Source organism: Danio rerio, chromosome 12 (genome assembly GCF_049306965.1).
Source record: "Danio rerio strain Tuebingen ecotype United States chromosome 12, GRCz12tu, whole genome shotgun sequence".
Taxonomy (NCBI): Eukaryota; Metazoa; Chordata; class Actinopteri; order Cypriniformes; family Danionidae; genus Danio; species Danio rerio.
Genome location: NC_133187.1, coordinates 12,616,014 through 12,688,102, shown reverse-complemented (window position 1 = coordinate 12,688,102; position 72,089 = coordinate 12,616,014). Strand labels below are relative to the sequence as shown.

The 72,089-nt window shown below is 37.0% G+C and overlaps 2 protein-coding genes and 1 long non-coding RNA gene across 7 annotated transcripts in view; 1 reads left to right on the top strand and 2 right to left on the bottom strand.

The window, feature by feature from the left end:
- The window catches only part of grid1b (glutamate receptor, ionotropic, delta 1b), a 737,476-nt gene extending 717,382 nt beyond the window's left edge, over window positions 1-20,094 (bottom strand). For all 4 annotated transcript variants that reach the window (XM_021480270.3, XM_009306536.5, XM_680591.10 and 1 more), the window contains exons 1-2: window positions 19,745-20,094; window positions 12,664-12,819 (exon numbers count right to left, since the gene is read on the bottom strand). In XM_021480270.3, coding sequence (XP_021335945.1) covers window positions 12,664-12,819; window positions 19,745-19,823 — 235 coding nt within the window. In that variant the 5' untranslated portion in view covers window positions 19,824-20,094. The remainder of the gene's footprint in view (window positions 1-12,663; window positions 12,820-19,744) is intronic.
- Window positions 20,095-40,791: 20,697 nt separating this feature from the next.
- Window positions 40,792-68,308, bottom strand: LOC141376829 (uncharacterized). The gene is made up of 7 exons (XM_073918590.1): window positions 68,031-68,308; window positions 64,048-64,152; window positions 61,958-62,028; window positions 50,146-50,260; window positions 47,383-49,968; window positions 45,940-46,203; window positions 40,792-40,874 (listed from the first exon to the last, which is right to left on the bottom strand). The coding sequence occupies exons 5-7, from the start codon at window positions 49,904-49,906 to the stop codon at window positions 40,792-40,794; spliced, it is 2,871 nt and encodes a 956-aa protein (XP_073774691.1). The 5' UTR covers window positions 49,907-49,968; window positions 50,146-50,260; window positions 61,958-62,028; window positions 64,048-64,152; window positions 68,031-68,308.
- A 3,148-nt stretch (window positions 68,309-71,456) lies between these two features.
- LOC137496795 (uncharacterized) overlaps window positions 71,457-72,089 on the top strand; it is a 3,471-nt gene continuing 2,838 nt past the window's right edge. For both annotated transcript variants that reach the window (XR_011017383.2, XR_012387874.1), the window contains exon 1: window positions 71,457-71,526. This is a non-coding gene — a long non-coding RNA (uncharacterized lncRNA). The remainder of the gene's footprint in view (window positions 71,527-72,089) is intronic.

The window sequence follows — 72,089 nt, the reverse complement described above, 5'->3', positions numbered from 1 at the left end:
AATAAACATATATATTTACATTTACATTTAGTTATTTAGCAGACGCTTTTATCCAAAGCGACTTAAAAATAAGGACAAGGAAGCAACTTACACAACTATAAGAGCAACAATGAATAAGTGCTATAGGCAAGTTTCAGGTCTGTAAAGTCTAAGGAAAGTATTAGTAATTGCACTTTTTTTGGGGGGGGGTACAGTTAGTGTGATATCCAGAGAAGCAATTGCAGATTAGGAAGTGAAGTGGAGACTAAACAGTTGAGTTTTTAGTCGTTTCTTGAAAATAGCCGTTCTGATGCAGTTAGGGAGTTCATTCCACCAACTGGGCAGATTGAGCGTGAGCGAAAGTGATTTCTTCCCTCTTTGGGATGGAACTACGAGGCGACGTTCATTCACAGAACGCAAGTTTCTGGAGGGCACATAGATCTGCAGAAGTGAGAGCAGATAAGAAGGAGCAAGGCCAGAAGTCGCTTTGTAGGCAAACATCAGAGCTTTGAATTTGATGCGAGCAGCAACTGGCAGCCAGTGCAAACGGACTAGCAGCGGAGTGAAATGTGCTCGTTTAGGTTCATTGAAGACCACTCGTGCTGCTGCGTTCTATATATATTTGTGTCCTGCAGCTGTTTTGGTTCATTTGAAAGAAGAGGTCTTCATAAATCTGACAGAAATGTATACATCAGGATATTGTAATACAGTTAAAGGTATACCTGCAGGCATTTTGATGATACTCAAAATGAAAAAGAAAATGTTCCTGGGACTTGAAGTGGTTTTGTTTCAGACGTCTCAATGATTCTGTCAGAAAAGATGGACACCAGGACCAAAGCTCTTTGTTGATCCTGGTATTATATTCCAAACTAAAACAACCAGCATACCTAGGATAAACTAAATATTAAAAAATATTAAATTATTAGAATAATATTATATTAATATATATAAATATATATTAATACTGTTTGCCAGCAACATAAAATGAAGCATAACTATAAATTTAGCCATGACTTTAATGCCTTTTTATTTGCCCTAAAAATATTTGTTTTAGCTTCTGGAGATGTTCTTGTAGCATCTAAATTAAAACTAAACCAATATAATGTAGAATTAAATGCCATTTTAGTGTATTTTTAAAGCATAATACCAATAATTTATTCCTATTATTCATTTATTTCTTTCAGTAATAAATAGTACAGTAGTTATCATATAAAATATCATACAATGTATTTTAAGATTATTTCTATAAATATGATTTTATAGATATAAAAACTACATCTACTGTTAAACAGTAGTGTCAGTCCCTAGAAACTCTAAGAACGCTTAAAGATGTTGATCCAGGAACATGTCCTACTTGGCAAAATCACAGTAATTGTGAGTGATCCATGTGGAGAGCTTCTGACAGTGATTAGAAATGTCTTAATCAACCAGCTTTCAAGCACAGAACCGAGCCAAGTAAAGCAGCCAGTATCTGCAAATAACAGACAAATTCAAATGATGTTTCTGCATGAATAACGCAGCTATGTATGAAAACATTCTACTTAGAGAAATAAGCAGCACTGCCCAGAGTGGACAAATTTGTTGTTGTTGTTTTCAAGAACACCGTGTAATTTGGCAATCAGACAACTAGCTTGAGTAACAAGGTAATTAGCCTCATTTATTTGTGTTGAAAGTGCATTTTGGGTCCCATACAGGGCAATTTAGATCAAGAGACAATCAGAGAGCTTCACTAAAAGAGGCCAGCAGCCATCCAGTGTCATTGTGCCTATGGTCAAATTGATGCTCGGCCCACACAGCTCAGAAAAAGGGTCCATATGTTAGTGTGTCTCAAGTGCATGTGGGCTGTGGATGCTTGTGTGCATGTGTGAAAATACAGTTTGCTCCTTCATTTTTATGCATCCCACACACTCGTGCCCGTGTCTGCACTCCGAATAGTTTAAAAATGAGCAGTGCAGGCCAAAAATATATACGTGCGGGTCATTTTCAAACCTCCAGCATTAGCATCTCCTAATGGACTAAGAGGTCCAAGGACTTGCCTTTCTCAGCAGCATCCAAAAAACTCCATTATAACTGAACTAGGCCTCTGCAATTCATATCTGAAGCATGGACAAGTACAGCAGGGAAGCACACATGGCAACTATGGGCAGATGTACTAGCAGCTTGCGCTAACGCATTTAAAAAGTACTGTCTGTATTTACTAAGCACACATAGCAATAAATAGCGCTGAAAAGGTATGGACACCAATGTTTTTGCGCCTGACCTTACTAAATGTACAATTGTGGAAGTTTCCTAGTCAGATGCAAATATTATTTGATATAAGTATTTAAATGAATCCCACAACACAATTTACTAACTTTGCGCTTTTTAAAATATAGGTATTTGTGTCATAATTTATGGCCTAAAAGCATGTCTATAAATGTAAACTTAAAATAGCTGTAGCTGTTGTCGCTGGAGGAGGCATGGGAGAGTGTCACGATCACCAAAGATAGAGCTACCAAACAATGAACTACAACTCCCATCATGAACCTCACACACACCAGTTTCTGGTCTCTCCGTGACTACACAGACACAGCTTCTCATAAGGACTAATTTCCAAGACTATAAAGACACCTCATACACACACACTCTTTGCTGAGTCTTGTTAGTCTGTAACTTCATGAAGCACTTCCTTGTCTTGCCATGTTTTGACCTTTTGCATTGTTTTATTGTTTCCGTTGTTTGCTGCCTAAACTGACCACTGCCTGTGACCATGACTATGCTTCTGGTGTACCCTCATAATAGCGTTTGTTCCTGTTGACCATTGCCTGCCTGACTAAGCTGTATATAAACTGCATTTGGACCCTCAACTCTGCTGTACCCCGGATCCCTTGTCCCAAACAGAAATTGTAATATAAAGTAGAACATTCATTTCACACATTTTTATTTGTAATGGCTGGAGCACAAATTATTTAAACATATTGTTTGGCAAAAATGTAATTGTGTATTTGTTTAAGGAATTAAAAAATACAACTTGGAGCCAACAACTAGGGTGAGTCATGTAATACCAGCACAATCTTAGTTCCTTCAGACAGCATGCAATCTGTTCTCTGTGCACCTGAACCGTCAAAAAATAAACAGTTGTCAGAATGTACTTTTTGTGCACTATATCACATGAATACAGTCAAATATGTCTTACCGTATGTTAGTAAACATAAGCTGTGAAAGCTGAGAGCATGGGAGATGTCATGTTCTGAGTACTTTTACTTCTGCGTTTAAAAGTTTGGTCACACTCTTTTTTTGATGGTTTGATTGTCGGTTTTGTGAATATTATTTGGCCGTAAAATAAAATAAAATAAAAATAAATTTAAAAAGTAAATAATAACAAAATTAAATTAAAAACTATAAGTCTGTTTAATATATAAGTACATTTTTTTTAAATAACTATTTTTTATGGCTACTTTGACATCATTATACTGAATACTTTCATAGCACTCCCACATATAATATTTTACCCCACGTTCATGTAAAAAAAGAAAATTAAACCTTGTGATCACTTTTTTTACATAAAAAATGGTCCAACAAGTGTTTCAAACACAATTTGTATTTTGTTTTGTTCACATATTTTCTCATTTATTTTACTTTTTTGTTCTATTTTTCAGCCATTTCTGTCAAACATGTTGGCACATGAAGAGTGAGATGTAAACAAAAGAAATGCTGCACATAAATTATAAATGTTTTATTAGAGTGGCAAGACCTCTATAATACATATTTTGCGTGAATTTCCAAAAAGCATTAAGTGCAAGTGTAATCATTTTATGCTAAAAATAACTGAATAAGGAATTGTTTAAAATTACATGAAAGCAGTTGCCAATCCAGCAGCATGGTGCATGTTTATTCATGTACACAAAGCCAGTAAAGTTTGATTGTCAGTTCACCTTTTATTGCTTAATCTTGTTCTGTACACAAAAACGTTTAGTCGTTTATGGAAGTGACAACCACATTCTGTAACCAAATTAACTTCCGAAATATGCAGGTAGTGACTCACTCGTGACGCCAGAGCTTTGCTAGGGGAAAAGGTAAACAAGAACAAGCCAAAAATAAACCTAAATACTTTACATAGAAAATAAAAGCAAATATCTCTACCCACACATGCCCACTTTAATAACTTCAGAAACATGATCAGTTTATGAGCCAAGCCCAAAAATGCGGGAGTGTTGTGTGAAGTGGCTTACAAGCAAAGCATGATGGCCCTATCAACGGGGGTGTAGTTAAAATTGCAAAAACTAATGAGTCTTTGAGTGATTTTTACATTATGATCTGTAATTTGTAGACATAAAGAATAATAACTTAAGGTATGCAATTTCATATTTAAATGTATGTATCTCATTATTGTCTATTTGTACATCTTCATTTAGTCCCAGTAATGACACCATAATGTGTGGTGTAAAACTAATTAAAATCTTTCAGTTGATTTAATTCGCTCTTGCAATTAACTTTTCTGAAATTATATTTATGCTCAGCAAATATTTAATTTCATTGGCACCACTCTGGACACAGATGGAAGAGCCAATCATTCGTAGATATATGTGGGTGCTTTAAAGTTTCCACTTGTTTTTATACAAACAGACCTGTAGTAAATGAGGGCATGTGTCTTAATACAGTATTTTTGATGAAATCTGCTCTCCTATTAATTCCTTGATGCATAATTTGCAAAGAGATGTACAACTCTGAATCCGAAAAAATTGGGAAAGTGATAGCAAATAAGAAAATAAAACACAAATAAAAAATAAAGTAGTAATTTCCAAATTTACTTTGACTTGTATTTTAGAAAATATGAACGCAAAATATTTCATGTTTTGTCTGGTCAACTTCATTTCAATTGTACAAATACATCCTTTCCTGTCAAAAAAAAAGCTTAGGGCTAGTAATCATGTAAATTGGTTTAATAATAATATGTTTTGAAACGGGTGATGTCAGCAGATTATTATATTTATGATTTAGTACAAAAGCAGCACACAAGAAAGGTCTAGTCCTTTAGGAGCAAAGAGGGGCCAAGGATCACCAGTTTGCCAACAAATATGTGAGAAATTATAGAAATGTTTAAAAACAATGTTCCTCAAAGAAAGATAGGACAAGGGCACAAGCTTAAGCTGAACAACCATCATCTCTGATCTCTCAGTTGGCACTGCATCGAAAATCGTCATTTATCCATAAGTGATATCACCACATGGGGTCAGAACTACTTTGGCAAACCTTTGTCAAACACCACACTACTGCAAGTTAAAACCGTATAGTGCCAAAATGAAGCCCTGTGTTAACAGTGTCCAGAAGCCCTGTCAACTTCTCTGGGCTCGAATGCATCTTATTTAAAACTTTATTATTATTTCTCTTGGGGAAATTCATTATGACATGGTGGTGTTTCACATATAACAAGAATGAAACATTTAACGCAATAAAAACCAACACTTAACATCAAGTAAACAAACAAAAAAACTGGAGGAAAAAAATTCAATAACAATAATAAAAAAATAAAAATCCATCGATTAGCCACATTTATTACGTAACCGAATTGTGTCAAGCACAAAAGTGAATTTATAATGATTTGTGGAACATCTTATTGTCCTAAGACGTAGCCCAAGGGGCAGCCACTCAAAATATTTGTTCAAGAGGTGTGTGCTGCCTCCTAGTATCTTATGTGTCATCCTCAACACTTGCTGTTCGTGATAGGATGGAAGACTTCACAGGGGAGCTCCTAAAATTTTTGAGCACAAATGAACAATGCTTTGAAGAAAATTCTTGTTTTTTTTTATAGACAGTGAAGCAAACCAGCAAATAAAGGGAAAAGGACACAATACTTTCAATAAATTAAAATAAAAATACAATACATTTCTCTACATTAAAAGAGAGGAGTTTCCACAATAAAAACAGTTTTTGATGAGCCTTATTAACAGTTGTGTGTTTTCATCAAATTTCAACCTGTTGTCAATAATTGTTCCTAGGTAACTATATTCCTCCACAACCTTTTTTTCACATGATCAGTGTTGGAAAGTAACTACTGTAGTTACAGCATCATTATGTCATTTAATTTCTAATTAAATCTAATGAAATGTAACTGTAATCCATTACAACTATGGAGAGAAAAAAATATCATAAAAATACAATTAATAATGAAACTGTTAATGATTACAGCAGGAGTTACAGCTGGAATTGACCATCACATCTAGTGGAAACATAATAGGAATAATAGACCAAAAAGAGGACCTTTTCATCAAAATATTTTTTTTTATTGTTATTCTTTAACAAAATAAAAATGCTCAGCTGTAACACCCATTGTAATCATTAATAGTAATTTATTAAATTTTAATGACATTTTTTCTTTCCATAATTGTAATAGATTACAATCACATAATTAGATTTAATTAGAAAATAAATTAGATAATGCTGCTGTAACTACAGTAGTTACTTTCCAACACTGATTATATGAAAAAAAGCAATGTTAGTAGTGTCAACTGCATTAAAACGTTGAAGTGATTTTTCTGTGCATTAAAGGTTTTCCTGGAAACACCTGGACTGGTGGGAGAAACTGTAGTAGAAAGAAAGTGCAATTAAAATTCATGAATTAAGCAAGTCACAAATCTCCTTCCGCATGATTTATTTACATTGGATCAAGTGAAGATAAACCGAAATTAGTAATGTGATTTTAATTAAGTCTAAAACAACTTTTGGTTCTGTACACAGTGGTTTAATTAATTCTGTGAAAGTTCATTTGGATGTGGTATGCTGCTATCACTTCAGTAAATAATCAAAGTGTTAAGAAAAATGAAATTATGCACTTGGGAAAGTCACAGCTGTGATTAGACAAAATGGCCGTGATTTCAACCCTAAAAAAAAACTGTAAAAATGCTACAGTAAAAATCTGTAACCTGGTTAGCAGTATGTTTACTTAATATATACAGCAAAATAACCGTAAACTGACTTAAAATGACTTAAAATAACCGTAAACTGACTTTCCCAGAAATCCCTGCATGGCACATTACTTGATATGCTTTTTGTTGACATTAACATGGATCTTTTTAGTTGTTTCCCCATCAGCTATGTACATTAGATATTTATGTTACATCTATTGTTGATAAACAAAGTTTATTTTATGACTTTAATTTTATGTGTGTTGCCATACTGGTGTTTATTAGCTGTGTGAATGACACTGAGCACCTTCTATATACTGATACACTTTTCAGCTTGAGGGAAAAGTTGATTGTGATGAGCATTGTTTCATTATGTAACTTACTCATCACCACCTGCATATGGCTGTGTTAATGTGTCTATCTGTGTAACAAAAGATGTTTAGATGTTTTTTTTTTCACATTACATCACTTTTTTTTTTACATTTCACATTACATCTATAAGTAAATGAAATATGGTAGTTTACCATAAAAATGAGAAATTACTTTTACAGCTTGTACCATATTTTTACAGTAAAAAATTGGCAACCACAGCTGCTGGTTTTATTATTATTACTTTCTGCCGGTACTATTATTATTTTTCCCATTAAAACTGCTTTTATTCTAGCCAAAATAAAACAAATAACACTTTCTCCAGAAAAAAAAAAAAAAAAAAAAAAAAAATATATATATATATATATATATATATATATATATATATATATATATATATATATATATATATGCATGAAATACTGTGAAAAAATAAACATTATTTATTTAAACACAGTGTATATTTGTCCCAAATATCTGGTAAACATTGCTTGGTAAATATTTGATTGATAAAATGTATTACGTATCTTATTGTATATTATTTTATGCATTTTTACTATGTCAATTATTTAAACTCATTTGATGTGTATAGCCACAGGCTGTAAAAAAAAAAAAACATACACAAATACTAAACTTGCTACTCTGTTAAAGTTCAACTTTAATGTGAATCCACAAATCACATTTTACCAAGTTCCAAACTGGTGCCAAGTCAACTCTGAACCCTGCTTGATGTTGTGTTGTGCAGTATTGCAATGTAACTATATCTCAGATTCACATATATCGTGCGGCCATAATCTGCACGAAATGTATTTGACACAGAATGTTACTGTGATATGGAAATGTTCAACATTATGGTTGTATTTTGTCTAGTATCTCACAAATGGTCAACAACCTACATTGTAGGACACTTCACAACAGCATTCTGACAGAAAGACTTTTTTTTTCATTCTTCCATGACAGATTTCATCACTTCTCTGATGTTGAACAATGAAAGCACACAAGCTATTCTGTGCATAGCTTTCAAATATGGCAAACAGAAAAGCAGACAATAGTTGTGGGTCTTCTAGGTGGAAATATGCAGAGAAGGAAAGGCTCAGGTTTATTTCTGATGACCAAAAAAAAAAAAAAAAAACACCATTTCAGTAGTTATTTCCCGGAAGTAAGTCAGCAACAACAGGAGGCAACACAGAACCTGACATGTTTCTTGTCCACAATACATCAATAATTTAGTGGTAAAAAATAACAAAAATCACAAAATATGGTACTGTTGCTATCGTAACAGACAAAAATATTGAATAATATTAACCAGTATAAAAACAAAACTTTTTTGGAAATATATTTTATACTTTTTGGATATATAAAATATAATATATATGTTACAGGTAGTCCCTATCTGCATTTAAGGAGAGTTTTGCTGCATTTAACACTCGCTTGTGAAAGCAGACAGTTTAGGTAAAGCTCCAAATCTTCACTGACATCTCAGACATCACGAAAGACCTTGTGGGATTAATTTGAGGAGATTCATTACACCTTTTCTATTTGTTTCTGTAGACATGCACTTAATGCAGAGTATAAAATGAGAGCCTGAGGATACGGTATGAAAGTATAACACATTTGTCAATTATAAAGTATGCAGCAAGTAATAATAAAATCAAAAGTGGGGCATATATTAATCTAAGATCAACTTCAGGCAATAGATTCAGGCAACAGGCACTGAAATAATGAACAATTCACAGGAACGTCTTGTATTATTGAGGCTAACCTCCAAGTCATACCAGAAGATGATTCCTTTATAGTCTATTTGACTACATTATGTTAGTCTGTACAGGGTACAAATAAGACAAATTAAATGTAATTACTTTCTCAAGGTGAAAAAGGGTAAAATTAGCACCACATACCAGCCACAGATGCCACAGAGAACTTAATACATTAATATGCTTCTACCTTTATGTGTGGTTCTATATTACTACTAAGAAATGAGATTTTAAAACTGTAATATAGTCATATTTGAGTTTAACTCTATTCTACTGCATTTAAATTTTAAATAAAATGCTTTTTTTTTTTTTTTTGCAATGACAAAGCTTTGAATTCGATTTTTACTTTTTTGCCAATTTCATTTGCCTGGTTTTTGACCACATTCAAATAAAAAATAAAAAATAAAAAATAAATAAATAAAAAGCCTATCTATCTATCTATCTATCTATCTATCTATCTATCTATCTATCTATCTATCTATCTATCTATCTATCTATCTATCTATCTATCTATCTATCTATCTATCTATCTATCTATCTATCTATCTATCTATCTATTTATCTATCTATCTATCTATCTATCTATCTATCTATCTATCTATCTATCTATCCATCCGTCTGTGATGCGTTTTTGTCCTAAAATAGGCTTTTGGCATAAAATAAATGTCATAAATATATATTTACCTTATTTTTATTAGTTTTGTGACCTCAACACACGCTTGACAGACTTGTGAGATTCAGCCTTTAAGACCGCAGAATGAAAAAAGTTCCATTGCTGCTTAATAAAACGAGCCCCAATGCTTTCCTCCAGCACAACCCATGACACAATGTGGGCTACTGTTACCATTTTGAGATGGCAACTGTGACCACTAAAAAGAACTCCATTGGCTGACTTGAATGGTCTGGAATCTTTTCACAAAGCCAAAATCAACAGGGTATTCAGTCCAGAGAGCCCAGCATCACTGCGCTTAGGTGCTTGCACACTGCCTTGCATTTCAACCACACCACCATGACAACACATTTATGCAGAAGACCCAGCAAGACTAGACAATGGTAGGTTATGATTAGGCCCACTTGGAATCTGTGTGTGCAGAAATCTGTAGATTTTTGGATAATTATTGAGTCTATTTATTTACTTGTGTAAATGTGTGTACATTTGTATTTATTCAGTTTTTAACTACATTTCAGTAGTATTGTTGACTGATATAAAAATGGTCATATCATTTATTTACAATACAGTTTGTCTTTTAGTAGATATACTGCTTTGACGTGTTTTGTTTATAAAAGAAGTGGATCAAATTGGATCTGCATTGTATGCATTAAATAAAAAAAAAATAAATGATTATGTCTTTACTTAATTTATTAAGTTTTTAGTTACGATACTCCCAAAATCATTCCACATAAATCCGCAGATGTTTTTTTTTTTTTTTTTTTTTACCAAATTCTGTGCAAAATTATAAAAAAATGTCCGCAAATTCTGTCTTGCCCTAATTATGACAGAAATAAAGGTTCAATGGCACCAAAAAAAACATTACAAGCATTGGCAGTTTTGTCCATTTTTTTGGTAATAATTTTTAATCATAAAATTTAATCTTTTTTTTTTTTTTTACGTAATACGTTTAAATACAAATAACCGTTATTATTACAAAATATAAATTTCCTGCTGTGGAATGCCTCAGTTTCAAAATATTTCCCAAGTGGTTTAATAGAGAGAAGATTGTTTTACAACACATAATAGTTTTAGCTAAATAATATAAATATATAAAATAAACACTTAAGAATATGTAAATATACATAACATAATAGCTTAATATATTAAATATAAATAGTTTTGATAAATTATTTATTTTGTCTTAGCCATGATGTCAAAATATTATTTTTTATTAGCTATTTTTGCAAGACACTTGTGTTGCATTTAAGGCGCAATTTAAAAGCTTAACTAGGTTAATTAGGCTAACTAGGTGGGTTAGGTTAATTAGGCAAGTGACTGGACATTAATGACTGTGTGTTCAATGAAAAACTAAACATATTTGTTCAGAGAACAAATAATGTTGACCCTAAAAATCAACTATTATATTTATTTTAAACTGGCTTTATTCCAGCCAAACTAAAAAAAAAAAACAAAAAAAGACATTTAGAAGAAAAAAAAAAGAATAAATAATAATAAAAAAATATGCTCTGTCAAAATCACTTGGGAAATGTTTGAAAAGTAAATAATATATATGTATGTATATATATATATATATATATATATATATATATATATATATATATATATATATATATATATATATATATATATATATATATATATATATATATTATTTCTTTATTATAAAGTGCCATCTAAAATTTTCTTCTATAATGAGCATTTTTCCAAGACTCCAGTATTTATGTTCACTAATTTCAGATTAAAGGCAATGGAAATGGATTAATTGACATTAAAGGGAAATTACTCAACTTTTTCACGGTAGCCTGAGAAAAATGCTAATTTTAGGAGAAATCTTCAGATGGCACTCAGATGTTTTTGCATCTGAACTCTTCATATGTGTTTGTGTTAGTTTTAGGCACCTGGGTAAACAAAATAATAATAATATAAACTAATCTAGACTACATTTTAAACAATAGTAGTTTATTTTGCCATAAAGACATTTCATAACCATCAACAATTCTAGGTTTTAAAAATGATATATTTCCCTAAATATATCAGTCAGACGCTGTGATGAATTTTCCCTTGTTTGTGAAACAAATCAACATACACCAAGTTCAATTCTAGATGCAATGCTCGACTGTCAGAGTAAGGATGTTCTCCAAGTGCGCTAGTGTTATTCCTCAGGTTGACATGGTGACATCTGGGAAATAAAACACCTCACCAAACCAGCCTGAAAGACACCTATTACACTGAAAGCAAAGAACTGTGGAAAACAGACTGACAAAACAAGTGAGTACTCAATGATTGGAGACCAGTTGATAAAGGTGTCTGTAATAGTAGAGGGAAAAAAAGACAAAAACCTCAGCAAATACTACACTATATCAACATCAATAGCTCACTTAGATTGATCCCAGTGAGATACAGTATATATAGTTTGTTTTATTCTTTTTCTTCCTTTCCCCGTAAAAAAAAAAAAAAAAAAAAACAACACAGAATATTGTGATGGAGGATATTTTGTAACGGAAATAATCATGGCCATCATCTTCGTCTTCACTCCCAGCATCATTAACTGCCATTAGCCCATTCACAAGAAGACATTCTCTTTCTGTTCGCCTTTCAAAAATGATCTTTTGGAAAGCTCAGGCTTCAAAGCACTCAACCGCAATTATGTGGAAAATTGTTATTGAGTCCAGCTTGACTCAATACCTCCACCTAGCTCTTCTTTCACAGAAGTGGGGAAGCTTCAGGTGGAAGCCTTTGAAACCAAATGTCACCTTTCATTCGGCTTTTAAGCAAATACACATACATTTCCGAGACATCTTTGGTTGCCGTAAGCAAGCTCTGAACAAAAGCAGAAACCCCGGCGATGTACGTCATTTCGACTTTAAATGTCTTGTTGGAGAGTTATTCAAACCGCCAGACAACAACTTGCATGTCATATCTGTTTTTTTAGCATATTCACACAGACGTCAGGGAATGATGCGGTTCGAGAGAGTCAAGAGAAATAACACAGTGATTCACTTACCTTCCTGCACTGCCTGAAAGGGGTTGTTGGGCTCGATATATTTTATGGAGTGGGTGATTTTCTCGCTCTGCAAAATGTCATCGTTGAGGCTGAGGTCAGAGATCGCCAACTGAAACACCTCATCATCCCGTGCCGCGTTCTCCTCAAAAATGGCACCTGCGGGCATGTGCAGATAGTTATCTGAGTCTTAGTGGAGCTTAGAAAGCAATTGCCAATTTGCATACAAAGGGCAATTCGCTCGCTTGGTTCATCTTGCTCAAAGGTCTGTTATTTGCAAACATTTGAATTAACCAAGAGCTGCTTAAAAGCACATCCTAGGTACTTATTTTCTATCCACGTGTGTTTTCTCTTGGATCAAACGCATGACCTTGACATTTCTAGCACCTGCCGAGCTACAGAAACTCATCCTCGGGGCTCAATATGAACTGTTGATTGTTTAACAGAATATATATTTAATACAAGGACACCTGCTTTTTTGTTACTGTGTATACAGCAAAACAACGAGGACGCTTTTGTCTTGAGATCAGTGTCAAAACAAGATGCTTGTGTTTATTTCAGCGCTCAACAAGGACTGTTTAATGCTGATGAGTTAAACGGTGCTGCTGAATCATTTAAATGTCAGACAGCTTCCTCATATAGTAGAGATTATTTCAAAAATTAAAAAGAAGCTGTGATAGTCTTGCAATTTGGAATTTTAGTGCCATAAATGTTCAATTGCACTTGTATAATTTCCAGTCTTTATTGCTTAAAAAGAGTCAAATGAATAAAGAATCAAAACTGTATTAGTGCAAAACAGCTGTTTTGTGTTAGGCAGCTCTGTTTATATTTAGCCCTTATTTCTTTTGTGCATTACAAAAGTTTGTTTTATTATTTTCTGATTATGAGTGGGATTACTTTTGTGTTTCTGGATGGATAACTGAATCATTTAATTAAATGATTCAATCAAAAACTGAATAATTCAGAAAAGAAACACTGCAGAGTTGATATAACATGCATACATGTTCTTTGTTCTCATATATATATATATATATATATATATATATATATATATATATATATATATATATATATATATATATATATATATATATATACATATATATATATATATATATATATATATATATATATATATATATATATATATATATATATATATATATATACATATATATATATATATATATATATATATATATATATATATATATATATATATATATATACATGAGCAATCCCATGCAAATGTCAACCTTGCCATGAAAGAAAAAAAAAATCACCAAAAATATGTAAACTGTTTCTGGGTTTTTTGGGTAGGCAGGTATTTTACATTTTTAGAAATACTCAAAAATGTCTCTGTCAATGTTTTCAAATTATTCTATTTGATTCCCTAAAGTCACAGAAGTGGCAATTTCACATTTCACATCCATAACGACATTTTTTCCTCGTAAATGTGAAAATATTAAATAAAATAAAACCAATCATTTTTGTTTATTAGAGAGTTTATAATTTTGACCTTAAAATTGCATTTAAAAAACTAAAAATTGCTTTTAATCCACCTGAAATAAAACAAATAAGACTTTATCCAGAAGAAAACAATATTATCACACTGACATACTATGAAAATTCCCTTGCTCGGTTAAACATAATTTGGGAAATATTTAAAAGAGAAAAAAATCAAAGGGGAGCTACTAATTCTAAATTCAATCGTATATATATATATATATATATATATATATATATATATATATATATATATATATATATATATGTGATGCATCGATTATAGATTTTGGTTGTACGATTAAGTCAAAGAAATAATCACAGTTACTACACTATTATATTATGAATCGATTAACTTCAAAACAATACTAGTTAAGAAAAATCACATGAAAACTTCTCATATTTTAACGTGTTGTTTCTTGTGGCTCAGTAATCAAATAATACAGATGTAGAATACATAATGTAGAAGTGCACCGCTTGAGAGGATTCCAGAGAACTTTGGTTCTGACCACAGTTGTTCCCAAAAGGTTATAGTATTACGGTTGCACCGTATCTTCCATAGTCAAATGAATTCGATAAAATGCACTCAACATTTTCATGCTAGAAAGCCGTTTTTTTATGCTAATATGCTGCAACGGCCCCTTTTAATCAATGTAGCAAATTTTGAGTGAACTTTGATCTCGCCGCCTTCAGTCTAAACGCACAGTAAGAAATCACAGGCAAATCGGTGCTCGTGCACGTAAGTGACAATCACACAGTATGAACGATCACAGACGTGATCTGAGAGAATCGACAATGAGCATCGATGCCTGTGAGATATTTGCCTTGCTAAATATCTGGAGCTGTCGGCGATTCAAATCATGCCGTGTGAAATGAGTTCTGACTGAAAATAACATCAGGGATCGCCTACAGCCAATGAGAGAGCAGCATTCACTTGTGTGTGTGTGTATACCTGCAGGCCAGCGGGAGGTTGAGGAAGAAGTTAAAAGCGCTCATTTTCGGATTATTGGGACCCAAGAAATGAAGGAAAAACTAGTGGAGGTTTGACAGAAGCACCCGTGTCGGTTTGATGTTTTATACAGAAAGTTTAAAAAGAAAGTTGAGGAGAAATTGCTCCCTTCAAACCCAGGGGAGTAAATATGTAAATTTTCTACTCCATTAAAGGCTTCTTTCTCATTATGTAGTTAATAACAAAAGATATACTATGTGTTTTTGGCTGTTAAACGTAGTTTGGACGAAGTTGTTGGCGATTCTTCCTATTGTAAAGTCATGCAATGTGAAAGCCTGTCGCCGATACATCTTGCAGTGTAAACAAAGCAGCGACAAAACGCTAGGCCAGATAGTCATGCAGTGTGAAAACATTTGTAATATGACAACTTTAAAAATCATGTAGTCTGAATGCGACATTATTTGTTTTTCTTCAGATAGAATAAAAGCAATTATTAGTTTTTCAAAGCTATTTTAAGATCAAAATTAGTAGTCCCTTTAAGCTCTAACATTTTTCAATTGTCTAAAGAACAAACCATCATAACAGTGATTTGCCTAATTACCCTATCCTGCCTAGTTAATACAATGTGCATGCGTGTTAGTCTTGGTATACAAGCTAGGAACTTCAAACTAGCGCACAGCTGGCATAACTTTGTTTAGTTGCAGCAGTTTTGTTTCAAGCAGAAGCACGATGTTGAGAAGCCTTTACGATTAATGAACCGTGACGAATTAAATCGCGGTTAATTGTGAATTGGTTAATTGTTGAATCGTTGTATATATATATATATATATGTGTGTGTGTGTGTGTGTGTGTGTGTATGTGTGTGTGTTCAGTAATATCACTTTTATGGCAAAGAATAAGTCCCATTCCTGGTCTTTAAAGTGAAATATCTCAACACTTTCATAACTTGATATGGAAAATAAGATTCACCATGCAGTAAAGGCTTTCAACTTTTTTTTTTCCTGCAAGCTAATTGATGTTCAGTACATATAAAACACCCCTGATGTACTTACTCTCTTATAAATGTTAAACATTTCAGATCAAGAAACTGTAGGTGTGTGGTTTCATTTTTACATACAGTAAATCTGCTGATTGAGGATGGGACAGTACTGTACGTTACTCATATTTTGTCATTTTATTCTGACAAAAAAATGAGTCTATAACATTAAACTATACAGTTAATTTTCATTTATTATGTTGTCAGTGTATATCAAATTTTGTGAATTTAATTTGTGTTTGTATTATATTTTATAAATATTATAAAATATATAATATTCTATTTTTTAGATTTAATTTATCCTCTTTGTATTAAGCCAGTGATGTTGGTTGAGTTGCGCTAACATCCAATGTAATAACTTGTTGCAATGCACTTAATATGCATATACAATATGTGTCTCACATTACAATTTTAATAGCTATTTTTATAACTTCTGTAATGTGCCCTTTAACTCAAAGTTAATCCTAACTATATCACAGAATCGGTTCCTGTCTTTACCCATACTGTATCCCTCCTTAAAAACAGAAAAAGTGTTTTGAAATATACCGTAGTAAGATCCCAGCAGGTTCTATCTGCATATAGTTACTTGCTTTGATAGTAGAATAAACGGTAACACTTTATAATAACTACACACAATAAATCATTGATCAAGCATTATCAAATAGTGAATTCATTATCCGTTAAGCATTAACTCTACATTATAAACGTTAGTAAGCAGTTTATAACTGCAGCTACAAATGCTCTATTCTTGTCTTATAACCACATTTAAAATGTGCTTAATAATTGTATTTTCATACTAAGTAAATGATTATTTTTTTCATTACTAAATTAAGTATCGCATTATTTACAAACCAGTTGTATTTAAGTGTAGTTAAGGGTTTTTAGGATCATTCAGAATGTGTTAGTAAATGATTAATAAACTATTGAAATCAACGTTTATATATCTTATTATTCAGGCATATAATAATAGTCAACTAATATGTTAATAAATGCTTTATTACCTCAACTTCATGCAGTTTTGTGACCTAATCTAAAGTGAGGACTATTTATGCTTTATAAATCCATTATAAATGACAAATAAAGGCTCAGAATCAAATGAACTATAATCTTTGCAATCTTATCTAAAATGTAAAATTACTGTAAAGTTTAAACATTGCTGAATAACAAGAGTGTCAAAATACAACAAAACTGGATAAAACAACAATATAATAATTAAACAAATTAATAAAATGTAATGTTTAAACTCTACAGTAATTTTATTTTAGATAAGGTTGCAAAGATTTATTTTTATTTGAAGTAGAGTTTCATTTGTGTATCTTTAATTGAATAGGAATGAATAATGCCATTCTTCCTGTTTAGAATTTAACTGAGCCTTTATTTGTCATTTATAAAGGATTTATAAAGCATACATAGTCCTCACTTTAGATTAGGTTACAAAACTAGGTGAAGTTGAGTTAATAAAGCATTTATTAACATACATAATAACCATTAATATATGCCTGAATTATAAGACATATAAACGTTAATTTCAATAGTTTATTAATCATTTACTAACACATTCTGAATGATCCTAAAAACCCTCAACTACTCTTAAATACAAACAGTTTGTAAATAATAAGATACTTAATTTAGTAATGAAAAATTAATAATTTGCTAAGTATGAAAATACAATTATTAAGCACATTTTAAATGTGGTTATAAGTCAAGAATACAGCATTTGTAGCTGCAGTTATAAACTGCTTAATAACGTTTATTATGTAGAGTTAATGCTTAACGGATAATGAGTTCACTATTTGCTAATGCTTGATAAATGATTTATAGTGTGTAGTTATTATAAAGTGTTACCGAATAAACTACAGCAATATAGTCAAAAACACCCAATACAACCAAACATCCTTAACTGATGATCCATTCATTTGTATTAAAATGACTGACAGTAAAAGTGTGCAGCAAGTTTTATGTAGATTAGCGTGTTAAAGCTTGACATTTAGAAATAAATGAGAGAAATTGAAAAGCTTTTTTTGTGTGTGACCAAAATGTACCATGTTAGTGAAGCCCAATAGGATGGGCAGGTAGACAGGTAAAATCTGGTTGATGTATCGCTGCAGTGTTCATCTTATTTAGCAGAAATAGGGGTGTCGCATCTGTTCATCCTAGTTGCCAGTGAGAGCAGCCCGGATCCAAACTGCCTGTACTAGCCTTCCAATTACCAGTTTTGGATGTCCGTTGCCTCTGTAAATCACTGCACCACCCTGAAAATCACTTCATGTCACCCTCTTCATTCAATGGACGGGCTTATTTTTCTTTTGCCTTTCGGAGCCAAATTTGGTCAAGATGATAAGGTGAGCGGATGCGACAAAGTGGAAGCATTGGGCACTGGAGAGGCTGGAATTTGTTATTTCACCTGAGTTGTGCACCTGCCTATTACACTGTCACAGATCCACACTCACAAGCAAGAGCTTCGGATAAAAATATCAGATGACCTCATCTCAAAAGGTGAGTGTTTCGGCCTATACCTATGCAACTGGTAGTAAAAGGCTGGAGTTATTCTGTACATAACATCTCAAAGGATTATTCTGCACTGCATACTGCATCCACCAAAGTAAATACACTATTGAATGCTTTTATAACTGCTTTCCTGAATAATCTCCAAAGTCTTGGTCAATATAAGTGCATAACTCATAAAATAATTCTGATTTGTTAAAGCTAAAAGTTTGGATAAATATAGACAGTATAAAACAACAACTGTGTCAATCTTGATCACGCAAATCACTGATTTGATTCTGAGACAGTAGTTTTGATGAAGGCCAGTTTGATGACAATGCTACTGCAGATCTTAAACAATAAATAAACATGATGGCTTTAACTGAGTGGACAACAGATTTAGAAAGGTATAAATCTTTTTGAAATGAGAGGCAAGGTTTAGATTTGAGTTCTTCATGACAACCGATGAGAGCCACAGCCACCCTCCAGCCTCCCCTCTATTCCTCATCTCTGTTGCTGTTTGAGAGCCAAAATCTTTATTTCCTCACGTTTGGCGAGATAATCAGAATGCTCAGGGTGTCCGGCACATGCAAAGGGGATTGGTTAAGATGACATTTACGGCCTGGGATAGCCAAGAATAAGCATTTGTCCCCTTGTCATTTATTTACTTCAGCATCCTTTATTAAGATTTCCCTCACGTTCTATACAAAGTTCAATCTTATAGATGGGAGGGGGAGAGCAACCCACACACATTGGCTTATACTTTGCCTTATGACAGACGCCTCCTGTTTTCCAACTTACCTGAAATCTGCGATTTACACAATTTATGCCTTCCTCGTCAACAACAAGACAGGCATTAGACTAGTCTTGTCCATGCATGTGTCAGTGCAATGGATCTACCGCCAATCTGAACAAGAGAGACGTTATCATCACAAGTGGTCTGCTCAATTGATATTCAGCCCGATGAGCAGGACGCATTTTCAGTGCTTATTTACAATGGACATTTCCCACCGACCCCTACAACACACTTCCCTAAGAGTCCTCGTTCTGGATGGCGCATTGGTTATCATTTGCAAAAAATAAAAGGCTTTTAACAGCTGACTCCTTACCGATGTGAATGATGGAGTCGGCTCCCGCCGAACTGCACTGCAATATTCCAAAAGAAAGGCATATTATCAGCAATTCCATCTTCGCGTCTTTCCAAAGCCGCGCATCCACACGATCCTCAGATGTCCGTTAATTCCCAATGAGTGAGAAAAGTACGTCAAAGGTGCGCAAATGCACCTGTGATAAACCAAAAAAGTGTGGCGGCGTTGAAGGAAAGGGCTAGTGTGTGAGAAACACTGTAAGGGTAATCGGGAAGGAGAAAGGCAGGTCGCCAGTTGGAGGGTAACGGTCGCTTCAGGATCCGGCGCGTTGTCTCCGCAGGTCTCGCTCTCGCGCGGCGCTCGCGGAGTCTGAGACACATCACAAACTCCAAACTGCGGAGGAGGGACACCCCCGCGCGCGCGCGCTCGCTGGATTGTTCGCTCGTTCCAGAGAGAGAGCTCGAGCGCGCGCGCGGAGAGAGATGGAATTCGGCGCGAAGCCGGAGAAAGCTAAACATACACGCAGCTGCGTTAAGAGGACGTTACAGATTTTACCCTCCGTCTGTTATGTTTATTTTAAATTTCAGTCTCGGTAAATAAACATCATATTGACTATTCTATCGCGTTTTACCATCCTCAGTCGATTTTCGCCATAAGCATAGTGTTTTTAAGTTTAACTTTTGGAAACGAGACACCTCTCCTCTGCTTTGGTCTTTTTTCATTTTCGTTTCTTTGATTAGACACAATATGCGCGTTTTAAAATCAAGACATTTACGTTGAATTCCTTTGTGAACGGATGGGAAAGGCTGTGGACAGTAATGTGGAAAGCCGGCGTTTCACCGGGTCTTCGAACCTAGCGGTAACTTTCTTTTGAGTGTTCCGGTGTACTGTTGATTCATTCTCTTTTGGCTGATGATTTTACTCAGTGTTGAATTTCAGTTAGTATACATGCATGCAGCTGTCAACAAAGATGCTACATTCACAGTGACTTTCAAATGGAGAGATGAATGTGGATTTATTGTGCCGCTCACACAAGGACTCGATAACTTTCTTTTTAATCGTACATTCTGTTTCACTGTTACATTTGGACTGGATTATGAAGCAGCCTGCATTTAGACGCTATGCAATTTCACGAAGATGAATCGACCTTTCCACGGCGCGAGACGGAGCGCCGCTGTCAGTCGGTGGAATTCTCCACACAAGGCGTATTTATCTATGTGTCCATGGTTTCATTCAGACGTGGTGTTTAAATTGTGAGGACGTGTTGCGGAGACGATCATCTCTTCGGGCTCGTACAATATACTGCAGTTTTCACAATATTCCATGTTCTGTATTTCATTAATCTACATATTACGTTTTAGTTTTTACATGCATCACTATAAACATGCAGCAGCAAAACTGAACTGATTTTATTAATGTCAAAACTTCATTTAACAAGACAAAATTATAAAGCTAAAGGCGATTTATTAGTTTAATTGTCTATAAGATGCTGTACTAATGATAAGTGCAATGACTTAATTTAATTTCATTAATGTTTCTCTCTTTTTTCATTTCATCATAGCGTTTTCTGTGCATCGAAACGTTTTACAATGTTAATATCAAACCAGTTTTGAAATGGGAGCCATTTGATTTATGGAGCAGAAAGTGAAGGAAAGTTCAAGAACAGGACTGGCTTTTCTACTGCACATCACTGAGAATTTCATCAGCAGAGGAGAAGCATTATATTCTTACTCTTACAATTAAAGGATATTTCTTGCGGCTGAATACGAGAACAGAAATGTCCCTTAATTGTTTGGTTAAGTATATGTGATCCCTTTCAGCACCACACCGTTGGACAGCTCCCGTGAGCTCTGTCGGTCACGAACAGAATTACAATGGATCAGCTATCATCAAGTACTGGACGCTCTCTTTCATGTCATATCTGCATCGGGCACAGGGTTTCACTTATCCTTTAAACAGTTCTTATGATCTAATTATACAGTCTAGAAGTATTCAAAGCATGCAATACATTAGAATAGTATGCTGCCTTGATGCAGTGTGAGAAAGGAAAAAAAGAAAGAACCTCTTGTGTTTTGTGTTGTGATGGCACGACTCGGAAATCTGTCTCATAAATGAGATTGGATTTAAGTGGTAAAATATCTACAACATCTCTGATTATGCTTAGCATATCAGTGGTGTTGTGGATCATAGCGTTCAGATCTATCTATCTATCTATCTATCTATCTTTCTATCTATCTATCTATCTATCTATCTATCTATCTATCTATCTATCTATCTATCTATCTATCTATCTATCTATCTATCTATCTATCTATCTATCTATCTATCATCCATATTTCTATCTATCTATCTATCTATCTATCTATCTATCTATCTATCTATCTATCTATCTATCTATCTATCTATCTATCTATCTATCTATCTATCTATCTATCTATCTATCTATCTATCTATCTATCTATCTATCCCCGTGTGAATGTTGTTGCTGTGGTAGTGCTTGGAACCTGTGGCGATATTGTGATTAATGTCTGAGTGTATGGGGCAAGAAGGCCTGTAATAGAGTTCTCCAGCTGAATTAACTACCTATATGAGTGCAACTAACAGCAGTGGAAAATCAAATGCATATGCCCGTCCAAGGACTGATTTATGTAAATTCATGTGCATATGATCTGAATAAAACTTTTGCAGACAAATGTTGAAGCATTCGTTGTGATTGATTGTCTGAGGTCTTTTCATCATTCTCTGTCCCTCTTTATTTTGTAATATTAATCATAATTAATTTAAATGTTTTTGAATGATGTCTCACAAGAGTTACACTTATTTGATAGAAATAAAACTTTCAATTAGAATTTTAATTGTAGTGTGTGTAAATACATTAAACCCTGTAATTGTAATGGACTTATAAACATTACAAATTGTAATGTGGCAAATGTTCAGCACCATTACACAGTTTTTTAGTGTCACATGATCATTAAGAAATAAAATAAAGTGGTCTATTGGCTGCTAAAGAATTTACATTTGAAGTCTGAGTCAGAATTATTAGCCCCCCTGTTTATATTTTTCAAGACACTTCTATGCAGCTTAGTGACATTCAAAGTCTTAACTAGGCTAAACTGGTTAACTAGGCAGGTTAGGAGAATTAGGCAATATATTGTATAACAATGGTTTGTTCTGTAGACTATTGAAAAAGATTATTTAAAGGGGCTATTATTATTGTTTGATATTATTTAAAATTTAAAGGGGCTCATAATTTGATCTCAAAATGTTTAAAAAAAAAATAAACTGCTTATATTTTAGTTAAATAAAACAAATAAGACTTTCCCTAGAAGAAAAAATATTATCAGAAATACTTAAAAAATTTCCTGGCTCTGTTAAACATAATTTGTGAAATATTTAAAAAAGAAAAATAAATTCAAAACGGGGCTATTAATTCTGACTTCAGCTGTGTATATACACAATATGTATATACATCCTTTGAATTTATTTTATCTTTTTTTATATTTTTTATACACACACACGCACGCACGCACGCACGCACGCACGCACGCACGCACACACACACACACACACACACACACACACACACACACACACACACACAGTGCATCCAAAAAGTATTCACAGTGCTTTGCTTTTATATTATATTTATATTATAGTGTGCTTTGGGTCATTGTCCTGCTGGAAGATGAAACGTCAGCCCAGTCTAGGGTCAAAAGGACTCTGAAGCAGGTTTTTATTCAAGATGTCTCTGTTCTTTGCTGCATTCATCTTTCTATATCCTGACTAGTCTTCCAGTTCCTGCTGCAGAAAAACATCCACACAGCATGATGCTGCCACCACCATGCTTCACTGCAGGGATGGTTTTACCCTGGTGACGAGTGGTACCTGGTTTTCTCTAAATGTAACACCTGGCATTCACTGCAAAGAGTTCAATTTTACTCTCATTAGACAAGAGAGTTTTGTTTCTCATGGTCTGAGAGTCCTTCAGATGCCTTTTGCCAAATTCCAGGCGAGGAGTGGCTTCCATCTGGCCACTGTACCATGTAGGCCTGATTGGTGGATTGCTGCACAGATGGTTGTCCTTCTGTGAGGTTCTCCACAGACGAACGCTGTAGCTCAGACAGAGTGACCATTGAGTTATTGATCACCTCCCTCACTAAGGCCCTTCTCCCCAGATCACTCAGCCTAGATGGCCGACCAGCTCTAGGAAGAGTCCTGGAGGTTCCAAACAACTTTCACTTACGAATAATGGAGGTCGCTGCTCATTGGAACTTTCAGAGTAGCAGTAATGTTTTGTAACCTTCCCAAGTCTTGTGCCTCTAGATAATTCTGTCTATGAAGATATACAATTTCTTTGTCTTCATCCTTGGTTTGTGCTATGACATTCACTGTCAACCCTGGGACCTTATAAAGAGAGGTGTGTGCTTTTTCAAATCATGTCCAATCAACTAAATTCACCATAGATGAACTCCAAATAAGCTGCTGAAACATCTCAAGAATGATCAGTGGAAACTGAATTTACCTGAGCTCAATTTAGAGCTTTAAGGCAAAGGCTGTGAATACTTCTATACTTGTGATTTTTTAGGTTTTTTATATTTAATAAATTTGCAACAATTTAAAGAAATATTTTTCAAATTGTCATTATGGGATATTGTGTGTAGAATTTTGGAGAAATAAATGAATTTAGTCCATTTTGGAATAAGGCTGTAACATAAAAAATGTAAAAAAAAAAAAAAGTGAAGCGCTATGAACACTTTTTGGATGCACTGTGTGTGTGTGTGGATGTATATATATATATATATATATATATATATATATATATATATATATATATATATATATATATATATATATATACAAAATCTATTTATTAAGAATGTATAATTATTACATACAAAATGCATTACAGTTTAACAATGCTGATAAACAAACAAAATGGTAATAAAAATAAAATTAAATAAATAAATATATAAATAAATAAATAAATAAATAAGTAAATAAATAAATAAATAAATAAATAAAACTATCAGTAATAACTATTAAAACCAAAAATAACCATTTAAAGCAGTATGCGTAACAAAAGTTAATGGCTGCTTAAAACTGCTTTAAACTTTTATTATCTCAGAAATAAATTACTTTTTTTACACATTAAAGTAGGAATGTGATGTGTTAAGCTGCAATATAAAAATAATTGTAATTTTGTTTAAACAATTTCAGTCTCAATAAACAGACATGATAAATGCGTTTTTTTTTTCAAATTTGACTCTTATTTTTTGTGTGAAATTAAGTAAACAAGTAAAATTGTTTATATGCTATTTTATCGAGACAAAGCTTTCCAATTAAGTCCACAACAACACATTCAGTGGCTGAGATAAATTACCCTTTAATTAACTTTTTAAGCTTTTAAAACTAACTGGATAATCCATTTTCTTTCTTGTCTATCCATTTTTTAAAGTGACTGTGGTACTGTTCCAATCGTGAACACCACTGAAGTGTTAAATTAAACAGGCACAGAGGGTGTTGTGGCTTCATATCTGGACCGAACAAATCACAACTAGCTCACACATTGTCATATAATATCAGCCCAAGAACCAAAGAGCCCAGAACCCTTTGTGTGATGCTGGGTGACAGTTCTTGGCATTGGTGAGTGATGAATGGACAATCACATTGTCATGTGAACCAAATGGATGGAGACAGTATTGCATGGCATGTTGAGCTTCTATGAATGGTCCTGTTCAAAAAAAAAAAAAAAAAAAAGATCTGAATGGGTGCCATTTCACAATGAATATTTAGCATGCTTCAGTGGCTATACATGTTGTGGCTATTGTTTAAATGTCCCCTCTGAGGGGAATGTTGGCTCATATGAATGTAACCACACTGGCTTGAGCCTGGCTATATGCCGCAGGTACTGTATATCAAAGGACTGTGGGATGGCAGATGACTGGAAGAACAAAACAAGGACATTTTAAAGGCAGGAATGTTTATTAGAAATATTCATAAAGAAATATATATATTTTTATTTTTAATGGCCGAGGCAGTGGCGCAGTAGGTAGTGCTGTCGCCTCACAGCAAGAAGGTTGCTGGGTCGCTGGTTCGAGCCTCGGCTTAGTTTCTGTGTGGAGTTTGCATGTTCTCCCTGCCTTTGCGTGGGTTTCCTCCGGGTGCTCTGGTTTCCCCCAGAGTCTAAAAAACATGCGGTACAGGTAAATTGGGTAGGCTAAATTGTGCAGAGTGTATGAGTGTGTGTGTGTGTTAATGTGTGTGTGGATGTTTCCCAGAGATGGGTTGCGGCTGGAAGGGCATCCGCTGCGTAAAAACTTGCAGGATAAGTTGGCAGTTCATTCCGCTGTGGCAAAACCAGATTATTAAAGGGACAAAGCCGACAAGAAAATGAATGAATGAATGAATATTTTTTAATGATTAATTAAAGAAATCATAGCTTTAACCAGAAATAGATATTAATCTTTAGCTGAATGCTTTATTATTTTTTATTATTACATAAAGAACCATGATTTAACAGTGTTACATACAAGAAGTATTAATCAAATAATTAATTAGGTACTTATGCAATATAGCATAGTTTTATAATAACAATAATAATATAAAGTTGTTTAATAATATTTTATTTAATAATATAATTATTTATTTATTTATTTATTTATTTATTTATTTATTTATTTATTTATTTATTTATTTATTTATGTATTTACTTAAAATTCTCCACACACTCCTAAAACAAACAATGTTGCAGTGAGCAATTTCAAGCCATAATTATCTATAAATTGTACACAAACAACATTCACTGGATGTTCACATACATGCTAATGACAATATCATAACACTACCTGACAAAAGTATTGTCATCAATCCAGTTGTAAGAGCGGCAAACAATAACTTGACTCCTAGTTGATCGTTTTGAAAAGTGGCAGAAGGCAGATTTTTCCGATTCATCTGTTTAACTGCATCCCAATCCTCACAAAAACTGCAGAAGACCTACTGGAACGCACATGGACCCAAGATTCTCACAGAAATCAGTCAAGTTTGGTGAAGGAACAATTATGGTTTTGGGGTTAGATTTATTATGGGGGCATGCGAGAGATCTGCAGAGTGGATGGCAACATCAACAGCCTGAGGTATCAAGACATTTGTGCTGCCCATTACATTTCAAATCACAGAAGAGGGCAAAATCTTCAACAAGATACCCACTCCTTCTTATACTTCCGCCCCCACATCAAAGTTCCTGAAAGCAAAGAAGGTCAAAGTGCTACAGGATTGGCCAGCCCAGTCACCAGACATGAACATTATTAAGCATGTCTGGGGTAAGATGGAGCAGGCATTGAAGATGAATCCAAAAAATCATGATGAACTCTGGAAGTCCTCCAAGAACTTTTTCTTTGTCATTCCAGATGACTTTATTAATTCATTATTTGAGTCATTGTAGAGATGTATGGATGTAGTCGTCCAAGCTCATGAGAGTCATACACAATATTAATTCTTTTTCCACTGCGCCATGACTTTATATTCTATACTGTACATAATTTCTGTTAAGTGACAGAACTTTTGTTTAAGCAAAGTCAAACCTTACTGTTCTAATTAAGTAATCAAAAATCAAGGCATGATTATATTTTGTTTTGGTAAAATAAGTGTAGCCTAGAGGCATTTGCCTTTCATATTAGCCACTTCTGATACCAAATGATCAACTGGAAGTCAAGTTATTATTTGTTGTTTCTAAAACTTGGATAGGCAACAAGACTTTCATCAGGTAGTGTACATTTTTAGAAATGTTTTATGATATTTGTTTTCAAAATAATAATCCCGTTAAAGTTGAATTTTAAATTTGTATTCAAACTCTTTTCATCTTAGATTAAACAGTTTGGATCATATCAGTTCCAACAGATTTGAATATCATTTTTATGTAAAGACAACATACAAAAATGTAAATCGAAATCCATTTGACTAGACAAAGAAGTGCAAGCTAAAGGTTCCATGAAACTGATTAACCATTATAGTACCCCCTGTTTCCAGAAGGCAATTCAACAGGCTGAGGTGGAGTAATGAGCTAGGAGGCCCAAGGTGAAACTAGAGCTCTGCCCTGCGAAGGCAAACTCACTAGTGTGGAACTGATAAAAATGACTTTAAACATTTTAAGTTGTCCAGCCAATTAATAACAGGTAGGAAATCTGGAAATTAGAAAAGCAACATAATAGATTGTTATACCATGATGAAAGAGAAGCCAAAAAATATCAATAACCCATTTTCGGTCTAAAACAAAACTCCAGCATTTTGGCTTTGCACAGTAGACCAGACGTTCTCAAATCCATTCCTGGGGACCTAGTGCATTTAACATGCCTTACTCACAATTTCAGCTCATTAGCAGAATACTTTATCAACTGAATAAAAAAAAAAACAAAAAAAAAAAATGGAGTTGGGCCCCAATGATGGAATTGGAAACCAATGAAACACCATAAAAAATGCTGGAAAAAACATGAATAAAGTTAACTTTTTTTCCATATTTTTTGCAAATGTAGGTAGATTGACCATAAAACAATTAAGTTGACATGAAAAAACTCAGTAATTGTGTTATTTTAGCTTATTAAATAAGTAGTTTGAGAAATAGTAAATTTCATTTGAGTGTACAGAATATTAACACCAAAGGATGGGACAGCCAAAAGCAGAGCATGGGGCTCCCAGTGTAGGTGTGCAGGAAAAAGTGTGAACCAAAGAGAGACGTGATGTCAAAGGATCAGGAGGCACTATGACGCCAATTCCACATGGTATTTTTGTAATATATTTGTAATAAAAATGTTTATGGATAAAATAGAAGAACCTTTGTCCACATGAAAGTACAAAAAATGCCCTGTCAAACTGTCAATGACATTCCAAAGCAACTAGTGTTGATAATCTCTGAGCCATTAAGTCAAAATGGCCAATCAGAACCCTTAAAAAAACTTATTGTTGGTTCTGGTTTGTTGTCAACATGCGTAGCAATGCATGCGGACGGCTCCGTTTTTGAAATTAAGTAGGACAAATGTCCATGTATCAGTAGGCCTATGTATGTTAGCACCGTTATTAGCAAGTATTTCGGTTACATCAGCCACTAAACAGATCATCATACAAAAGACATGACAGTGCAGACTTAGACAGTACAAAGACCATGACAGGAGATTTTATTTTTATTTTTTTATTGGTTTCAGTGAACCGATTCTGAGTTTGCATTTGGATAAACAGCTAAAAGACATAGTAAAAGCAGTACAGCTAGACGATGAAGTTTCACAGAGCCATGTGATGGAGACTTAACTGGCCAGAACTAGAAGTGATGCTGACCTTGAGCTATGACCTAATCCAAATCCTCACACCATTTCGTGAGCAACAGCAACAGAATACCTTCAGCTGTATGACCTTAAACTCAACAAGAACACCCTCAAAGATGGATGATGGTGCCACCGCGTGCACCTGTTCATATTCTGTAATGGACTAAAGAAGAAAATTGCATCAAGTGTTGGCTCTGGTGGTGGCTTTGGTCCAGGTTCGCACTCTCAGAAATATTGGTACAAAAGCTGTCACTGGGATGCTACATTTTTTAAAATGCACACATTTGTACCTAACGAGATCCATAGCTTAAAAGGTGCTTATAGTGCCTAAAACATACTAAAGGACACATTTTGAAAAGTAACCCAAGCAATGACAGCTTTTTATACCTTCTTTTTTTTCTAAGAGTGGTGGGTTCAGCCAAAAAGGTGGACATGACTGAAGATCCACTAGGCTCTGGGTCTCAACCCAGACAGCAAAATTCATGTGGCTAAAATTCTGCCCACACCAAACACTTACATCCAGCCCACATTCCGCATGATGGCACTTGGGCGGTATGCTCCTGTTTGGCATATCTGGGCCGCAATTGAGCTATAGCAATACCACATATCAGCCAGAACTCAACCAAATGAACCAGAACTGACTATTCTGGGCCACATTTGCTTTTATTCTAGCCCAGATCTGGCACACACCGGACACTTGCATTCGACCTACATAGCCAGAGGTTACTGTGCTGAATATTTGCCAAAAGTGGCCCACACATGCTTTAAGATAACTGGGCCACCTTTCCATATTTTCTCTGGGCCACTTTAGGCTCTCACCCACATTAGCTAGAGCTGACTGTGCTGGATATTTGAAAAAAGTAGCCCGCAAATATCTAAAGATGATTGGACTACATTTGTCATATCACATCTGGGGCACTTTGAGCTCACAGCCACATTAGCCAGAGCTTACTGTGCCGGATATTTGCCAAAAGTGGCCCACATATGTCTGAAGATAATTAGGCCACTTTTGTCACTTCACATTTGGGCCACTTTAGGCTCACAGCCACATTAGCCAGAGCTTACTGAGTCAGATATTGGCCAAAAGTGGCCTACATATGTCTGAAGATAATTGGGCCACATTTGTCATATCACATCTGGGCCACTTTGGGCTCACAGCCACATTAACCAGAGCTTACTGTGCCAGATATTTGCCAAAAGTGGCCCACATATGTCTAAAGATAATTGGGTCACATTTGTCATATCACATCTGGGCCACTTTAGGCTCACAGCCACAATAGCCGGAGCTGACTGTGTCGAATATTTGTTAAAAGTAGCCCACATATATCTGAAGATAATTGGGCCACATTTGCCATATCACATCTGGGCCACTTCGGGCTCACAGCCACATTAGCCAGCGCTTACTGTGCCGGATAGTTGCCAAAAGTGGCCCACATATGTGTTAAGATAATTGGGCCACGTTTGTCATATCACATCTGGGCCACTTCGGGCTCATAGCCACATTAGCCAAAGCTTACTGTGCTGGATATTTGCCAAACGTGGCCCACATATGTCTGAAGATAATTGGGCCACATTTGTCACATCACATGTGGGCCACTTTATGCTCACAGCCACATTAGCCAGAGCTTCCTGTGCTGGATATTTGCCTAAAGTGGCCCACATATGTCTGAATATAATTGGGCCACATTTGTCACATCACATCTGGGCCACTTTAGGCTCACAGTCACATTAGCCAGAGCTTACTGTGCCGGATATTTTCTAAAAGTGGCCCACATATGTCTAAAGATAATTGGGCCACATTTGTCATATCGCATCTGGGCCACTTTAGGCTCACAGCCACAATAGCCAGAGCTGACTGTGCCGAATATTTGTTAAAAGTAGCCCACATATATCTGAAGATAATTGGGCCACATTTGCCACATCACATCTGGGCCACTTCGGGCTCACAGCCACATTAGCCAGCGCTTACTGTGCAGGATAGTTGCCAAAAGTGGCCCACATATGTGTTAAGATAATTGGGCCACGTTTGTCATATCACATCTGGGCCACTTTGGGCTCACAGCCACATTAGCCAAAGCTTACTGTGCTGGATATTTGCCTAACGTGGCCCACATATGTCTGAAGATAATTGGGCCACATTTGTCACATCACATTTGGGCCACTTTAGGCTCACAGTCACATTAGCCAGAGCTTACTGTGCCGGATATTTTCTAAAAGTGGCCCACATATGTCTTATAATTACTGGGCCACATTTGCACCTACACATGTGAGCCACTTTGGGTTTAGACCCAGATTACCCTTAAATGACTATGCCATGTTTTTACCAACTGTGGCCCACATTTGTCCTCTGTCATCTGGGCCAAATTTACCATTTTCCACACAGGCCACATTAAGTTCACATACAGATTACAATTTGCTATAAGTGCCAAATCTTTGCATTAAGTGGCCCATATATTAATTGGAAACTTTGGCACCCTTTTGCCATATTTCCGTTTATTGTCCACTTCAGGTTCATGTCTGGGCCGAAAGAAGACCACCAGTTCTGCATAATTAAAGTTTATTCATAAACAAATTTCGAGAGGATCAGGTGCTTATGATTGTTCACAGCTGTTCCAACTTTAGCTAATGACTGATTATCCTATCAGACGATCCTTAACTCACTATAAATAACCAGACTTTTCTCATCTCAGTATCTTCGTCTTGAAGAACCCCCCCCCCAACCCTACTTTGCCTCCTTTCAAACGGGCGTCACGTGGGTCTTCCCCGGGTCCTCCGGTTTCCTCCCACAGTTCAAAAACAAGCACTCTGAACAATTAATCAAAATACATTAGCTAAACTCTGAGTACACCTTTCAGCATACATATCCAACACTTAGCTACAACAAGCAAGAAGGGGAGTCATCGAGATCTACCTGAGCTCAAACTCCCCTCTCGCCTTGCAACAGGAAGGAGCCCAGGGCTCGAGGATCTTATAAGTTCAGGGCTCTCTCCCGGGACAGCACGCCAAACTAGCTTTACTATCAATCATCAGCTAAGTGTGAACTCTTGAAGTGCCCTTAAGTGGCCTACATTTGTATGCTATCTGGCAAATAGTCCCAGGACTCGCGTTACCCTTTGCTATGGGGTTAACAGTGAGAGGGGAGTCTCAATTCAAGAGTACCTACTCCCCTTAGTCAGCAAAACTTCCCCAAGGACTTTCCCCTGACAGCTTAGCCTTCGCCGAGGTATAAAATCTGATGCAGTAAAATGTGCACCGGCAGCTGTCCAGGTTGTTGGTCAGATAAACCAGATTAAAAATAAAAAAGCAAACAATAACCCCTTCTCTTTTTTTAATGGTCTTCTGTTTGGTCACATTCAGGCAAAACAAGAATAATGTATGAAGCACCTATATTTTAACAATATACTTTAGAAAAAAAAAAAAAAACATATGGTGACAGTACACATGTAACGCTGGACTATGGGGTTAAGGATCCATGTGCAGTTTTATTACATAGTTAGGCAGGCAATGGTCAGACACAAGAGCAAACAGGTACATACAAGAACATCCAGAATCATAGTCAAAGGCGAATGGTCAATGAAGGCGGCAGACAACATAAAAGAAAAAGGCAAGGGTCAAACAAGGCAAGACAAAACAAGGAAAAACGTTTGTGACCTTACAGGGTTTAAAACCAAAAAAAAAAAAAAAAAAAAAAACTGTGTTTTAAAAAGTCTGCGTTTGCGGTTTATAAGGTCAATCTGATTAGTCCAGCTTCCAGCTGTGTGAGTGCAATCAGGGAGAGAACTGTAACTGGTGTGTATAAGGTGCGTGATGGGCGTTTTAGTTATTATCAGTTGAATATTTGTAACTCTCCAGCTATCTGCAACTGCTAGATTGCTGTTGATCTTGACAACACAACTGAAAACATAAAAGGCCAAAACAAAAAAAATGATTTACAGAAACGGAGAACAAAAGAAAACAGACAATGAACATTGACTAAAAGGCAAACTCAAAATCCCATAAAACAGTTGCAAAAAAAGAAAAAAAAATTTTTTTTAGAAATTGATCATAATTTCAGAAATAATGACATTTTGAATTTTATTTGACTTTACTGAAAAATATTTCTTTGTTAAAAATTAATCCAATAAAGAGATAAATAAATAAAATAATATTAAATGATATTAACCCTTCAACTACCCCACCTAGAAAAACATTTTTGGATTGCATTTCTTAACTCCTAATGTTATTAGTTAACAAACTCAATTTATTTTCAATGCATGCCATAATTTCTAAAATATCAACCCCTACCAAATGGTCGAAGTTTTTGGTGAAAGTACCGGAATTAATACATTCACTATGAAAATCAAAAAAGTGTAAGACCAATTAATTTAAAAAAAAATAATAATCAAAAAAAACTTTTATATATTAAATCATTATTTTTTGAAGTATGGCATAAAATACTTACATTCTCATTTAACATATTTTCTTGCTGCTTTTTTGTTTACAATAAAGTGTAGAAGTGCAACAGGACTGTTTGTTTGATTATTTTTGTAAACCAACAATGCTGTGTGGTGTAAATTATTTAAAATAGTCGTTCTCATAGTCATAGTCAACAGTTAAAATATGGGCAACCATTTTGGTAGAGCAGGCAGTTAATGCAACAAACAAATAAATAAATAAATAAATAAATAAATAAATAAATTAATTAATTAATTAATTAATTAATTAATTAATTAATATAGAGCTTCAAAAATGCAAATCAAACATATTCTTTAAAAAGTTAAAATCTGTAGAACATTTAAGAAGTATTTCAAGTACATATTGAGAGTGTATTCTAAAAAGTTCAATCAGTTAAAAAAAGAATGGCATTTGTAAATTGTGATTTTATAGTATCACAGTCTGGTGCTCTATAACGCTAAATATTTTAGAGAGGAGGTGAGAAGATGCAGCTACAGTGTATTAGTAATTCCCTACTGTACAAAACACAGAAACTAAAGGCAAAGTGAAAAGACAAATGTCTACAGTATGTGATTTCCATATAACATAGATTACAGCCTGTGAAAACATGATTCTAATTTTGCGATATGATCTGAGACATTAGCCATGTTTCCATCCAAAAATGTGAATGAACTTTATGCGCAAAAGTGGATTATCGCATAAAAGACATGCGAATAAAGCATCCAACGAGTCAAATCGAACAAAATCGTATCTTCCTGATTAACTGGCGGCAAATATCAACAGTAAAAACTGAATTTGCTGCAGTAGGAGAAGCTACATCAATCTGTTCTTCATCTGATAAATTGCTTGTGCCTCTGAAGGCAATCCTGACACAGTGAAAATGCGGTGGCGTTTGAAGGTGTCAGACGCAGAGCATACCTGTCAACCCTCCTGTTTTTCCCATTCTCCCGTATTTTACAGGTGTATCCCACTATGATCGCGTAAAGGTATTTTCCCGTATTTTTCAGTCTTTTTCTGAAGGGTGGCAAATAAACTTTAAAGAGCTGAGCCTCACTATACGCAACCCTTGTCTTATATATATATATATATATATATATATATATATATATATATATATATATATATATATATATATATATATATATATATAATTATTTTATATATATATATATATATATATATATATATATATATATATATATATATATATATATATATATATATATATTTAACATACACAGATTCAAAGAGAACCACAGGTAGCATGGGGGATTGCAAAAGACCAGCTTCTGCTTTAAACTGGACTTACTAAATATCTACTATTAAATATATTTTAAAAATATAGAGACAAATGTAAAATCCAGTAAAACTAAATCTGTTGTAACTTGTCGATCTGATGGAGTTTAGGGCTGGATATGGGGGATCGTTGACAGGAACAGTAAACAGCTTCGCCAGAGCAAGTCTGAAGCTCATATGCAAGTTTATTTTACATTCTACGGCAGAAACTCAATTGAGTTGATAGATCCTGTAAGGGCATGCGTTTGTTATAAATCACTCAGTCAAAGAACATTAAATTGGACAACTATTCAGATATATTAAATAGTTCACAAAAAAATACACAAAGAGAGACTTTCACTTTCATTTCACGCATAGTTCAAGAGTTCACACTTAGCTGATGATTGATTATAAGCAAGTTTGGCATGCTGTCCCAGGAGAGAGCCCTGAGCTCGAAGGTTCTTGAGCCCTGGGCTCCCTCCCGTTTGGAGGAAGAGAGGGGAGCCTCGAGCTCAGGTAGATCTCGACAACTCCCCTTTTTATAATAGCTAAAGATTAAGATTGAAGTCTATTAAAAGATATGCTGCATTATTAGATTACCTGTATTGAAATTTAGATTTAACGATTAACTTGTTGTACATGTTTTTGGAATGTGGGAGGAAACCGGAGAACCCGGGGAAAACCCACGCAAGCACGGGAAGAACATGCAAACTACACACAGAAACGACCACCGGCCTGTTAAGGAACTAGAACCGGTGACGTTCTTGCTGTGAGTGCTAGTCACTGAGCCACCGTGCTGCCCTATGGAGGGAAAGGTGAAAAGGTAGGGGTGGAAGGGGGGATTCTTCAAATCGAAGATAACTGTAGTGAGAAAACCCTGGCTCTTTATAGTGGTTAGGAATGGTCTGATTGGTGGATCAAGCATGCTAATGCAGAACCAGCCGTGTTCAATCATAATCACGTGCTCCTCTCGAAATTAGTTTATGAATAAACTTCACTTTGTGAATGAGCAGAATTACGTGTACTAGTTGCAGACACCATCATGAGGCTGTTTCTGAACAGAGTTTGAAGTAATCATTCAGAGAACAGGAGAAAGTGCATTACTTTGATCATTTTAATATAGCATATTTTAATAAAATAATAAAATTATAGAGTAATATTGAGAGTTCATCTTAAGTTATCTTGCAGCCCACCGGTTGAGAATCCCTGCTCTAGAAGAAAGAAAGAAAGAAAGAAAGGAAGAAAGAAAGAAAGAAAGAAAGAAAGAAAGAAAGAAAGAAAGAAAGAAAGAAAGAAAGAAAGAAAGATCATATTTCTACCACTTGAATACGCAAGCACAAAGATAATGCCCTGTCAAATAAATTTGACATAATTGCTGATAGACATGAACATTAACTTGATAAATCTGACATGGACATGTTAATACATTTATAGTGAACACTGCCTGTAGTCTGTGGCTTCTTACGCTCGAGCTCACTAAAAGCTTCTTAACACTTTTTTTCTAGTTCTTTTTATTTCAGGCTGCTTTTCTAATCATACAGCTTGTCAGACCTTTATAAATGATGCAGCAAAATACTGTCGTTCAAGTGTAGTACAGTCTATTTTCTGCAGCTTGTTATTCACTGTGCTGCAGTATTTTTTTTTTACCTTGACATGCACACTCTCTCACACACACATATACATAGTCTCTTTTTCATCCCCTCAACACCTTAATTAAATTAAGCTTTATGCAATGTGGTTGTTCGATCATCCATAGACTTTCCTGCCAAGTTTCACCGGATGGGAACGCAGGGAAGAATATTAAACGCGCTTCAAAATGACTCTGAAATAGCTGTGGCATATCAGTGTGTTTAACTGCAAGAGAGAACTTGCAAATTTGTTTGGTGCTTTGAAGAAGAGTGGGAGTGGATGGGTCTATTACTCAGGACATGTTCTGAGATTATAGGAGATCCTGTTAGTGGAGCAAAAAGAAAATAACAAAAGAAAAGACTTCAGATTTACTACACACTGTCTGTACCCTCAAGGCAACTAATGGGTACATCTGCATTAGCTGACTGCATGGTTTTAAATTTAGCATTTATTCACCCATGTGACAATGAACTCATCAGCTGGATTTCTTTAACACAGTGAATCAATAAAAACGTTTTTAATATGGAGGTAAATTGGAAAGAACCATGAAGCTATGTTGTTTAGGCATTTTCTTCTCAAAATATTCTCACATTCACTATAAACCAAGAATAATCTCTCAGAAATTGTTAGTAATTATTTCAGACTAAAAGAGCAGCAAGTCAGAAGTCAAGTTAACCTGTAATTTTGAACTAGAAAACCACAAGTACCATAATATGGAGCGGCAAAAAATAATGAACATTTTCAAAAGTTCTAGGAAAAAAGTAGCCATTGGTTGACTCACGATTGTTCAAAGAGAAAAAGAAAGTTTTGATCTCTTGAATTTCATATATAAAGATGAATTTCTCAGCTCTCCTGTACAATTTTAATTATTTTCCTAATATATCCCAAGCCATTTTTGGCAAAAAAAGAAAGAAAAATGTTCACAATATTTACTGTTATACATCATCTGGAGAAAGTATTTTTTTAATAAATCAGTTTTTATCATTATCTTTGATAATTAAGGTCAAAATTATTAGTCCTTTTTTTTCAATCCACTATTGTCAAATGATTTTTCAACAATAATTTACCTAAATTGCCTAAATAAACTAATTTACTTAAGCCTTTCAAATGACACCTTAAGTTGACAAATTCTATGCTTAAAATAGTGTTGAAAATGTTCTCTCTGTTAAGTTTTACAAACTAATTTCGAGAAGACCACATGATGTGATTGTTCATGTTAAATGATTATTACATGTAGCCATCCACTCAGTTGACTATCACAGTCTCTCCACTCCACCTATAGGTGGTGTGTCTTGAGCGCACTGGCGTCGCTGTCCTGTGGCTGCTCTCGCATCATCCAAGTGAGTGCTGCACACTGGTGGTGGTGTGGAGAGACTCCCTCATGACTTTAAAGTGCTTTGGGTGTATATCTATACACGGTAAATCCACTTTTTAAATACACAAATTACATTACATTAGAATAATGATTACAGCTGGTCTTTCATCCCTAATCAGTAGGCCCACACGGAATCAGCGCGCGCAGAATTCCGCAGATTTCTAGCCCATCATTATTTCTGTTTATTAACTAGAGTAAATGTGTAAATATAAATTTATTCAGTGTTTATTCAGGAATTTATCACTTTTTATTTAATATATTAAGGTTTTAGTAATGATACTCCGCTGGATACTCCCAAAATAATTCTGCAAAAATCTGCAGATTTTTACCACAATTCTCCGCAGAAATAGCAAAAAACGTCCGCAGATTCCGTCTGGCCCTGCTAATCAGCAATAATCCAGTTAGATTAAGCCAAGCCTAAAATAAATAGACCCCATCTCCTCCTTGTCCTATTTTACTAGGGGAAGCTCTCGAGACCGCAATCTTGAACTCCATTAAATGCTAACTGACCAAGTGGGTACCCTAGGCTCAATTATCTCCGAGCTCAGGGTTCTCTCCTGGGACAACCTGTAAATGGCATCAAGCAATATCCAAGTGTGAACTTTTGAAACTGTACTTCTGCAAAATTTGATATAAATAATATTTTCACAGGAGGGTTTATAATTTTGCCTTATTTTTTTTTTTAATTAATGCATCCAAACATATACCATAATTATACATATGTATATTATAGCACCATATTGATCACAGTCACTTGTTGGATGAACCAACACAATCTCACGGCAATTCGTAACTTTTTCATTTAGTGGCTAATTCGTATGAATTCGTGCGATCTAATTCGTACAATTTAGTATGATTTGCTCATCCCCCAAATGACGGTTAGGTTTAGGGGTGGGGTTAGGTGCCACGCCTCCTTTTTAAAATCGTACAATTACGTACGACTCAACTCGTACAAATTCATACGAATTAGCCACTAAACTGGCAAAATGTAAAACACTTACATTTTCTCGTGAGATCAGGCTTGATGAACATACCTGAATTTAAAGTGTTACATATTTGAGACTGGTATGGTTTAAAAGTTCAAAGCGAGATTTCACCACCCAATCTCATTTGATGAAGGGGCAATTTGGAAAGAAATTATACTATTTAAATCATATAAAAACTTTTTTTTAAACTGGCAGGATGAGGCATAAATTATACATCTGTGTCGAGTGATCCACGTGACCAACAGTGCATGTCTTGCTTGTAGCCGTGTATTTATACTTCTGTGTTCTCTTTGTGTTGCTCTGTAATAGTACTTCCAAAACTCTAGCTGGCAGTAGGTTATGTTACTCTAAGGCGGGAGCCAGTGGACATGCAACAACTTTTATTCGAAGGTAAACGCAAAACAAAAAAATCTTTATGGAACTCCACACTTGTAAACAATCGCTCCATCCGGCTTGTGACTCTCAGACTCTCTTGTGAGGTGCGCACACATTTTTTGGAATTGTAAATTTTCAAAGAAAATAGGATGTGAAGAGAATATATGATCTCCAAATTCATAAATGACTAATTATTGCCAAATGTCCATTTAGAATACCAACATGTTATTTTTAGATTTTGTAACTGTAAAAAAAAATACAAAAAGAAGCATTTATTAATCTTTTGATAATATTTATAGGCTGCATGGTAGCGCAGTGGGTAGCACGTTTGCCTCACAGCAAGAAGGTCGCTGGTTCAAGCCTTGGCTGGGTCAGTTGGTGTTTCTGTGTGGAGTTTGCATGTTCTCCCCATGTTGGTGTCAGTTTCCTCCAGGTTCTCCAGTTTCCCCCACAGTCCAAAAACAAGCGCTATAGGTAAATTGGGTAGGCTAAATTGTCCATAGTGTATGTGTGTGAATGAGTGTATATGGATGTTTCCCAGTGATGGGTTGCAGCTGAAAGAGCATCCACTGCGTAAAACATATGCTGGATAAGTTGGCAGTTCATTCCGCTGTGGCGACCCCAGAACAATAAGGGGACTAAGCCGAAAAGAATATGAATGAATGAATACTATTTACAAAGTTCCATATTCAAAGATGCAAACTTAATACAAAAAAACAAAACATTTTTTCCTTCTATAATAAAGGAATTAGAACATTATACGAACAACATAAAACAAAGCACTAATAAAAAAAGCCATTGAACCTGTTTTTTTTTTTTTTTTTTTCTTGAAACTTTCAAGATCATGTTATCCCACCACAAGGTCCTTACCCTTTTTAGTATGCAAACTCACACTTATACTATGTTTATCTTATTTTTGTGTGTGTCTGTGTGTGTGTTGCACACCCCTGACTCTTTTTGTATTTGCATTGTTCTGTACTTTGTTCTTTAAACAATAATAATAAAAAAAAAAGAAAAGAAAAAACGTCAGCATCAGCCACAGCGAGGGCTATACAATCGCATGAAGGCAGCCCCGGACCATACATATGGGCTTGACACAGAAGTATAAATCGGCCTTTAGCAGAACACTTTAAAATCATTTATTCAAATTTTTGCAGGCGTTTTTATTCACAAACATTTTCAGTTTCAAGTATTGTCACATTATTTTGTCTCCATTTTGTTTAATTTTATGATGCAAAATTATAGATTTTTTTAAATCACACTTTCTTACCCCATTTCTTTAAAAAGAAACCATGTCATTGTAGAAAATCTGGAGCATAGCTTTACTGTTTGCCATGATATAAGGGTGAGTAAAGTAGTAAAACTGAATTTTCATGTGAACAGTTTAATTCCCTACATTACCAAAAAACGTTGTCATGCAGGTCAAGGTTAATGTTATGTTCTTTTGTGTATGTGCATATGATTACATACATAAGTGCGTTTGTGCATCTATAATTTTAATTATATGTGTCTGATGTGTTGCTAGGGTGAGTTGTATATCAAGGTTCTGATTAAAGACACGAGGCAGAAAGCAGCTCTGTTCACTCTGCCAAGCTTCAGAGTGCTGCTAATTGATGAGACCTAGGAAGACAAGAGTGATGGCTGAATTAATATCACTCTCTCTCTCTCTTCTGTCTACCTCTCTCACCCGCTCTCTTCTGCTTTCTTGGCAGACGCTACTGCAGTGGTTGAGAGTAAAGCTCCTGCAGAGGGGAAACTGTCTTTCTCTGTACAGCACATATTCATTACGGTATAACAAAAGCTACAGGTCCCCACTAATATTGCTCGGCACAAATTCAAAGAGCCCATTAATGGGTACCAGTGCATTTCAGGACAGATTCAGAATGCTGTTCTAGACCTTGTAATTAGTGCATAACTTCTCTAATGAACAATCTAAAGCATAAACAGGATTTTGACAGATGAAAGCCATTGACATTAATGTTCAAAAAATAGTAATCAGTAGTATTTGTTAAAATGTATTTATATAGCATACTTCTACAGTAGCATACTGCCACAGCCATATCACACAGCAGCCCATAGGGAAACTAGGTTGCTGTTGGAAGTGGTGTTAGTGAGGCAAGCAGGGGGCACTTAACCTGCGTTCTGTGAGTCCCAATGCCCCAGTAAAGTGAAGGGGACACTATACTGTCAGTAAGTGCTGTCTTTCGGATGAGACGTTAAAACGAGGTCTCGACTCTCTGCGGTCATTAAAAATGCCATGGCATTTCTTGTAAAGATGGTGTTCTGGCCAAATTCTCTCCATCAGCCCTTACTCATCACTCATTACTCACAGAATCAACCCCAGAACAAATTGGCTCCATCAAGGTTTTCCACTTCACCTATAGCGAGCACACTGGCACTGTTGTCGTGTGGCTGCCGTCACATCATTCATGTGGATGCTGCACAATATTGGTGGTGTTGGGAGACCCCACCCTCATGATTGTGAAGCGTATAGCCATACATGGTAAATGCACTATATAAATACACATGACTTATTTATCACTTGCAATGTGTACTTTATTTAAATGTTATGTGGAATTAAAATAAATAATTGATTAAAACTTATTTTATAGTATTCCAGGTGGGCTTTAGCTCAGGAACCAGGAAACTTGACAAAGGTGTGCATGGTAGACCAATCCCAACTGTTTCACAGATCTTCTTTAGGAGGACATCTGCAAACAGAGCAAAAAAGGAGAAACTGACAAGGCCCGAAGATCTCCAAACCTCTTAAAAGAGAAGGAAACAACATACTAGCAGGCTCTTCTCTAAAGATGCCCTATTAGTAGAAGGCTGATAATGCCTCCATGTACACCTTCATAGTAAAGGGGATCAACCTAGCAGTGAACTCCAGCACTGAACTTAGTGGCCAGTGGACCATATTTATTTCCTCATGGTGGGAGCCCTAGACTGAAGTATGGTTGGGATCTAGTTCATTAGATAGCCACTATCGCCCCTCAGAGCCCACACTATAGCTTCTGCAGATCTGGCCAATGGCACTAAATTGCACCCCCTACCAGAGACAAAAGGTCCCTCCTGACTGGAAGATAGGAGGACTGTCTTGGAGAGACTCCATGTCTAAGAACCATACTTGAGTCTGCCATTTCAGGGAAACTGCTATCAGATGTACCCCTTCCTGGTAGACCCTCTCTAGAACTCACAGGAGCATAACGATCAGAGGAAATCTGTGCAGACATTACTGTGGCCACATCTATGCCATGACATCAAGACCATAGTTTGGACAATGGGCCATACCTCGAGATCAGGCACGTGCACACATAGGGCTCAACCTGTGCAGTGCACATGCCCTTTTTAGTTTTGGATAAAAAGTGCCCTTCCGAAATTATCAAAAGTGCCCCCGCGATGCGACACACCCTCCGTCCCGGCCTTCAGTAGGCGCACGACAACACCGCTCTTGAGTACGCGCGCTCAGTCCATCCCCCCCCACCTCCCCCGCTTTACAGTTTGCGCGCGACAACCCAGCTGATCAGAACGCGCGCGATAACACCGCTCTTCAGTACACGCGCGACAACATCAAAATTCAAACCTTTAAGCACCATCAACATTTCCAGTCATTTGATATGCTATGAGACATGATGGTTTATCTATAGGTTCTGGGTGGAGGATCCACTAAGGTCTGTCCCACATGGTGTTTTTCACTGGTTTGTTTTCCCTTGACAAGGAACATCCAGCACTCAACCTAGGAATCAGGGCTTCTTGCACATGTCTAGGGCTCACAGTCACTTACAAAACACCCTGATCATGCAAAAAGAGTTTCCCTTCTGAAAAATACCTTGGTCCTAAGGCAACACTGCATGTGTCTTGTATAAATGGGATCATTATAGATGCTGCTGCCATCAGACCCAGAAGACTCTGGAACTGCTTTAGACCTGGCCTAGTGGCTACCAGGATCGACTTAATGGGTTCATGGGAAAAGTCGAGCCGTCATTATTGGCGAGTGGCTCTCTTGAGTTTGGAAAAGGACCCTTTTCTTTGCATTTAGTCTTAACCCCAGCACCTTTATGGGGGTTAGGAGAGCATCTCGATGCAGAACTACCATGCTCTCAGACGGAGCTAATTTTAGCCAGTAATCTATGTACTCTCATGCCCTGTAGTCTGGGTGACACAAAAGAAGTGTCCATTACTTTTGTGAACACGCAGGATGAATATATGGGGTTTTGCATCTTTGTGTTCTATCAACAAAGAAGTCCATGGGCTGTTTAAAAAGATATAGCCTTTACAGTGATTAGTTTCAGCTTGTAAGTCTTCAGACTCTAGTTAAACTGTCTTAGATCTAAAATGGGATGCAAGACTGCAGCCTGCAAACCTTTCATCTACCAACCCAAAGCAGAGATGACAGGGACAAAACTTTCAGTGTGGAGGGTGACTGCCTCCATTTTGTTATTCCTACACTCTAAAAAACGTTGGGTTATTTATTTAACCCAAAGGTTGAGTTAAAAATATTTGGTGCTTTGTTAGGTTATTTTAAACCTTTATTGGGTTATTTATTTAATAACTCAAGCAGTTGGGTTAAAAATGTTTGAATTTTAACAGTCAACTGATTGAACTGATGCAGGACAGCTGTATTAATTTGCGTACGTGATGATGGTTTTGCGCTCTAAAGTTTATGTAAGCTCTAACACAGTAAGTTAATGTTATTTTTTTAATCAAATTGCCTCTCCATGTCGTGTTTTTTTATATCCGTTTCACCTGGACTTTTAATTATTGATGATACAGCGCTCGCGCTTCATAGCTGATCTATATATCTATTTATGATGATATATATGATCTATATATTTTTACCTTTAGGACCCGGCGGAGACATCAAACCGAGTCGCGTGCAGTCTTGGTTAAGGTAACGTTAGGCTTTTGTCTTAAAAAACACTGTCCTTTCGCTAGGAAACTATACTGAACATCTAAATGCTGATATAGACACATAAATATGCTACATTTTATTCAGGAATCGGAGCCTTATATTATTGGATATGATTCGCCGTTAGAGGGTGCTGAATGGATCGCAACGTCTCTTTCTGTACACTGTAACTTAGTCAAGAAGAAGTCAACCTTGAACCTAGACAAGAAAAGCTTGCTATATCATCTTTTCTCAGAAGAGGATTCATTATCCATTTCGAGGTACTTGATTATTAACTATTGAAAGTTAAATGTTGTTATTACTGTTTGTGTGTACTATATTAAAGGCCCTGAAAATAGATTTTTTCCTACATCTTATACTAACCTACAGGGATGAAACCACACCCTGATAATGTTTGATGCTAACAGAAATGTTTAATCAGGTATACATGTCATACAGCAGTTAAATATAAGCCTTAAAAGTAATATATATATATATATATATATATATATATATATATATATATATATATATATATATATATATATATATATATATATATATAAGAATTGTAACATCTGTTAGCTTTGTATAATAATAGTAGTAATATGTGCAACTAAATAATATTACAAAGCCCTTAAACATACATTGTCCTTGCCCAGTTTTCAATTCAGGTGAGATTTTAGTAATGCTGTGACCACTGAACTAATAAATGTTGTCAGTCAGCTCATGTTCATTTGTGGTTTATTATTTTTTGTTTGTTTGTTCATTGTAAGTTGCTCTGGACAGAGCAAGCTTTAGACCTCCTTGATAATCTTGCTGAGATAGGTGAGAAAAAAACAGCTTTGTATTTTGTAATATTTACATGATGTAAAAATGCACAGATACACACTTAAGCAATAAGCAGCTAAAACTGCACATTTTCATATTTTATTTCTCTCTCTATCTGTTAAGGGTACCCCTGGAGATGACCACTTGCAGCCTTCCAGTTATCTATTCTCCGGTGCTAAACTGGGTAAGTACTTGATTTTTGTTCTTGTTTGGTCCGGAATACATATGCAAATTAACTATTTAAAACTTCGGTTTTAAGGTGGGAGCAAACATCATTTGGTATATGGGGGATGATTTTCTTTGTCCATCAAGTTATCATTTGTGGTGACACGAAATAAGAAAATTAATCAACAACTTGAGGGTGAGTAAATGATGAATACACCCAAAAATCGATGAAACACCCATACACTCATTTAGCAGCAGAGGCGAATCTATCATGTCCTGGAGCTGGGTCAGTTGGCATTGCTGTGTAGAGTTTGCATGTCCCTCACAGTCTAAACATGCAGTATAGGTAAAATTAATAAACTAAATAGGCCGTAGTGTATGAGTGTGACTGAGTGTATGGGTGCTTCACCTATATATATATATATATATATATATATATATATATATATATATATATATATATATATATATATATTGTAGCGAGGCAGAGGGAAAACAGCGGCACAACAGGATGAGTTTACAGACAAGTCCCCGGAGGGTGCTTTATTTACAAAGTGAATGTGATGTAAAAGGTGCTCTTCTTTAGGGTGAGGTGCTCTGGTGCTCCGGGAAGTAGGTGAAGGACAGTGAGTAGTCGGGTGGAGGATCGTCACGAGCTGGAGTCCGCTATGGAGAGACAGAGAGACAAGCATTAGCACAGGGAGTCATAGAAAGAATGAAGCTCATCTTCTCCTGGCGTAGGTTGGGCTTATATGTCTCTCGTCTTGATGAGCTCCAGCTGTGATCGATCCTGGCTTGATGATGGTCCAGCTGGGTGAAATTAGCGACCAGGGCAACGTGGCAAGTAATCGCTCGCTACATTCCCCCCCTTAGCGTCGTCCTGGTCCTGGGTGTCCTGCGGAGGAAAGGTAGAGTATTGAGAGGGGGGGTAGAATGTTTTGACAGACCTGCCCATCCTGACCATAGCCTTGAGAGCCCGTCTGCGTTTCCGTGGGAGGCCCCGGCTCGATGTTGAACAGTGAAGTTATAATCCTGGAGCGACAGGAACCATCTGGTGACTCGAGCGTTGTTATTTTTCGCTGTTGACATCCATTGTAGTGGAGCGTGTTCGGTCACCAGGGTGAATCTTCTGCCAAGTAAATAATACCTGAGCTCCAGGATTGCCCACTTGATCGCCAGGGCCTCTTTCTCTACCGTGGCGTACCGGGTCTCTGCAGGGGTAAGCTTCCGACTCACGTACATGATGGGGTGTTCTTCATCGCCGTGGACCTGGGAGAGGACCGCGCCCAGGCCCGAGTCGGAAGCGTCTGTCTGAAGAATGAAGGGGCAGCCAAAGTCAGGTGCGTGCAGTACCGGTGAGGATGTTAGTGCAGTCTTCAGGGCTTGAAACGCGCCATCTGCTTCTCTGCTCCATTGTATCCTCTCTGGCTGCCCCTTTCTGGTCAGGTCTGTCAAAGGGCTGGCTATGGATGAGAAATTGGGAATGAAACATCTATAGTAGCCCGCTAACCCCAGAAATGCACGTACCTGGGTCTTTGTGGTGGGTTGTGGAGTTTCTTGTAGTGCTCTGATCTTGTTCTGTTGTGGCTGTATGAGACCTCTACCGATGTGGAAACCGAGGTATTTGGCTTCTGCTAGACCCAGGTGGCATTTCTTGGGATTAGCTGTGAGCCCAGCCCTACGAAGATCAAGGAGCACCCTCCGCAACCGGGATAGATGTTCTTCCCATGACTCGGAGTGGACGATTAGGTCGTCGAGGTATGCTGCTGCATACGGCTGGTGGGGTCTCAGCAGGATGTCCATCATACGCTGGAATGTTGCTGGAGCCCCGTGGAGCCCGAAGGGAAGAACCCGGTATTGCCAGTGCCCACCGGGAGTGGAGAAGGCGGTTTTCTCCTTGGCGCTTTCACTTAGTGGTAGTTGCCAGTAGCCTTTGGTGAGGTCGATCGTGGATATGAATCGGGCTCCACCCAGCCGATCCAGCAGCTCGTCCACCCGAGGCATGGGGTACCCGTCGAATTTGGAAATTTCGTTCAGCTTCCTGAAGTCATTGCAGAAGCGGAGGGTGCTGTCGGGTTTGGGGACCATCACTATGGGGCTGGACCACGGGCTACGAGATGGTTCGATGATTCCCAATTTCCTCATCTTTTGGATCTCCTCGTTGATAGCCAGCCGGCGAGCTTCTGGTACTCGATAAGGCCTCTGCCGGACGATGGTGCCAGGTGGGGTGATGATGTCGTGCTGGATGATGGTGGTTCGGCCCGGTTTCTCTGAGAACACATCCTCGAACTGACCGACCAAGGCTTGCAGCTCCGCCTTCTGATTCGGTGAGAGTTGCTCACCTATATGGACAACGGGAGAAGTTTCTTCTGAGAAGGCAACTAGATTACCTGGAGCTGCAACCCATTTCTTCATTAAGTTGATATGGTAAAGTTGTTCTTCTCTTCTTCGTCCCGGCTGACGGACTCGATAGTTTAACGGCCCTACCCTTTCTACCACTGTATATGGCCCCTTCCAGGATGCCAAAAACTTCGAGGTGGTGGTAGGTATTAGGATCATTACCTTGTCCCCTGGGTGAAACTCTCTGGGTTGGGCGGGCCGGTTATATAATCGCTGTTGGGCGCGCTGGGCTTCGGTCAGATGTTGCTTGACGATGGGCATGACTTTCTCTATACGTCCTCTCATGTCCCGTACGTGCTCAATCACTGACCGTTGTGAGGCTGGCTCTTGCTCCCAAGCTTGACGAGCCACGTCCAATAGCCCTCGTGGTTGGCGGCCGAACAGCAATTCAAAAGGTGTAAAACCTGTAGATCCTTGGGGAACTTCTCTGATCCCGAAAAGCACGTACGGGATCATGAGGTCCCAGTCGCGCCCATCCTCTGCCACCACCCTGCGAAGCATCTGCTTCAGCGTCTTATTGAAGCGCTCCACCAAGCCATCAGTCTGCGGATGATAAACAGAGGTTTTTATTTGCTTTACCTTAAGGAGGCGGCAGAGGTCTGCCATCAACCGGGACATGAATGGGGTGCCCTGGTCGGTCAGTATCTCTGCTGGTATTCCTACCCGGCTGCATAATAAAAACAGCTCCTTAGCGATTGCCGATGACGTGGCTTTTCTCAGAGGGATCGCTTCTGGATATCTGGTGGCGTAATCGAGGATGACAAGGATGTGTTCATGTCCCCGGGCCGACTTCGGCAAAGGCCCTATCAAGTCCATGCCAATGCGGTTGAAGGGCACCTCAATGATGGGTAATGGTATCAGAGGGCTGGGGGGTGGTCGTTGGGGAGACGTTCTTTGGCAGATGTCGCATGCCTGACAATACCTCTTGACTTCTCCATCCAACCCGGGCCAGTGGAAACGATCTCTGATCCTCTTGATCGTGTTGGCTGCTCCAAGATGTCCTGCCATCGGGTGAGTATGTGCCAGTTCTAGAACAGTCTCCCTTTTGGTCCTCGGGACGACGAATAGCGTCTTCGTTTCCCCCCGCCTCTCTGCAACACAGTACAGCAGACCATTTTGCACAATAAAATGTGGGAGGGGGTGAGGGCTGGGAAACCGTTCGTTACCGTCTATGATCCGGACTTGTGGCCAGCAGTGCTTCAACGTTTCGTCTTCACGCTGTGCTCTTCCGAAATCGCCACCTGCGGTAATCTGTTGGAAAAGATCATAGTACAGGTTAGCCGATGATGACTCACCCCCTCTGTCGCTCTCGGTGGCCATCAGCGCTGGTTGGCGGTCCCGTGGAGCCCGTCCCTTGCTGTTCTTCTTTGCCCGAGCCGATCGAGCCTGATGGTGGGTGAGAAGATCATCGAACCCCGGCCAGTCTCTGCCCAGAAGGAGGGGTACTGGAAGATCTGGGACCACTCCTACTTCGATGCGCCAGCTTCCCGACTTTGTCGCTATGGTGACTCTTTGGGCGGGTACGTGGCGGGTATCACCGTGTATGCATGTAATCGGGATTTGACCTTTCCCTTCTTGATGGTATTTTAATGTGTTTGGGTGGACCAGTGTTATTGCACTTCCTGTATCCAGTGTGGCCGTCTGCGTTTTCCCGTCTAAACATACTTTTTGGGTGGGAGCTTCGGGAGGGACGTTGCGGTGTACCACGCACCCTGCCGTCCAGGCCGGGGCCGAGAGTGTTGTTGGCTCTGTGGGCATCGGCTCGTCGACTGGGCTGGGGACCGCCGGTCTGCTGCCTGGTCGTGCTGTGCCCTCCACCGGTCGCCATGGCGCATTTACCCTCCGGGGTGGCAGAGCCGCTCTCTCCCCAGTCTCCCGGGCCACGTGAGCTTCCGCCAGCTCCACCGCCTCCACCAAAGCGGCCAGCGAGTCGGGGTTCCTCATGCTGGTAAGTGTGCGGAGCCGTCTGGGTAGCGCCCTCATCATCTTTTCAATGACTACTTTCTCAGCGACCTGGACTGCGGTTGGATCTCCTCCCAGTAACCATAATCTTCCCAATCTGGATAAGTTGGCTGCTTGGGTCCGAACCGGCTGTTTGTCATCATATGACCACTGAGAAAATTGTTGTGCTGCGCTTATATTGGAGAGTCCCATTCTGGCGAGTATCTCCTTTTTCAATGCTTTATAGTCGTCATTTTTCGGTGTCTCTAATGCAAAATAAGCTCTTTGAGCTTCTCCAGTCAGGAATGGCGCTAACATCCTCGCCCAACTTTCCTTCGGCCATCTCTCTCTTTCTGCAATTACCTCAAAGGTGTGCAGGTAAGCATCAATATCGTCCAGGTCGCTGAGTTTTGTGATAAATCTATGGGCGCTCACCTCAGAAAACTGGCTGGAACCGGCCGCTTGGCGGAACTGTTGTTCCATAAGATCTTGTCTGGCGGTGAGTTGTTCAGTTATCACTTGTTGTCTTCTTGAGATTTCCGCTAGATGGCGTACTACCTCTTCGATCGACATGACTCAGGAGGGGATGACAGCCGAGTAAGAGAGCGTGAGTGAGAGAGAGAGCGGATGCCTGTCTGTAAACAGAAGAAAAACAGAGAAAATTCAGTGGTTACTTCTTCTTACTGGTAAGTGCTGAATTTTTTTCCCTCTGAAAAAGCGCGCATTCTCCACCAGTTGTAGCGAGGCAGAGGGAAAACAGCGGCACAACAGGATGAGTTTACAGACAAGTCCCCGGAGGGTGCTTTATTTACAAAGTGAATGTGATGTAAAAGGTGCTCTTCTTTAGGGTGAGGTGCTCTGGTGCTCCGGGAAGTAGGTGAAGGACAGTGAGTAGTCGGGTGGAGGATCGTCACGAGCTGGAGTCCGCTATGGAGAGACAGAGAGACAAGCATTAGCACAGGGAGTCATAGAAAGAATGAAGCTCATCTTCTCCTGGCGTAGGTTGGGCTTATATGTCTCTCGTCTTGATGAGCTCCAGCTGTGATCGATCCTGGCTTGATGATGGTCCAGCTGGGTGAAATTAGCGACCAGGGCGACGTGGCAAGTAATCGCTCGCTACAATATATATATATTGTATACAATATATATATATCTTTTTTTTTTTTCATTTTTGTGTGAAATATCCCTTTAATAAATCCAGTGTACTGTTTCTATGGCATGGATTTAAGTGCTGTTTTTGTTTACTTATTTTTAGATTGCTCAAGACAGGTTTTTTATACACGCACACTAAAGATAAACTTTTTGAGGTTTGGACAGATGCATCACTGTGGATTCTCTTGTATTGCAAAAAAGAGAAGAGAGCCTTGGATCTACCAGTTCTAGCAAACATTTCATCTGGTGAGAAAATCCTGCATAACAGCTCTGTTTTAATATAAACTTGTAGCATTTCACCTTTGATATAAGGGGCTTGTTTTGAGTTTAATTATCGTGTTTTTTTCTGCTTGATATAAAGAGAGCCTTGGAGATCCCACTTTGGAGTGCTTATATATATATATACATATATATATATATATATATATATATATATAAAATTAATTTTTTGTTAACTATTTACTATAGTTCCAAGTAAGACTGCTTGATATGGGAAAATTTTTTAATTAATTATATATATATATATATATATATATATATATATATATATATATATATATATATATATATATATATATATATATATATATATGAATATTTCCCAAATAATGTTTAACAGAAGAAATTTTCACAGTAGGTCCTATAATATTTTATACTTGTTTTATTTAGGATCTCTGAAGCGAAAAGGATGGTGTTTGCTCGCTCCAGGCGTGCTTATATGCTGGGATAATTAGCAGTGAAGCACACCTGAGCAAGCTTACGCTGCCAATTCATTGGCCTGTTCAATACTTTTTCAAACAAGCGAACCGAATCCTCCCATACGTGGATTTTCTAGATCAAATCCATTTATTTGGAGTTCCCCAACCGAAGGGGAACAGAAAAGTTATGGCAAAAATTAAAACTCAAAATCACCCCAGAGAGGAGGAAAACATCCCCAACAGTCCAAAAGGGTTAATGGTGACACACTTAATGTACTGTTAACCAGCATTTCAACTGCAGCTTGAATTGTGCTAGGTAAGGACTATACTCATTCATTTATTTTCTTTTTGGCTTAGTCCCTTTACTCATCAGGGGTCGCCACAGCGAAATAAACCACCAACTAATGTAGCATATGTTTTACTCAGCGGATGTCCTTCCAGCTGCAACCCATCACTGGGTAACATCCATACACACTCATTCACACACATACACTAGGGAATCCCACACAAGCTAGAAGAGAACATGCAAACTCCACACAGAAATGTCAACTGACCCAGCCAAGGCTTAAACTAGCGACCTTGTATTTGTCAGCAGCGCTTGTATTTGTAAACATTTGATTACATTACAACCTCTGTGCATGGATAAGTATTGTGAACAACTTTGATGAAAACACATAAACCATTTTGAGGGATATAAGAAATAACAATAACCCTAACGTATTTCCTGTTTTACATTTTTGTTTTAATAGCTTCCGAGAATCCCAAAATGTCCACATATAATGTTAAGTTGTGGCGGTAATTGCTGGTAGTTTTCTTGAAAAGTTTGTATTTGTGAAAGGGGCTATGGTGTCATCCTTTCTCCAGCATGCAAATGTAACTCCAATATTGATTCAGAATTTTTTTACAGCTGTCACATTTGTTTGTGCACATGAACGCACATACAGTTGATCTGTCTGCTATTCTTCTTAAGGCAACTTAAGAAGAACCAACTTTCATCAGCCGTCTTGGTGAACTTCTACCGCTGCACAATAGAGAGCATCCTGACCAACTGTGTCACAGTCTGATATGGAAGCTGCTCTATTGCTGAGCATAAGGCACTGCATCGGGTAACGAAAACTGCCCAACGCATCACAGGGACCATGCTGCCAGCCATAAAGGGCATCCAGAAGAAACACTGTCTGCGCCGAGTATGCAGTATTCTTAAAGGGTCACGAAACACCAAAACACATTTTTTGAGCTGTTGACAGTCGTATATGTGTCCCACACTGCTAAAAACACTATTAGGACACCTATATTTCACTAAAAAGTGTAAATTGGTTGTTTTTGCGTTATTTCAAGCAAATTCGTACTTCATGTTTGAAACGAATTTTTGAAGCTGCGTCACGGTCATGACATAATAGCGTTGTATTCCAGCGTGCAGACTGGGCGTCTGTGCCAGAGTGAGTCTTATTACGTCTTACAGTGTGATGCATTAATGCATGAGTAAGGCTTGGTTCAAACCAATCAGCGCGCTCTATTGTGCAACTTCATTAATATTCATTACTGTGTTTACACGTCATAGACGCCACGTTGTGTTGGCAAAACAAGCGTGAAGTGTTGCTTTTATAGTTTGCTGTTGTTAAGTTTCGTTTTCATTTTCTCTCTGTGAGAGCGCAGAGTCACGTGTGGATTACAGTGTACGCGACGCTCGACAACAATAACTTACGTGTCTAAGGAGGATTATTGTTTACCTGAGAGCTGTTCTCATCTGCAAACGCTGAGATCAGATTCGCTTGTAGTATTCTCTTCGTAAAGACGCGGCTCTAAGTAGTTGCTGGGGATTGTCCTGTCTCTACAGATTTGGTAAGTGAGCGACCAGTGCTCTTTGTTTATTCAGTTTGTTCGTATCGAACTAAGTTAACTATTGCACCGAGTGCAAACATGTTAGGACCACAACCAAACTTTAACCTTGTGTAGGGTTTTTACCGCATTTTGTGACCGGAATAACACACTCGACTTTCTGACGCTACCTGCCGTGTGTATCTAAGTTTCCGGAAAATGCTGAGGTTTTTTTCTCTCATTCGCCGTGCGGTATCAAACATTGTATGAAAAATGCTTAGAGCAGATCCTCAAATCAAATATCTCGTTTGTCGCGAGGGGCATGAATGAATTCCCTGAATGAAACAGCCAAACTGCAGTTAAAGTCAACCATTTAATAATTTGGCAAATAATTCGACTATAGATGTCCAAATGGGTTAAACACCATCACTTTCTCCTGTGTGTGAGTATTTTGACTGAAACTCGCGCGTGCCCAAATAGACACTCCCACACCCTCCCACTTTAGTTCCTCCGACAATCCCCCCTAAACAGAGCTGGACACGCCCACTTTTCTGACTTTTTCCAAAGTAGAGGTGTGAAAACACCCTGCTGAAACGAGGGGGTTTCATGGCCTTTTAAGGACACCTCTCACCCTGCTCACAAACTGTTTTCACTCCTGCCTTCCGGCAGACGCTTCAGGCTCCCCCGGACAAAAACCAGAAGACTGAGAAATAGCTATTTCCCCAGAGCTGTCTCCCTCTTGAACTCTGCCCCTCACTGACTCTTTTGCCCCCCAATACACCCCCATTCTCCTCTAACTTATACTCCTCACAATCACTGAACTGTTTAACATTTGCACATTTGAGATTTGCACATATTCATTGCAGTACACAGCACTGATTTACTTGTTTGGACTGTACATAATCTCTGCACAAGGACATTTGTAATTATGTACACACCCACAGTACATATACATTTGTAATCTTGTTTATCTATCTGCACACTTCTGATTATTAATAGCAATCTGTACTCTTTGTAAATCTCTGTTTATAGCTAATACAACCTGTATTTAATGTTGATAGTACTTCCATCTCTAAATATGACCATAGTTTATCTATAACTGCACTTTAAAACTTAAACCTGTATCCTGCACTTGCAGCTTTTGCACTGCTGGTTAGACCTGAACTACATTTCGTTGACAATCGATGACAATACAGCTTAATCTAATCTAATCTAATGAACAGAGGTGCACAGCTGTACAAATCCACATTCGTTGACAGTTTGTGCAACTTATCTGAATTATGTGAATTATCGACTTGACAAATTTTAATTGGATGAACATTTTTCTAGTCTTATGCTATTGCCAGAATATGAAAATACATATGAATACATTTAGATCATTTACTTTAATAATTACTATGAAGAGACTTTCAACCAGCACCACAATCACCTACTGCACCTTCAACTAAAGACAGTTAGTTTCACAAATTACAAAAAAATCCGCATGAGCAAATGTTGACAGCATGTTCACTCTTGGGTATTTTTCCTTTTAATAAAATCCTTTTTCAAGTCTGTTCAACTCCCCAATGTAAAGTATGAGTGATGGTGATTATGGTGAGAGAACTAAAGATATTCGCATTGGCATATCTGTCAATTTACAGCAAATACAGACTAAAAGAGAATTTTGAAATCGCTACAGTACTTCAGAAAGAAAATATATGAAGGTAAATCAGTTGCGTAACTCGAGAGCTTGCAAATGTAAATGTGAGCACTTGTGATAATAATATTTGTATGTGTAGGTTGAAATGTACACTTACAGCTCTGATGTGAACAGCTGAATCCCGCGATTTGCACACACACACAACAATCCACACACTTGTGTTTTAAATTGGAAGTTGCAGATTAATAGTTGTGTATTTGTAAAATGTCATTTACAAATACAAAGTGACAGACACATGTGTGCACGGCAAATTTGATTGCATCTTATCTCTACAACCACAGGTCGGCACTCACAACCTCTCAGTTTCGTCAGTACAACTACAAATCTCCCGCGCTCTGACTTTTGCTACACATCTCCCGCGATCTCTGTAGCAGAACTCATCTGTGCACTTGCAAATGCAGAGGCGTGAGCAGCGCGGGGCGGGGGAGGGGCGGGACAGATGTAAAGCTGTTTGATTGGCTGATGCCTGACCAATGAACAATGCCAGCAGCCAAGAGGACTGAGGTGCAAAATAATAATTTCCCACGATTATTTCATTATTTAGGGTTTATTTGAACTCTTTTCTGAAGAGATTCTTGTTAAAAATCATTAATTTTGCGGAAATGTACATACCAGTAAAAGAGCAGCAAAGCCAGTTTATTGGCTAGAGCCAGCCAATGAGATGGGGCGTTTCTGTTTGTCAGGACACAGGGCAGCTCACGTTGTTGGAGGCCTCGAGCAATCAGAGGGTAAGTTATGATTTTTAATAATTATCTATATGTTCAATACTGTTAGCTAAGCTAAGGACTGTGCTAGGTGCTTCTCTAGTTTGTTTTTTTATATAAGAAAAAGTTATGAGTTATGTAGGAGCTGCTTTCAATCATGTTATATCGTTCTAAAGATACGATTCAACCCACATGAAATAAGTTGTAATAGTATTTATAGTAAATAATATTACGTTTTTGAACCATACTAACTATAATAAACTGTATTATACTGTATATACTGCACTATCTACAACTTTGTTAATGAATGCAACAGCACACTGTAGTATTAACTAGCATGAACTTTAATAAATTGAAGTATATATATATATATATATATATATATATATATATATATATATATATATATATATATATATATATATATATATATATATATATATATATAGCTAAAATTTGATAAGATTGAAATATAGCTATCTGTTTAAAACTAAACATTCTAATGTCATTTGTTATGCAAATATCAAGTTGAAACAAATCTGTTAAGAACACATATTTATATGTAAAACCTAATACATTTTAAAGCAGTTTCATTTCTTTCTGATTTATACATCTACATCCATTACATCTGATTTAGGTCCACAACTTGCATCCTTCAACATGATATGTGTGTTCAAAGGAAGAGCAAATAGGTGAGGGAGACAGTGTCCATCGCTCGGCTGAGGGTCCACTTTGAGCATCTCATCTGCAGGGTTAAGCAACATAAGCTGAACAGTCATCATCTCTTTCTATTACAGCGAGCATCAACCAGCTTTACACAATGGCTTGCTTTCTGACCATTAGTAAAGGTTTGAGCAAAGGATTAAAGAGGAGATAACATTTGATGGGTAATGATGAAGTTGGATTTACCACCTCCATCTCATTATGAACAAGGAAAAACCCTGAAATATTTCAATACAAGTAACTAGACATTTGCACTGCACTTATTTGCACTGTAAATTTTATTTGACAAATTAATGTTAAACATTTCCCTTACAGAACAGGTGTCAAACTCAGTTCCTGGAGGGCTGCAGCTTTGCAAAGTTCAGTTCTAACCCTAATTAAACACACCTGATCAAACTAACTGAGTCCTTCAGGTTTGTTTGAAACTTTCACTTAAGTGTGTTGAAGCAGGGTTGAAACTAAAAACGTGCAGGGTTACGGCCCTCCAGGAACTAAGTTTGACAGCCCTACTTTACAGTAAAGTGTAAAAATACTACATTAAACAATTATCAAAATAAAAGTTGTGTGTTGGTGAGTGTGTGTTTTGTTCAAATCTGTAATCATCTTGGCAGGTAAAAAGAGAAAACAAATGGTCGGCTTCCTCTTGAATGATCTGAATCATTTTGATGTGTTTGTAGATGAGCTGGATCATCATGTCATCTTTAGCATAAAAAACATCCTTTTCAAGCTATGCAGCTTCTCTAAGTTCCTCATCGACTTGAAACATGCTGATCTCTCCTGTCACTCCATCCTTACAGGAAACTGAGAAATAACCTATAGTTAGTAACTTTCATAATTAAAAAAGTGATATAAAGCACACACTGTACACAAACATGTAAATAGATAGATGGATAGATAGCCATGATGCAGGTTATTATAACAAAAACCGGTATAATCAGTGAGAAACTGAAACGCCTAGTGTTATTTTTAATTGCTATTAATGTGTGTGTAAATATACTTTAATTTATTAAAGTTCATGCTAGTTAATACTACAGTGTACTGTTGCATTCATTAACAAAGTTGTAGATACTACAGTATATACAGTATAATACAGTTTACTATAGTTAGTATGGTTCAAAAACGTAATATTATTTGCTATAAATACTATTACAACTTATTTCATGTGGGTTGAATCGTATCTTTAGAACGATATAACATGATAGAAAGCAACTCCTACATAACTCATAACTTTTTCTTATATAAAAAAACAAACTAGAGAAGCACCTAGCACAGTCCTTAGCTTAGCTAACAGTATTGAACATATAGATAATTATTAAAAATCATAACTTACCCTCTGATTGCTCGAGGCCTCCAACAACGTGAGCTGCCCTGTGTCCTGACAAACAGAAACGCCCCATCTCATTGGCTGGCTCTAGCCAATAAACTGGCTTTGCTGCTCTTTTACTGGTATGTACATTTCCGCAAAATTAATGATTTTTAACAAGAATCTCTTCAGAAAAGAGTTCAAATAAACCCTAAATAATGAAATAATTGTGGGAAATTATTATTTTGCACCTCAGTCCTCTTGGCTGCTGGCATTGTTCATTGGTCAGGCATCAGCCAATCAAACAGCTTTACACCTGCCCCGCCCCTCCCCCGCCCCGCGCTGCTCACGCCTCTGCATTTGCAAGTGCACAGATGAGTTCTGCTACAGAGATCGCGGGAGATGTGTAGCAAAAGTCAGAGCGCGGGAGATTTGTAGTTGTACTGACGAAACTGAGAGGTTGTGAGTGCCGACCTGTGGTTGTAGAGATAAGATGCAATCAAATTTGCCGTGCACACGTGTGTCTGTCACTTTGTATTTGTAAATGACATTTTACAAATACACAACTATTAATCTGCAACTTCCAATTTAAAACACAAGTGTGTGGATTGTTGTGTGTGTGTGCAAATCGCGGGATTCAGCTGTTCACATCAGAGCTGTAAGTGTACATTTCAACCTACACATACAAATATTATTATCACAAGTGCTCACATTTACATTTGCAAGCTCTCGACTTTCGCAACTGAATTACCTTCATAAAAATACATCCTCAGATATATCCATCCTCTTGAGCTGTATGACAGATCAGGTTAACTGTTAGATCATATTTAGAGCCAGCCCAGCAGGGGACAAGATTCCTCTTTTAAACCCAGAGGAAGTTCTGTGGATTGAGGTTGGTTGCTTGAATAGGTTTTGATCTAAATACTCAGAGAAGCAGACGCACGCAGAGCCGAGTGCAGAGAGCCATCAAGTGCACAAACACAACTCTTATTAAAAATGCAACATACGAAATCATTTTCACACACAATGACAAACAGAAAGACTCAACCATTAGTGACGTCCACCTGAATTGCTTTGGATCTCAGACTGAAGATTCAAATTCTTCCAAAGAACAACAAAGAAATGCAATGGAATAGGATAGTACACTACATTGTTTATACAACAATTGCTGGAAACCACATACTCAAGGCTAGAGAAAGTTTACAGTTTTTATCCATACATTCAGATTTAAAATATAGTATTAATTTTAGATTCACCTCCCTGAAGACGCATATAAAGTATCCAAAATTATGTAAAAAAAAAAGGGGGGAGCCATTCAAAATGCTCGCAGCTGCTTTTCTTTGATATGCAGATTGTTATCTTTTGATTCTTGGTTCAAACAAAAATGAAATGGAGGCCATTATCAAATAAATAATTTAATAATTCTACATAATGTGTGTTTTACCATTTATATGAAGAACAAACAGAAATTTCAGCTGCTATTTAATGAAAATTTGACATTTACAATAGCTCTCAGTATCATTCTTTTAGTCATCCAAAGTAGGATATGATATGTTTTTTTGTTAAACCATGCATCCCATTTTGAAAATGGATGTTTTTATTCATTTCTCAATGAATATAAGCAATATATGTTGGTGCATTTAAACAAAAACAGATTTATTAAAGAGATAAATTCATTAAAATAATATTTTAGTCACAGAGCATATTTAGAAATAGAAAGAGCCAGTTTTGTCCTTTTCTTCTTACCATAGAACATAGTGGTTCTCACTAATACACTGTTCCCTGTATTTATAATTAAAAGTTCATTCATTTGTTTTCTTTTTGGCTTAGTCTCTTTATTAATCTGGGGTCGCCACAAGATGAATAAACCGTTAACTTATTCAGCATATCTTCTACGCTGCGAATTCCCTTCCAGCCGCAATCCATCCCTGGGAAACATCTATACACACTCATACACTACGGACAATACGCTACCCAATTCACCTGTACCGCATGTCTTTGAACATGCAAACTCCACACAGAAACGCCAACTAACCCAGCCGAGGCTCGAACCAGCAACCTTCTTGCTGTGAGGCAACAGTATTACCTACTGCACCACTGCGTTGCCCCTATTTAAAAGTATTGCCATTCAAATTAGATTTTCTTCATAATTCAAATGCCATGACTAATCAACATTATACTACAAGCATCAATGTTGTTTTTGTTACAACTTAAAAGATCACAGCTGACCTTGACTAGCTAGCTAAACTATGGCAATATTGCACATACCACTATTGGACATTGTTGCCATTTAGCAACACATACGTTTGATCAATTTACAAAAAAACTAATTTGATAAATACTTTTTTGAGTTGTGAATATGATGTTTCAGAATTTTTTGTGGATCTGACATAATTTGATCCTTTGCTTTTATTGACGTTTTTACTTGCATTCAGCAATTACCCACAATAAACGCCAGTCTGTCAGAAACTGCTCCACAGTAAAACACAGCATGTCATGCGACTTAACCAAAGCACATCATTAGCTAAACAAAGGTCTTGACAAAAAATTTTGAATGTTGGTCTTAAAGGAACAGTGGCAGGGAAATTAACATAAATATCATGTTACCATATGGCAACACCATACGGTAGAGGGTTCAAAATATTAATATAAAATATAGATTGTGAGGAGTGTACTCATATATGTTGAGCACTGATTGTGCATTATCCTCCTTAATACTCTACAATACTGTTACTGTGCATCATTAACAAAAATTAAGATATTTGAATAACAACAAAAAATGTACTTAGATTTATGATTATAATTAAAAACTTAATCAGAAATGTTAATAATAAACAAGATTTTTTTTGTACAAATTACAAATAAAATTTTTTTGACATTATCATTACTGTATAAGAGTTCACTTTTAATCCCTTTTTTCCATCCCATTTATTGAAAAGGTCTTCATTCCTGACTGAAAATTCAACAGAAATGGGTTTCTGCAGTCTTACACATTTGTTGATGAAATTTTGGAGGGCCAGTTCATTGTTCTCCTCCTCCATACTGAGGCAAAGTGGCTTTTCTATTCATCAGTTGGGGAACAACAACAAAAAAATGCAGAAAAAAACAACAACAACATGCTTTTCAGCATCCATGTGCCAGGCGCAATTTTAACCCATCATCAGACAAAGGAAATATAACCTGGAGTGTCTCTGAAGATGCCATTTTAGTTTGTGCAGACATGGTTGTCTTAAATGTGCAGAAAAGCCAGAAACAGTTTATTAAAGTGGAGGTAATCTTTCTTTCCTTGATTATAGTATATCTCTAAAGAAAAAAATACAACATTTTGACTTTGATAATGTCAATAACAAGCTCAAAGTGCCAGAAATGCAACATAAACCAACATACATTAAATGTAATATACTCAAAGGATGACTTGAGTATGACCAAAACAAGTCAATGTATTTCTGCCAGTTTCTAGCCTGAAACCTAGCTTTTTTAGTAGTTTTTTTTAGGCAGATCTGTGTGAATGTTTACCATTTTTGATAAATTGAGCCTGTACATAAACAATAAATGAACAATGAAATGACAAGTGAATGAGCCCTAATCCCTATTCTCCACCTTACAGTAGCCCTTCCCATTACCTCTACCCCTCATTCTGCGTGTTCACATGAAGGGCTAGTGGTGTCCCATTTAGCTTGCTTGACGACGTAGGGCTAAGGGAAGGGCTACATAGAAAATAAAACTGAGATTTTTCTGGACCATACTCTAAACATGGGGGAAGTCAGGAGAAGCACAAATTGGTATTTTTTGTCATTATTAAGAATGTTTACAACAAACAAACATATGCTTTAATAAAGTGGTTCTCAAACTGTGGTATGTGTGCTTCCTTCTAGTGGTATGTGGAGGAATACTGAATGATGAAAGAATATATATATATGTTTATATATACGTGTGTGTGTGTGTGTGTGTGTGTGTGTGTGTGTGTGTACTTTTTAACGAATGATAATGACAGGAATGATTACATGGATGTGATCAACAGGGCCGGAGTGGGACTCCTCTTCAGCCCTGGAGTTTCAAGCATTAGACCGGCCCACCTTAGTTCACGACTTACTAAATTAAAATTAGGTCATTTCCAAGTCAGTTTCTAAATACACTATCACGTCTTTTTTTAAAAAAACAGCTGCTTTAGATCTTCAAATGTTCAACAACCTTACAGTTTTATATGTCTTAACAATAAAAATGAAGAAAAAAAATTACTCAGGTGAGGATCAATCACGGATCGACGACATGGTAACGCAATGTGCTGACCACTGGACCACAATGGCGCTGTTATGCTTGTGAGGCCTGAATTATAGTTACATTATCATTAACCTTCAGGCTGCATTTTGCTCATGGGGCTGCGAGACAATAAATGAGCGGAACTATGGGAAAATAATGAATATAAAGAGTGAGGCTATGGTCAAATAAATAAATAAATGAAAAAAAGAGCGACTGCTGAGAGTGCAAGAAGCTAAAAACACTGGCCCTCGCGACCAAAATACAGACCTGCCCACCAGGAACTCTCCCGGTCCTCCTGATTGGCCAATCCGGGCCTGGCGATCAGCACAGACTGTTCCCTGAAGTGTACAAACACATCAGTGTGCTTAGAATGTTTACTTTTAGTACATCGCGTTATCAATGGTAAAAATCAACCCGCTTTGGCATGTGGCCGTGCCGCTTGCTGAGCAGATACACGCTAGAGAAACACTTTTGCAGACCAGTGCTGTTGTTGTGTTTGTATTTCAGTTATTGCAAACTCAGGAATCTCCCCATGCTCCATCACTGATAAAATAGTTATCACAAATGTGTTCGTAGTTGTGTAAAATAATGCGTGTTTTCGATATATAAAGTTATTTGTTTTGTAAAGCAGCATGGCTTTCGATTAATTTGATACCTCAGATTTAGGCTAATTTATCTGGATGTGATTCAAATGTCGTGGGTCACAGAAGACTCAAGCAACGTTGCCACGCTTGAAGCTTGGAGCTATAATATAGCCTAATTGAAGTTAGCTTCTGTGTGCGCTTAACACAAACTGTGATCTCAAATCACAGAAGTTCCACACGTATCAATGGATAATTTACGTATGAATTTACAAGATATACAAATATGTTGTGTACATGCAACACATTTCAAAATTGATCAAAAATGATTTATATATGAATACGATGACATACAGCCTATTTTTATGAGGTCCAACCAACATTTCTAGGTTTTCATGAATAGGTTACTATTTATACTATTTCTACATTGATGAATATGGTCACGTGTTAAATGCACAGTACAGCAGACATCCCGAGTTGAGAAAAGTAATTTCCTGTAGCAATACTTCAGCATGCTTTATTCACAGATAAATATGCCATTCTCTGCAGTGTTGTTCTTCATAGCCACTGTCTATATGTTGGCTTAGTTGTTTCTGTGTTGACATTAGCCCCTTTCACACAGTGATACCGGTAAATATCCGGAAAATTTACGGAACGACTTTACCGGTATATACAAAAAAGCGCTGTTCACACAGGCGAGGACGTTACGGAATTTTTCCGGAAAAGACTGTTCACACATCCATTCCAAAATACCGGTAAATTCTGACATCATTCACCACAAATGAGCTTTAAACGGCTGCGCTTGTATTTGTAAACATTTGACTAAATTACAAACTCTTTTGATGATCAATATTGTAAACAACTTTCACTGGATCATATTCGCATGTCGAGATGTTCATAATATGTGCGTGTGCTGGCGCTCACAGGCTGTTTCATGGGCACACGCAAAGCTTGAAGGTAAACAAACAACGGCTTATCATAAGCATCTTATCGATGATTATTTGCACAGTTGGCTTTAAGGAGAACATATAAACGTTATCTGACTAACTTCTAGCAGCTAAATGCGTCTGGAAAAATATTCAAAGGCTTTTATTCTCACAAACCGCGCGGACGTAAATGCGTCTGACTGTTGTGATTGGCTAAAGCAGAAGTCTTACGTCAGCACGTTCTAGACTTGCACGCGCTTATTCCGGAAATATTCCTTCTGCGTTCACACAGAGCAGCATTCCGGCAAATTGCCGGTAATGTTACAACTTCTCTTTCCGGAAAATAGCCAGAACGAATTTACCGGTATTTTCAAAAAGGACCTGTTCACACATACAACCTTTCCGGAAAATTGCCGGTAATTTTCCGGAAAGGTCTGTATGTGTGAAAGGGGCTCAAGTCTGTCTGATTCTACATCTTCTCATCCGTTTTAACTCTGTAACTGCAATTGTAATATGTTTGTATGGCTTTGTGTGATTATACTTGTTCCTCACTTTCGCCTGTCTGTCATTGTGTCCATGCTTCTTGCTGGTCTCTGCGGCTTGTGAGTGCCCTTATTTTTTGGATCACTGCTTATGCTAGACTTTGCCTCATTCTTGTTTTAAATAAATATGCGCTTTTGGAAAAATTATAGGTGACCTAATGAATAAATATGAATAAGTATGACCTAATGTACAGTTAAGTTCAAATTTTACTATGTAGACATTTTTACCATTATTATCATGTGTTCACCTCTACTTTAGAGTTAATTACAACCCAAAGTACAGTATGTAACTGTTTTGTTTTCCCTACCTGTACGACACTCCTCCTGGTCTCTGCTAGGCCTACCATAGCATCCTTTCTCACAGCACTGGTTTTGGCAGAGCAGTCACTGGCTGCACAGATTCCAGCAACATCCTAGTTTAAAAAAAAACACAGTATAACATTTAAAGTTTGCAGAAAAATGTTTTCTAACTGACTGCTCTCAACATTGGAATACACATTAATAAAATTGCCCCTTTGCTAAGCCGCACCCGAAAACTGCCACACACTAATCGTGGCTTAGCAACAGTAGCTACGCACAGGAGGCATGTCAAGCTTTCGAGACAAGTCAAATCGTTGTGCATATGGATTGTGTAAATCTGATACCTAGTATCCTAAAAGTTTGGACGGGGTGGTGGAGTTTTTATTCCTTTTCCAAAACCTTAAACCCTAGGGGAGAAATGCCAGTGTGGATTAAGCTGTGTGAGGGGCGCTAAAAGAGCAGAGTTAAGTTGGTTATGTTTTTGTTATTCTTGACACATTTAGTGATAGACGGCAATAACTCACACATCTCCTATCCTAAAAAGGTCTAAACTTTGGTTGCTACAAAAATACAAAGCAGGTTATGTTTCCTAGTTGTTGTTTTCTTTATTTAATTTTTGCTAAATATTAAGAGCACTGCTCCGTTTAAGCCCTCGCATTTATAGTCATACTAATAGCAGTCATATTTCCATCTGTTTCAAGCAACGAATATTTGAATTTATGTATCAACAGAACAAAACCGAGATGTGATCTGAGCACTTGCGATCAATCTACTTCGCCCGCAGCTGTTTTTCAGTAATTTAAAACCCTCATGCCCATGTCAGAGCAACAATTCACTTTTGTTTTCGTCCATCTTTTAGAGATTTAGTCATTGGTGATGATGTTATACTGAGTTAGTGTCTGCTTTTATATTTGGTGTCTGATTAATATTTGCTGGTAGTGAAAATCTATTTATTCGCTTCTGCTATTTATACTTTCATGTGCATTTATTTTTTTTTTTTCCATTTAACTGCAAATTAGAATAGACACTGTATAAAAAGCACACAAACATACTGACAGTTATAGCTACTGTAAATTGTTATGGGTCAACGATGCTAATATTTGGCACAAATCCATCAATGTCCCCTTTCTGAGTTATGTAGAAGCACTGCCGGCTGTTTCCTCATCGGTTATTAACACTAAATTTCATTGCACAACAATAGTTTATCAGGTTTTTTGGCAAAAAAAAAAAAAGAGAAGTCATGGTTTAATTTGTTATTATTCGATTATTTTTAAATTTCACCTCTCCTGCTGTGCATGAACTAAGCTGTTGAATGGTCAGCATATGAGGCGGTTGCATATTAAGTCGTGAATATACCACTGTAATGCATACTGTCGTCCTTTTCTGTCTGATTTTCTCAGATATGCAACCTGTTCGCCAAAAATGATTAATTATATCCCTGGGAATGTCTGACACCAGCGCATACAAATTGTAATAGATGTGCCAGGCATGAAAGCTTGACAGGCGTAGCAACAGTAACTAAGGAGTAGGCATGGGACAATAACCGTTTTCAAGGTATACCGCGGTTTGGAAAAGTCAAGATTTTGAAACCGCCAAGATTTTCTGTAATACCGTTGATTAGGTATGTGTAAAAAAATAAAAATTACTTTTTTTGTTTTTGTTTTTTAGGACAGCAATTTTTCCAGCAATAAAGATGTCAAAGATGCCATTTTAAATTGTAAAGAAATCTGTGTTTTTTTAAACTAATGAAGACAGCATTCAATAATTTATTTGTTATTATTTAGCCTGACATTTCTACTGCTCCAAAATATTTTTTTTCTAAAATATATATTTTTTCTAAAATATATATATATTTTTATAAAGTTTTTTTACTCAGACATTTAAAAATATATATATTTCAGAGTAGTAATCACAATACTGTGCTACCTTGAAACTGTGATATTTTTATTATACTGTCAGAATCTTATACCAGCCCATGCCTACTAATGAGGGCAGGGCTTAGTGAAGGTCAGTTAAGTAATAAGAGTAGCACAAAACGTAATAGAATATAAAGCAAAAAAACAGAGCAAAAAAAAATGTGTGTGTGTGTGTGTGTGTGTGTACAAGCAGATTTGTACATTTTTGAAACCTTCATGATATAGTTATTTTTGCATTAAAGAATGCTGAAGTGTTGCTAGTGCTGCGTCTGCATTTGTGTGTAAAGGTGTGTGATACACATTCACAGGTTACTCCTATCATAAAGGTTCATTTATCATTAGTTAGAGCCACAGTGTAAAAAGGCTCCCATGAGCTTTTATCAGGCAGTGATCTCATGCTCATGTTGATTGTACATGGAAGTGTTTTAGTATCTTTATTTGTATAAGTTTTTCTGATTCCTTAATTTTTTTTATTCTAATTTGTTGTAGACCAAACACACACCAACCCACATGGATACCCCAAAGTGATTGTTAGCACTTGCATGCTCAGTACTTGTTGGAAACTTTGTGGAAAGAATAAAAAATAAAAAAAAATAAAAATTATGGATTGATTGCATCTTATTGTCTCTGACCGGACATCTGTGGTGAACTAGTCCCCCACTAGCAACCACCTAACTGGTTTCTATATCAGTTTTCTATACACAGTATTAAACTGTCAACATATGTATCAGAGTGTGTCTCTCTTATTTCTTTCTTCCTACCCCCATGATACTTGAGTCTGCTGCAGCAGCTCAGCTATCTGCACTGGGTGCAGAAACATTTTAGTTTTGAATAGATGAACACACAATTCAGTCAAAGGGAGAACACAAGCAAGTCAACGTCTCATTTTAATAGATATACAGTATTTATTAGCTGTCTGGTCAGGCTGGAAAATGACCAGCTAAAGCCAACTAAAACCAGCTTGACTAGCCAAGCTGGTTTTAGCTGGTCATCTCCCAGCCTGACCAGCTAAGACCAGGCAGGAAATGGCTGAAAACCAGCCTGGAAATGGCCAAAACTCCTCTAAAACCAGCCAACCTTCCTAGGCCGGTTTAAGCTTTTATTTATTTATTTTTTCCAGTAGGGATAGCCAGCTAATCAATCTGTCAGATAAAGGAGTGCATTACAGGTCTAAAGAAAATTATAAATAATAAGTTATCCTAAATAAAACAAATACATTTATGAAGATGGTATAAGCATTTAATTTCACTCACCTGGCAAATGGATGCAACTTGAATGGTTTGTGAGCACAAGTGCATGCTAATTGTAGAAAAATAATTCCAAAAGGCAGGTGACTGTGTAAAGCCACATGAAACAAAACAGAAATATGACGTATATGCCAAGTTCACCATCTAATCAGAAGGAATCAGCTGCTGAGGTAAAATGAATGCGACGAGTGAGACCGAGCTCCCAGATAGCAGGCAGTAATCGGCCCGAGCTCGGCTGCCCTCCGGCGCCTCCGGCTCCGACTCGGCATCGGCGAGTGTTATCCGGGCCGAGTGCGGCCCGCAGCTCGCTCGCGCACATGCGGTTGTGATGCGGCTGTAAAGCACTGGCCCGATTCCGGTCAACCATATCCTGGCCGCTTTTGGCAAGGATTCGGCTGATGGCAACCGATTAAGTTCTTATTTTATCTAGTAATCTGTTAGCTCCACGTTTAATGATAATTTGAGAAAATATTCATGGTACGATAGCAAAAAAAAAAAAACAAAAAGAATATTTAGTGTGGATGGTCTCAATGTTTAGACGCAAACAAAACAATATTATTTATAAATAGATTATACATGTCATCTAGAGAAAAACTATGTAAAATTCGCTTATTTTTGAGATAGCACGCTCCTGTGCTGACTGTTTTTTTTTAAAGCAGAAGTTGGTTTCATAATAAACACATGCGTAACTCCTGATCCAAACTCCAATCCAGACGGTGGCGGTAATGTATGAAGGTAATTCAGTTGCGAAAGTCGAGAGCTTGCAAATGTAAATGTGAGCACTTGTGATAATAATATTTGTATGTGTAGGTTGAAATGTACACTTACAGCTCTGATGTGAACAGCTGAATCCCGCGATTTGCACACACACACAACAATCCACACACTTGTGTTTTAAATTGGAAGTTGCAGATTAATAGTTGTGTATTTGTAAAATGTCATTTACAAATACAAAGTGACAGACACACGTGTGCACGGCAAATTTGATTGCATCTTATCTCTACAACCACAGGTCGGCACTCACAACCTCTCAGTTTCGTCAGTACAACTACAAATCTCCCGCGCTCTGACTTTTGCTACACATCTCCCGCGATCTCTGTAGCAGAACTCATCTGTGCACTTGCAAATGCAGAGGCGTGAGCAGCGCGGGGCGGGGGAGGGGCGGGGCAGGTGTAAAGCTGTTTGATTGGCTGATGCCTGACCAATGAACAATGCCAGCAGCCAAGAGGACTGAGGTGCAAAATAATAATTTCCCACAATTATTTCATTATTTAGGGTTTATTTGAACTCTTTTCTGAAGAGATTCTTGTTAAAAATCATTAATTTTGCGGAAATGTACATACCAGTAAAAGAGCAGCAAAGCCAGTTTATTGGCTAGAGCCAGCCAATGAGATGGGGCGTTTCTGTTTGTCAGGACACAGGGCAGCTCACGTTGTTGGAGGCCTCGAGCAATCAGAGGGTAAGTTATGATTTTTAATAATTATCTATATGTTCAATACTGTTAGCTAAGCTAAGGACTGTGCTAGGTGCTTCTCTAGTTTGTTTTTTTATATAAGAAAAAGTTATGAGTTATGTAGGAGTTGCTTTCTATCATGTTATATCGTTCTAAAGATACGATTCAACCCACATGAAATAAGTTGTAATAGTATTTATAGCAAATAATATTACGTTTTTGAACCATACTAACTATAGTAAACTGTATTATACTGTATATACTGTAGTATCTACAACTTTGTTAATGAATGCAACAGTACACTGTAGTATTAACTAGCATGAACTTTAATAAATTAAAGTATATTTACACACACATTAATAGCAATTAAAAATAACACTAGGCGTTTCAGTTTCTCACTGATTATACCGGTTTTTGTTATAATAACCTGCATCATGGCTATCTATCCATCTATCTATTTACATGTTTGTGTACAGTGTGTGCTTTATATCACTTTTTTAATTATGAAAGTTACTAACTATAGGTTATTTCTCAGTTTCCTGTAAGGATGGAGTGACAGGAGAGATCAGCATGTTTCAAGTCGATGAGGAACTTAGAGAAGCTGCATAGCTTGAAAAGGATGTTTTTTATGCTAAAGATGACATGATGATCCAGCTCATCTACAAACACATCAAAATGATTCAGATCATTCAAGAGGAAGCCGACCATTTGTTTTCTCTTTTTACCTGCCAAGATGATTACAGATTTGAACAAAACACACACTCACCAACACACAACTTTTATTTTGATAATTGTTTAATGTAGTATTTTTACACTTTACTGTAAAGTAGGGCTGTCAAACTTAGTTCCTGGAGGGCCGTAACCCTGCACGTTTTTAGTTTCAACCCTGCTTCAACACACTTAAGTGAAAGTTTCAAACAAACCTGAAGGACTCAGTTAGTTTGATCAGGTGTGTTTAATTAGGGTTAGAACTGAACTTTGCAAAGCTGCAGCCCTCCAGGAACTGAGTTTGACACCTGTTCTGTAAGGGAAATGTTTAACATTAATTTGTCAAATAAAATTTACAGTGCAAATAAGTGCAGTGCAAATGTCTAGTTACTTGTATTGAAATATTTCAGGGTTTTTCCTTGTTCATAATGAGATGGAGGTGGTAAATCCAACTTCATCATTACCCATCAAATGTTATCTCCTCTTTAATCCTTTGCTCAAACCTTTACTAATGGTCAGAAAGCAAGCCATTGTGTAAAGCTGGTTGATGCTCGCTGTAATAGAAAGAGATGATGACTGTTCAGCTTATGTTGCTTAACCCTGCAGATGAGATGCTCAAAGTGGACCCTCAGCCGAGCGATGGACACTGTCTCCCTCACCTATTTGCTCTTCCTTTGAACACACATATCATGTTGAAGGATGCAAGTTGTGGACCTAAATCAGATGTAATGGATGTAGATGTATAAATCAGAAAGAAATGAAACTGCTTTAAAATGTATTAGGTTTTACATATAAATATGTGTTCTTAACAGATTTGTTTCAACTTGATATTTGCATAACAAATGACATTAGAATGTTTAGTTTTAAACAGATAGCTATATTTCAATCTTATCAAATTTTAGCTATATATATATATATATATATATATATATATATATATATATATATATATATATATATATATATATATATATATATATATATATATATATATATATACTTCAATTTATTAAAGTTCATGCTAGTTAATACTACAGTGTGCTGTTGCATTCATTAACAAAGTTGTAGATAGTGCAGTATATACAGTATAATACAGTTTATTATAGTTAGTATGGTTCAAAAACGTAATATTATTTACTATAAATACTATTACAACTTATTTCATGTGGGTTGAATCGTATCTTTAGAACGATATAACATGATTGAAAGCAGCTCCTACATAACTCATAACTTTTTCTTATATAAAAAAACAAACTAGAGAAGCACCTAGCACAGTCCTTAGCTTAGCTAACAGTATTGAACATATAGATAATTATTAAAAATCATAACTTACCCTCTGATTGCTCGAGGCCTCCAACAACGTGAGCTGCCCTGTGTCCTGACAAACAGAAACGCCCCATCTCATTGGCTGGCTCTAGCCAATAAACTGGCTTTGCTGCTCTTTTACTGGTATGTACATTTCCGCAAAATTAATGATTTTTAACAAGAATCTCTTCAGAAAAGAGTTCAAATAAACCCTAAATAATGAAATAATCGTGGGAAATTATTATTTTGCACCTCAGTCCTCTTGGCTGCTGGCATTGTTCATTGGTCAGGCATCAGCCAATCAAACAGCTTTACATCTGTCCCGCCCCTCCCCCGCCCCGCGCTGCTCACGCCTCTGCATTTGCAAGTGCACAGATGAGTTCTGCTACAGAGATCGCGGGAGATGTGTAGCAAAAGTCAGAGCGCGGGAGATTTGTAGTTGTACTGACGAAACTGAGAGGTTGTGAGTGCCGACCTGTGGTTGTAGAGATAAGATGCAATCAAATTTGCCGTGCACACATGTGTCTGTCACTTTGTATTTGTAAATGACATTTTACAAATACACAACTATTAATCTGCAACTTCCAATTTAAAACACAAGTGTGTGGATTGTTGTGTGTGTGTGCAAATCGCGGGATTCAGCTGTTCACATCAGAGCTGTAAGTGTACATTTCAACCTACACATACAAATATTATTATCACAAGTGCTCACATTTACATTTGCAAGCTCTCGAGTTACGCAACTGATTTACCTTCATAGTAATGCTCCAAAAAGCTGGTTGTCAACCACCATGGCACGAAGATCACAAGAAGAAAAGTTTGGTTTTTCCAAGACTCACGTGGATTCCGGTCAGAAAGGTAAGCTTTTTACTGCTTGTGTTCTGTATAATTAGCGAATTTAGAGCTTAAAACATTTCCACGGTGTTTGGTTGTAACAGCGTTTAGTAATTTAAAACAGTTTGATACGAAATGTAACTTGCTTTAAGAAACACGACTGGAGCTAATGTATGCTAACGCTAACAGTTACAAACACGTCTGAAAGTTCCTGTTCCTTTTACACAATGTTAGATTGTAACGTGTGTAGTAACTGAAAACTATTTTAATTATTTTAAAGAAACATGAAACGAATTTGTGTGTATGCTAACTTTGCGTTAAAGAAAGTTTCTGTAGACGAATCCATTAAGTTAACTAACTTGGCAAAACGTGTTTTTTTCCTGATTTAACATTATAAAGTACCGTGGATGTTGAAAAAAAATCATTGTACAGGCGTATACTTATCCAACAGTATTAATTCTGTGATTATGTGTAAATAAAAACTAATCGTTTTGGATTAATAAAATATTATTGTTTATCTTGTTTATGCAGTTAGTCACGAAAATGATCGAAACTCGACTGTTTACTATTCTCTTTAAATTATCCAA

Coding starts and splice junctions, on each gene's coding strand:
- LOC141376829 (XM_073918590.1), bottom strand. CDS start 49,906: ATGTCGATCGAAGAGGTAGTACGCCATCTAGCGGAAATCTCAAGAAGA. Junction 46,204..47,382: donor GAAATGGGTTGCAGCTCCAG/GTAATCTAGTTG, acceptor TTACCCCTGCAG/AGACCCGGTACGCCACGGTA. Junction 40,875..45,939: donor GCTATGGTCAGGATGGGCAG/GTCTGTCAAAAC, acceptor TGTGCTGTACAG/AGAAAGACAGTTTCCCCTCT.